The 72,089-nt window shown below is 38.6% G+C and overlaps 3 protein-coding genes across 7 annotated transcripts in view; 2 read left to right on the forward strand and 1 right to left on the reverse strand.

Moving 5' to 3' along the window:
* The first annotated feature begins 9,133 nt into the window (after positions 1-9,133).
* Positions 9,134-19,352, forward strand: LOC122073630 (protein SUPPRESSOR OF GENE SILENCING 3-like). 2 transcript variants are annotated; one of them, XM_042638239.1, is made up of 7 exons: positions 9,134-9,434; positions 10,028-10,087; positions 13,828-14,940; positions 15,771-16,065; positions 16,517-16,761; positions 18,080-18,237; positions 18,872-19,352. In XM_042638239.1, the coding sequence occupies exons 3-7, from the start codon at positions 13,846-13,848 to the stop codon at positions 19,104-19,106; spliced, it is 2,028 nt and encodes a 675-aa protein (XP_042494173.1). In that variant the 5' UTR covers positions 9,134-9,434; positions 10,028-10,087; positions 13,828-13,845; the 3' UTR covers positions 19,107-19,352. The 2 variants fall into 2 exon arrangements, with proteins under 2 accessions (XP_042494173.1, XP_042494172.1); XM_042638238.1 differs by having other exon boundaries at positions 9,134-9,425.
* A 2,692-nt stretch (positions 19,353-22,044) lies between these two features.
* On the reverse strand, positions 22,045-58,983 carry LOC122073575 (cleft lip and palate transmembrane protein 1 homolog). Its single transcript, XM_042638168.1, has 12 exons — positions 58,472-58,983; positions 57,350-57,496; positions 57,107-57,221; positions 56,909-57,003; positions 54,054-54,157; positions 47,886-47,923; positions 47,051-47,286; positions 44,059-44,152; positions 43,758-43,948; positions 40,798-41,017; positions 23,250-23,417; positions 22,045-22,488 (listed from the first exon to the last, which is right to left on the reverse strand). The coding sequence occupies exons 1-12, from the start codon at positions 58,688-58,690 to the stop codon at positions 22,334-22,336; spliced, it is 1,782 nt and encodes a 593-aa protein (XP_042494102.1). The 5' UTR covers positions 58,691-58,983; the 3' UTR covers positions 22,045-22,333.
* Positions 58,984-68,310: 9,327 nt separating this feature from the next.
* LOC122073875 (auxin response factor 1-like) overlaps positions 68,311-72,089 on the forward strand; it is a 9,032-nt gene continuing 5,253 nt past the window's right edge. Inside the window, exons 1-5 of one of the 4 annotated variants that reach the window (XM_042638558.1) lie at positions 68,311-69,038; positions 69,439-70,081; positions 70,746-70,867; positions 71,507-71,602; positions 71,745-71,801. In XM_042638558.1, coding sequence (XP_042494492.1) covers positions 70,036-70,081; positions 70,746-70,867; positions 71,507-71,602; positions 71,745-71,801 — 321 coding nt within the window. In that variant the 5' untranslated portion in view covers positions 68,311-69,038; positions 69,439-70,035. Of the gene's footprint in view, positions 69,039-69,090; positions 69,293-69,438; positions 70,082-70,745; positions 70,868-71,506; positions 71,603-71,744; positions 71,802-72,089 lie in introns of those variants that run through there. The other 3 variants (XM_042638556.1, XM_042638557.1, XM_042638559.1) reach the window with 3 other exon arrangements.

The following is a 72,089-nucleotide window of genomic DNA, read 5'->3' on the forward strand; positions in this document are numbered from 1 at the left end:
GACTTTCCAATAGACTCAATCATCTGAATCATCCATATAAAAAGACCAAAATTCCCCTAGGCCTTTTCAATGACGCATCTTTCTCATATGGAATCGGAATGCAATGAAATCAGAATCGTTGGAAAGATTGGATTTTTGTCGTATTGTTATATGGAGAACACTTCCTTTAAAAAATTCATCTTCAATATCGAAACTGCCCTCGATTGTCACAAATGCCGTAACTTCTTCATACGATATCGGAATGCGACAAAATTAGATGCACTGGACTAGATAAATTACAATCTATATTTTTTATGAAGAAATGATCTTCCAAAAATGTCATTTTCACTGCTGATGATCAATTTTACCAATTTTGACCCAGAAACCCGCACCACATACTAAGGATGTATCAAACCATTCCATGCATACCAAGGAGTTCTGTTATCTCATCGGTGACACTAGACACTGTCATGTCATCATTTTCATCCGCGTCACCCAAACTTTCCACGTCATCACCGCCACGTGGTCGGGTTGCCAACAAGGACAACAATTCCTAGATGACAAGTCTAAAGTTTATTTTATTGATAATAATAATATTGATGATAATGACGATATAGACGATGACCTTGATACGGAACTACTAATTATGACGGTTAATAATATCATTTGTCAATAATCGATGTTTAATTGATTTTGACTAATCAGAATCGCTCAATTAAGTCATTTTTTTATCAATGTTCATTGCAAAGGGTATTAAGATGGTCCTTGATCAATCTTAATCGACTGGGTTTCAAGAAAATTTCTACATGTGATCATAAATCTGTCATTCTGTCGGGTTATCAGGTTATTGTTAATTGCCTCCACGATGTTCTTAGTTTGCCCTTCACTCATAAACTTAACTAGAAGTTCTATCTTCATATGCCATAAGAAGTGTCTCTTTGAATGCATCAACCTCAGTTACTTTGGAGACAATCACTAACAAAAATCATCTGTGAAGATTAAAAAAAAATCAATACCCTTTAAGAACAAACTTACATTTAAGACAAAAAAAAATTTATTTTTTGGGGGGGGTGTGTGGGGGGAAGGGAACGAGGAACCCCTCAACCCTGCTTAGTTTTATGATTTAGGTTCAAGGATAAACCTTGATTACATGCAAGCACACCTAAAAAAATTTGGACCATTTTTCAGTATTGTTCCAACTTTATCAAATGTCTCCAAAAAGAAAATTAAAGAGAGTCACAAAACCTTAATTGGCTTTGGATGTTAGCCCAAGAATCCCAATTGGACTAACCAAACTTAATCACGCTACGTTTGTTGGAGAATCAATGAAATGGAATTTTTCTATGCTGCTACGCTATAATGTTGTGGGATGATCTCTTGTTGTTTTGGCAATGAATTTTAGACCTAGTTTTCCTACACAAACATGAAGGAAAGGATTCCCTTAATGGGCACCGAGATGATCTACTACGTGATAAGTCAAATGTGACTAAATTTCCTTGATGGGCACCTAATTCATATGCTAAATTTTAGAGCAATCTAAGTTCGCAAAGTGAATTGAAAATTTTAGGACTATAGTGAGGGGAGTGCAGGACATACACATGAGGGGATGGCATTAAATGGAAGGGTAAATACTTGAAATTTCTACAAAAAAAAAAAAAAAAATGGTTGAAACTTCATAAGCATGATTTTTGTAGATCATCTCCTCAACTATCCAATGGTCGGATTCGCCAAATCACTCTCCCACGATCAAATGAAATATTGAGTATGCCTATTAAGGAGATTCCATCCTAAACTTTTGTATGAAAAAAATTGTTTTTATAAATTTTGTGGATAATATGTTTTCTCTCTTTAGGGGTCGAAGGGGAGGGGCCAGGTTTAGGTTGTTGCAAAATGGAAGTACTAGGTACTTAGGTAGGATTTGATTATAGGTTAAGATACTAACAAACAATCTGACTTTATGTGTAACCACTAGCACTTAGATTAGCTTTTTTAGCATTTTTCTTGTTTAATGTCGAGGGTCAAACCAAATTTTCTTGCATTTGTTGAAAAGTTTGGTGAAACTAGTATTATGATTTAAAAGTTTCTCAGTAAAAAAAAAAATGTAAACAGAATTTTACCAATAAAATTTTTTTTCCCCATATAATGGCAAGGATTTTAGAATAGTAATGAAATATTTGGCCTTAAATAAATATTTAAGGATTATTTTTTCTTACTGAAGACAAATTTTCAGTTGTGGATATATGGAAGGCATTAAGATAGAAAGATAGAGATGGGGACAAAGAGAATTGATTTTAATTTGACATTTTACCTAGGTTGAAAAATCTGATTTTGATTTGGACAAGTCGTTCGAGTCGAGTTAAAAAAATGATAAATTCAAGTCATGTCAACTTGACCGGTATAAAAGTTAACCAAAACACTCAATTCGAGTTTGTCCGAGTCATTTTTGATTCAGTGTTTATAACTGAATCACATAAAACTCGCCAATTCAGATGCTGATTCCAAACTTTAAAACCTTGAATTCAAGAGAGACTTAGACCAGAAGCATATCGTGGTGTGTTGTGTTTTTGGGACTTATTCGCCTCATCTCTTCGATTTTTAATTAATGGTTTAGTCTTCATAAGTGGAGCAGGTTTTGATCAATAATTAGAAGGAGAGAACTGAAAAGTCAAGCTTTAATTATATCTTTATGAAAATTTGATAATCAACAATGCACATGGCTTGCAAAAAACGCAGGCCTGGTGTTGTCTTATCTCAGTGTTTCTTTTCCTTTGCCAATAAATTTATTTGTCAGTAATGGACAAAATCTGAACTAGGTTGGATAATGAGGATAAAGAGTGGTGATTTTTGTGGAGCCGTTGGTGTCTTCCCTGACTCCTGGCCAGGGATCATGGTTCTAAAACTCGGATTGGATCAATTATTATTGATTGAATTGACCTTGATCGATTGGATTTCTATACACGAATATATGGATGCAGTTTAAGAATAAAGATATAATATAAACTAATTTTCATTAAAAAGTGGAGGTAAATAATCTGTCCAATATGATCCAGTTGAAGTCAATGCGGATCATGGATTTAGGTATTGGTAATTTGGTATTGGCATCGGTATTTGTCAATATCAATTAGGATTGGATCAGATCGGATCGATGAATACTGATCACTTTTGCTCTTGCCTTAAAAGAAAATAAATAAATAAAATAAAATTATTGTTTTACCCCTGAAACGATATGGTAATCAATTGGATCAATAAGGTATCGAAATCAATCGTCTCAATCGATACCAATATGATATGGTCGATATGGCCGATAAGATACTAATACTTGAAACTATGATCAAGATTGGCATTGGATCTGTATTGACCTTGACTGATCTCGAGTTTTAGAACCTTGCCCGGGATTGAGGTATTGGTATAAAGAATGTATTGGTGTCCATCAATGTCAATAGTTACACAATATTCTAGATTAGTTGTACTGGTCGGTTTTACTATTATTTGTCATTAAAAGATGAAAAAAAAAATCTTTTTATGGTTTTACCCTTGATTCAATACCGATACTTTGGGTCCATTTGATTTTGTTTACAGAAACGTGTTTTTCCTTTTCCTGTGCTCAGAAATAGAAAAACACCCCAAAAATCATTTGATTTTTATGTTTCGTTTCATTTGTTTTTTTAAATAGAAATATAAATTTATGTGTATTTATGTGTCTAGAAACAAGAATTGATAAATAAGTCAAACTTATTTTTATCTTTCTAGAAACAAGTGGAAGGGAAAAAAATTGTGAAAAAAACTCGATACTTCACTCAACTTGCTTCATCCCCAACCCCGACCCATTGTTGAAGCGGCAACTCCAACCTAGTTGTGCGAAATTCATAATTCTGGACTACCTTCATCCTTCTGAAGCTCATCTTTACAAAGCAGACCTGCAACTCCAACGTCATGCCTTCACTTGTGAGCTGCATACCTACGATGTTATGCCCTCACTCATGTCTTGAACCCTACTATACTATTTAAAACATTTTGAGAAACAAAAAAATCAAACATTTTTTTGCAATTATAAAGTCATTTCTTAGCACATAAACAAAAATAATCGTTTTGGCTATTTCTAGACACATAAACAGCAAAAATAAAATCAAACAAACCCTTAATATAGAATCAGCTAAGTATTGATTTATTTTAAAATGACTTGCACCATTTCAAGTCCAACTTCCCTCTCACGCATCAATTTTTTGTGCAATCCATCTTTCTTTATTGTCTTAAGGAAAGTGTCAAAATGCCACAACTCAACCACGTCACATCTTGAGCCTATAAGAAACCGATAACAACTTGAAACTCATTCAAAAAAAAAAAAAATGCCATATTTGTTTTCTTAATTTATTTATACAATATATACATGGTAAATCAAACCAAATCAAAATTGACTTGCCAACATACATACCGATAAGAACCCAAAATCAAAACCAAACCTTCCCTTATTGGTTTGATTTTGAATTCACCATTCCCACACCAAAATCGAATCAATCCAAACCGAAGCAGAATCGTTTGATTATTATCATATTGCATTCATATCAATTGCTCTCATCCTCCAAATATTAGAACAAACACGAACAAATATGAAGAAAAAAATAAAAATTCACATAAGATGATATTGATTTAACAAGGTTCACAGACCAATGTGATGTACCACGTCCTTAGACAAAGAAGAAGAAGATTAACCATATTGAAAAATGTTACAGTGGAAATTGCTGTCAAACACCCACACAACAACAAAAAAACACACCCACAAACCCTAACATGAATAACACTCATATCTTACAATACTTACTCAACAAGACAATAATATATATATACTTTTTCAAGTCAATTTGCAGTCAGATTGATTACCCTAATCCCTCTGTTACCATCATAGATCTTAGAAAAAGTTTTATTTAAATTACCACAAAAAAAATATCTGAACAAATCTTCAAAACAAGTTAAAAATTCGAAAGAAACATAGCACCAAATGTTTGGTACATGCAAATAAATTTTTACCCAAACAGAAAAAGGTAGATAGATATAAATATGATATACCATTCTTAACGTACATGAAAGGAAAGATTTCTTCTTCCTCAAGGAAACGAAAAGAGAGAGAGAGAGAGAGAGAGAGAGAGCAACAAAAAGCAGAAAAGGACTCCCTCAATTAAGGTTATCGAATCTTTTTGAAGCCTTTACCCAACTTTTTGCAAGGAATTTTCGTCCACTTCTGTAGACTTTTGACTTGAGTTCGCCAATCGTACCAATTGCTCTCAGTGACATTGATCAAATTTATTCAAGACTCCCTAGCTTCAATTGCTCATAAAGGTAGGGTTAATATCGTCATTTAAATTAAATTTGAAAAAACCGCTCCATAATTAACAAACAAATTCCAGAGCATAGGTAAATGCGTTTGACCAGGTCGATTGGTTTCACACTTTCATTGTAACTTTGTAAGAGTAAAGCATGAGAAAATGAACCCATGAGAAAATGACTCCTCTCTCTCTCTTTCTCTTTCTCTTTCTGAGGTGAAAATTCCAACTTTATTGGAAAAAATAGGATCCATATCGGTTCCAAAAAATCAGGAAAATTATATAAATCAATATGAGAGAAAAAATTTGGAAAATTGCCATTTTTTTAGTGAATATTGGTTAGAATACTATTTTCATAAAAAATAAAAAATAAAATGAGTTTATATTTCAAGAATTTCTTGGTGGAAAAATCCACCAAGATCCAACCCTTGTTTAACATTTTATTTCAAAAAAATAAAATGACTGTATACTATTTTAACATGATTTTTGTAGATCTATGTTCATTCATTGAATATTTTAAGTATATTACTGAAAGTGAAATAAATGAAAAAAAAATAGTTTTCTTCATGAATATATTAAAAGAAAATAAAAAATTTAATAAACAACACTTACATTGACTATGTATTAAAATATGTAGGAAGAAAAAGAACAATGAACAATAACTTGAAAATTGTTTTTTGGAGAATAAGTAATTTATTGTTCTTGATCTCTTAATCTAACCGTTAAAGTATGCAAATCTTCTACTGGACGTGTTCCTCGCCCAAAAATAGTTGGGGGATGAAATTTCTGAAAAACTAGTGTTAGAAATAAATATGTCAGGCAAAACATATACGACTTGACTGAATTTATATTATAGATGTATATTCCAAAATTATTGATGTAAATAAAGTAAAATTCACATTACCAACTTCTTGTATTAGTACTTAGTAGTATATCATGTAGAGATGTAGTGAGAACAAATAATACCAAGTAAATCCTCTTAGTCACTTGAATGATGAACAATGGACTTTCGATTAGAGTCGTAAAAGGACGATACTCTCCTTAAGGTTATAACCGCCACTAATGTTGACCAATATGTTCATACCTCCAAAACAAAATCACTCTTAATCACATAGAGTGCACCCTGCTTAAATGCGATTGTAGAAGTACATCAAAAGGTAATACTAAGAAACTCACTTGAAAGAGAAAAAAATAAAATAAAATAAAATAGAATAACTAATGACCAAAAGCACACTCTCAATTAGCACTTGCAAAGAACAAAAACACTCTCACAGTACGCATATATCAAGGAATACGTACAACAGTCTCTCACAGTGTATTTCATATAGAGTCTCTTACAATAATTTGCAACAAAATTGATGAAATTACACATAGTCTTCAATATATGAAGACAAAGAGACAATATACGTATAGGTGTACCTACAAAAACATAGGTATGTGTCTCTAGATGCATATCAATGCACGTAGTTAGGTATGTACAAGTACATGTATATGTATGCACAATTGTGTAACTGTCATTCCATGTAAAGGGGGGGGGTCTTTACCAAAGTTGTTTCTTGAATTCAATTTAAATTGAATTTGACCTCAACTCAACTCGATTTTGGCTTGCGTGCAAGAAAAAACACCGAAACGCAACTCATGAGAGGAGGGATACTTCCCTCTAGAACACTTTGTCCATTGTAAGTCCTATATGAATGCTTATAAACATTCCTCACACTTATTGGAATCCAATGTGAGATTATGATTAAAGAAGTTTCTTAGTTCACAACATCTCTTCAAGTGCATCCAAAGAAAACAAAGGGAAAAGTCCATTTTGAAACTTAATAAAGAGAGAATGTTTTATGTCCGCGAATGTAGGGGTTGCCCAACGAGGATCAATGGAAGTGCACCTGAAAGCATCAATAGGGTGGGCATTTCCACCTTTAATTGGGGTTGGGCTATCGTTTCATCTACCTCTGTGTCTAGGCCAAGACAAAAAATATTCTCCCTAAAATAAAATCCAACAATTTGTAGTAGGGTTAGGGAGATATCTAAGTTGGAACGAAGAGGGGTTGTTCTAAACAAAAATCTAGGTATCAGTGGCTAAGTGCTTTGGTTCGAACTAGATTGGGGCTATTCGGGTGGATCTATCTCGATACTTGACCCTATATCCCAAAATTGGTATTGCCGCCTACGATTCTAATATGGCATTTGATCCATAAGATCCGATATCAATTTCTTGAACCATCTTATGAATCGATGATACATATCCATATCAATTTCGAAACTGAACATATCTAGAGATGTAAACAAACTGATTATGAATAAGATGTAATGGGATCAATATATTCCCCTACCATATATAGGTACCCCTAATATAGGTACTCCGTAAACTAATACGAATGCAAATCAAATTCGAAATTTCGACCATCCACTTGCATCATTGACTTGTGTAACTCATACCTTCATCCTTGGTGGATACTTAAGAGGGTAAAAAAGGCCACTCCCTTGGGTCATCCCTTGATCATCCTTGGTCTAGCCAACTCCATGGCTTATCCTTGGCCAAGCCAACCCCTTGGTCATCCTTGGCCTTGTCGACCCCTTGGTCATCCTTGAAAAAACCAACTCCTTGATTAGTCCTTTATCAAGCCGACCCCTCAGGTTGACATGCCACCTTGGTCTCTCATCAGACCGACCTACCACCTCAGTTCAACGCACAATCAAGTAAGGCACCCAACAATATGCACACATCCACTCCTACATTTAAGGAACGTGACCAGTGATTATAGGAGCAAGACTCAGGTCGTTACACGTCACCGGAAGCATCCACCCTTCTCACGATTTGTACCTCCAAGATCAAAGAAGAATATTCCTAGAACATGCCATGGGATCCAGAATATTCCTAGAATCAGAGAGCCATTCCTCTTAAAGACTCTCCACAAACGTCTCTCATTCTCTCTTCATCAGCAGCCTATAAATACCAAGGTAAGCATCTATCACAAGGGATCGAACACTTTTTTTTTTTTACTTAAGCTCTCTTGAGCAAACTGTTGTGAAAATATCTGACTTAGACATCGGAGAGTTCCCTATCGGGTCAGCCCGGCTCTCCCTGCCTTCTCTTCAGTGTAGATTGACTGGAGCATCAGGAGCTACGAAGAAGATCGGCTGATCAATTTTTACCGCATCAGATACAATTCGATCTAAATCCATCTCTCAGTTGTCTTCGCTTTTTTACTTCATTCTCTGGAACCTATCATTATTTTAAATAACTCTTAATAAGATTATTGGCTACTTAATTTTTTTTCTTGGAATAAAGAATACTGCCCACTAGCATTGTGCATCTAAGTCTATACACAATAGGTGTAGAAAGACCTTGTTACCCCTTGTTGAAGATGCTTCCACACGATGGCGTATACCTGCACTAGCAAATGGCGTTCTCTTGTCCTGTTTTATTATTCGTTAGCTATTTATTCAAATTAGGTAGTTATTTTTCAGATTATCCATATATGAATACGCTTAAAGAACACGAAAATATATCAGATTTGAATTTTTAACTATTCATTTACATGTTCTATAAATATTCGATCCGATACCGTAAATTAATTTTATTTAATTTTTTTTGGTAAATTCCATGTAATCTCAATAATCTTTTTTAATCAGACACCTCTCTCCCTCTCTCTGTCTCTCTCACAAAAGACACAAATCTCAGCGGTCTCCAGTCCAGCTCTAGTGCGTGTCTTCTCCAGTAACTCCCCTCATTCGGTAGGTTTCTTCGTTTTCACAATTATCAATCGAAATTGAACAAATTTCAAGTCCGGGGTCTTTATACTAGACACTTTAGCACTGAGCCCGTGAGGCGCAACTATAAAAGCAGAACCTGCTGCGTTTCTCTGTTGCTTCTGTTTCATTTCCTCCAATAGAGCTATTTCGTCGGTCAGTCTCTGCAAACCCCTTCATTTTCTTGGATTTCCGTTTCTCCATTCTCGCATTTGATATTTCATGGCGACGGCGATGATTCTCTTCGCTCTCTGACTGCTCTTCGCTCTCTGACTGCACTTTCACTGCGAGTCGATTCGTCTCCTTCACATTCGCCGGCAGACGAGACGGTTCCGGTGACGATCGGACTGAACTGTAGTTGAGACTTTCTAGGTCAACTGCGTATGATGTTTTCTTTGTACTTGTTTACTATCAGTTCTTATGTGCAGCATTCATCTCTGTGTCTGTGTAGCTTTGTTTCTCTGTGTCTGTACGATTTTTTTTTTTCTTTAAACGATTCTGTGTTCATTCTTTGAGCTACTTCTCTCTTGCTTTAGAGATCTTTCATTCTTTTGTGTTTTTTTTTTAATCAAGAACGAGCACAGGTTTGGACTCTACCTCTTTGTTTTTGTGCTTGAAGTTACATGGTATTTCTCTTGATTCCGGATCATTTGTGAGCTTCTTGTTTTGAGCTTCATGTAAATATAACTTTGAATCAGTCAAGCAGTCGCTATGGCTGATTTGTGTGTATTGCTTATCCTTCCTCTGCTTTCTCGAGTAACTGTTTTTTTTATTTAGGGAGACATTTCTTTGGATCTCTCTCCTCTTTCGCTCTGAGATTTTTCTCTGTCAATGAGACTTTTTTCCCCCTTTCTGATGTTTTTTGTTCTCCTCACTGCATATGGATTGTTTTATGTGGAACCTACTCTTTCTCTCTCTGATTTTCACTGTTTCTATGCATTTTCTCTGCTCAAGGTGTTTTTACTTTCTCGCAGGTAGTGATACATCCTACTTGGAGGAGCAGGTTCTCACACGTCAACGACAGAGACAAAGCTGTTAGTTACTTTTCCTAGTCACTCGTTTGTTTTTTCTATTCTTTTAAATTTTCTTGTAGAATTCTATTGACGCCTAGCATTGTGATCATCCGCAGTAGCTTTTTCTTGTTCTTGTTATTGATTTTAAGGTATATGAAATCCACCATCTATTGTTGACACTCATTGGCTAACGAAGGAAAATCTAAAGATTCTAAACACAAGCATTTAAATCTGTCTGTCTGTCTGTCTGTCTCTCGCTCTCCATGGGAACCATATGCCTGTCCAACGTTGATCTATTTTCTTGCTCGGTAAACCTGGGCCTAAGTTATGCTTCTAATTAGGTGGTTATGTTTGGCTTAAGTAGGCCATTCCTAGAATTCTATAATTGTTAATCGCATGATCAGTGCATATCTTTCTTTTTTCCTTGATCTAGAAATCTGTTTTGAATGGTTTCACTATGGTTTAGAGTTGCGGTGGTTGGATGTTTATATGACTTCTGATTTGGATGTATATGACATAGTATATTAGGTCTACCTGATGAATCCATTACCTGAAATTTTATTTATGCTTTTCTTTGTTCATGACAAGAATCCATGCTATGCTTTATGAGCTCCATTATTGTTTCTTCTTGATGAATTTATCACATAAATTCCATACCATGTTTATGTTCATGAAAATAAAATCCGTACATCACTTCCTAATTCACTTTTGATGGATCAACGTTTTCGGTTGATCTTCCCTTCGTTGGTTTCTCATTTGTTTGTTGTGAGTTTGAGAGTCTAATATTTGTAGATGCTATGTGGGTTAGTATCGATTTTGAATAGATATTTGGTTGAATTTTAAAATATGGTTCTCTTTTATTTTCATTTAATTCCCTCATGTATGGCACATTGAATGTCAACCTCTGGGTTATGTTTGAAGATGAACAATGATGATGCTTGCTATTCAAGGCTAACAAATATACCTTATGCAAAGATGGTCTGTACATTTCTTTTTATTTCCATGAGTTATGAAGAGAAAATATTGAAGATGAATATTTTGCTGCTCAACTTGCAAATCCTTATCCCAACTACTTCAGTCAGCTACATTAATCATGTTCCACCATTGTGCTTGATTCATGGAGTTTAGTATAACAACTCTGTTGCTGTATTTGGATAAACCGTTGAATAATGGTAGGAATTGGAAGTTTTGGATACTCAAATGATTATATAAGGGTTGAAACCTTCATAAATTTTCATTTGGAGTTTTTCGATGGAACCTTTGTTGTTTATGGATGTAAAGAAATACACTAGAGTGATGTTATTGTAAATGTAGGTTTATCTTATGGGATAGAATGACAAAATATCCCCAGGTCATGTGTTAGGGAATTCTTACAGTACTCTGAAGGGGCTGAGCGTGACTGACTGCTTGAGAGTTCAATTGCTGGGTGGAAACTTGTTATCACAATTTTATACAAGGAATAATTTTTTTTCACACTAAGTTTATGCCTCAATATGCCCCCGAATGACTCTGGTGTTTGCTATCTGTATATTTCTCATGCCTTCTGCTTTGGAAGTTTGATTTTTCATTATGAGGGGCCATGAATGGATCCAGTAATGGTGCTTTCCACCATCAACTTTGCTGTCTATAATTCCTATGAAATGGGCATCTTTTTAGGCTATGATGACACTTGATTATCGATTTCCTGCCTCGACTGCATCAGCTGGGACATAATTTTACTTTTTTGGCATTGTTGTGGCACTAATTAAAATTGTTTCATGCATTGTTTATATGTGTTCTTTGTGCACAGCCATGAAGAAATCTTTTGTGTGCACGTGTGTGTGTTTTCTTGATAGGTCAGCACAATCAAATCTTCTAATGTTAGCTTTTTTATTTTTGTTATCCCAAAAGATTAGAAGGGGCTTAAAAAATTATTGGCCTGTTACTCAGCAGGTTTAGTTGTTTTAGCAAGCTTATGATTGTTACAAATTAAATGGAAAAGGTGAGCCTTATGTTTTCAATGAGAAAGAAGCATTTTGATAAGGGTTTTCAAGGAGCATCCCCTTTGAGGAATTTAATGATGTCATCATGTACTTGTTGGGATTAATATTGAGTTACTAACCGTTTCTTTGATATTATCTGCTCCAGTTCTGTGAAACCTCTTTCTATTGCTGATTGTGACACTGAAATTTTTTCTGCTAAAACAAAATAGCATGTAGGGAGTTTTACCTATTTGTAACTCCTACTCTTATAAAGCTTTAGGACCCAATCCCAGGAAAGACAACTAAAATTCTTAAGGTTAAGGGGAGGGGATAGGACATAGCCCTTTGTGCATCAGTGTTGTGTTGGCTTCTCTGTTGTTGCTATTGTATTTGGCCATTTTGAAGTTTGATTTTATCATAGTTTGTTACTTAAAAATGCAAATTTCATGAGTAGTGAATCAGTGGTATATCTGAATTTCTTTCCTGTTTTCAAGAATTTGAATCTTAGATCTAAATTGCAAGGACAAATGCTCATGCCTATTTAGTGCAGTAAATTGCCGGTTTCGATCATATTTGGGATTTTTTGTTTTGCGTGCTGGTACATCTTTCTGGTCAGCAAATTGTTTTGGCAATGCATTTGATTTATATGTTTAGTTCACAATGTGAACTTGAAGTTATTCTCTACTGGTATTTAGTCATCCTATCTCTGCACATTTTGGAGCATCTGTGGTAGAATTGAACTGCTGCCTATATTTTGGCAAGGGAACTCCATATCTCTCACTTGATTCAGCATTTCAGCATATCTTTCTGATGGTTCTTTTGATGTAGCTTATGATTATATATGATCACATTTAAAATTTTGGGGATAACTCAAGTGGCTTTTTAAGATAATCTGCTACCTGAACATTTCGTAGAATGTCCTGTAATTGACATGATTTTTTTCTTAGCATAGAAATAAATAATTAACTGAAGTGGGTGGGTTCTGCTGCTTTGAAGTCTTATATATCTGGTGAAAGACAATGTTGTTTCTTTACTGTAGTATATGTTGTTTGTTACTGGGAATATAGATGCTCTCTCTTGTTTGCCCCTGGATGGATATTCTTTTTCACATCTTTGCTTAAATTTGGTTTCTGTAGGACATAATTCTGTTACTTGCTTGAGTGGTGGTTGAAAATATTTGAAACCAGTTTATTTTTGCTCTTTTTCTTTGAAAGGGATTTTTTATTTAAAGGTTAAGTGTATTACATTCAGTACTTATTTCACTTTGATGGCAATAATTTCTTTAGGGAATGAACTGATGTGTGGTTTCAGTTGCTATAATAAATTCAAGTTTTTGGGTGTGGCAGGCCAATGTTTCATGCTTTTTACTGTGTGCTTTTCTGTTGCACATCTCACTTGACTACAGGGTCATCAGGAAAAAAAAGAACATTTGTTTGGAATGTGATCCAGCATTAACTATTGCTGCCTTGGTTTTCTTCTACTTAAAATAATCATTATCATCAGTTATCATCAACTATCATATATACTTAAATGTCTTTGTTTGTGTATTGTGTGTGGAGGATTTTTGGGCTATTATTTTTTGTCCTTCCAAAATATGTATTTGAGACAGTTGAGGATTAAGATCATTTGATGATGTATGTTTACCTCTTATCTGTACCTGTGGCATGAGTGCTGGTCTACTGTTGGTAGAGTGCCTTTGTGGTTTAACTAATTGGGATCTCTTGTATCTTCCTAAACAAATGTTGTTTATGACTTTCTTTAGATTTTTTGACTAGTTTATACTGAAACAAAACAATGCAGGTACTTTGCAATACTGACATGGGAGGTGGCAAGCAACCTGTTGCTGGTACTTTTAGTTCATCACCAAAGGGTAAAAGTGTGAGCACTCAGTATGGGCAGCCATCTGGAGGCACTGTCTCTGGTAACAACAGCCCCAAGGTAGACCAACTGAGTCATGTTGTGGCAGGCATCAGCCTGGATAGTGCACAAGATGATGAGTGGGAGGTTTGTGCAAGGAAGTCCAAGAACCGGGCAGGAACTGGTGCTGCAAAACCATGGGGCCCTCAGAGCACTGGTCCTAAAGCCTGGGGCCAACCAGATACAGTGTTTAAGCTGGGTCTGGCCAATAATAGTGGATCAGGTAGGAGTCCTGGTGGTGCATGGCAGATACAGGTTGCTGATCCAAGGAAACCAGCTGGAAGAGGAAACCTAAAGGCCAATTCATCTAATAGAGGATGGGAGAATGCTTACAGGGCACCACCAGCTGTTATACCTCCTCCCTTGCAACATGGAAGGCATTGGGCCAATCGACCTGGCGGACAACCTGGGGCTTTAGAAGATGGCCGGGGAAATGATAACATCTCTAAAACTCATACAGGATCTGCTGGAGGAGAAGAGTATGGGTTTGACACGAGTGCACACCATGATGATGATGACGATGACGATGACAACGACAATGATGCAGTGGATGATGATGATGATGATGATATACTAAGTGATGACTATGATTCTGATGAAAGCCAAAAAAGCCATGAGACTCTAAAGAAGAGCAAGTGGTTCAAGGTATTTTTTGATGCCTTGGACAAGTTGACCGATGACCAGATAAATGAACCTACGAGGCAGTGGCATTGCCCAGCGTGCAAAGATGGCCCAGGTGCTATTGACTGGTACCGAGGCCTGCAGCCATTAATAACACATGCAAAGACAAAAGGAGCGAATAGGGTGAAACTCCATCGCCAATTAGCTGAATTGTTGGAGGAGGAGCTACGCAGGAGGGGAGCTTCAGTTATACCAGCTGGGGAAACTTTTGGCAAATGGAAAGGCCTGAAACAGACAGTTACTGACAAGGAGATAGTCTGGCCACCTATGGTTGTCATTATGAACACGAAACTTGAGCAAGATGATAATGATAGGGTACAGTTGCAATTTTCCGTTTGCTTTAGTGATTCCATGATATTTTCTTTGCTTCTTGGTTACCTCCTTAAACAATTGCATGCCATGTCTTTCAAGATTGAGATTCTAAGCAAATTGTATTGAGATGAATCCAATTTTCCAGATTACATATGTTACAAATTATAGATCTGGATTTGCCTTCATTTTTTTTGGACAGCTTTAACTTGGGTTCCATATGTTCATGGACCAGGATGCGATCACCAGTTGAAAAGGGAAAATCATTGCAAGCTACATAATAAATGTGGTTATGCAAAAAAGCAGTTCATTTTGACCGTCCATCATAATAAGCTTCTCTAGATGGATTAGTTGTATACTTTATGGATTGGGCACGTGTCAAATTTTAAACTCAAATTCGATCAAATACTCACCTATGTATGTCCGTGCATACCTTTATTTTTTCATCCATCCATGTTTGTCCATGCACCCTCTCATGGTCTACATTTTCAAGGGTCTACCGATCCACAAAAAAAAAAAAAAATTGGGCCCCTTGGTCTGCACGTGGCATATTTTTGGACATGAGAAGCTTAACAGGATGTGCCATTCTGGATAACTTTGTCAAATACTTGTTGAAAGGAATTAGTTGTTTATAGGTACTTTATAGTAGTTTGGTACTTTATAGGCTTTAAAACAAAATTGTATGCTACGTTATACAATTTATACCATCTTCGTGATCATTGTACTGTGCACTTTTGCATTGTAGTGCCCTTTATATCATCCTCATACCCTGTAATTGGCTTTCCTTACTATCATTTTATATTTCAGCTTTTCTTTGTCCTGTCTGATTGTTGCAGTGGATAGGAATGGGTAATCAGGAACTTCTTGATTATTTTAGTTCATATGCGGCAGTCAAGGCTCGGCATTCCTATGGTCCACAAGGGCATAGGGGAATGAGTCTACTCATATTTGAGAGCTCTGCGGTTGGTTACGTGGAGGCTGAGCGGCTGGACGATCATTTTCTCAAGGAAGGAACTCATAGGGATGATTGGGATCGTCGTCGGGTGCTTTTTTCTGCCGGTGGGAAACGTCAACTGTACGGTTTTATGGCATGCAAACAAGATCTGGATCTCTTCAACCAACATTCTTATGGTGCGATTCTTCCTTTGCCTAATTTATGTGTTCATTCTCATATATGTGTGATGGTCCTGACTTTTAGAATGACTTGTTTGGTTGCAACTGCACTTTTCTTTCCACATGTTATTGGGCCATTGTTCTCCATATATATTAATTTAGTAGTAAACAATAATGATTCTTACCTTCCAAATATATATTAATGTTTATTCGTAGGTGGTGGTGGCTTGTGTCAAGACTTTCTGACTTGCTGAACTATCATGTATGCTTGTATAGGGTACTGTGTTTGCAGGGAAATCCTACAGTGATTCTAATTATCTGGTTAATGCATTTCCTTTCATTCAATTGCATGGTATCATTGAACTCTAAATTTTACCAACTTATATACGATTCTGGTTTACAGTTCTAATCATTAGAGTTTCAATTCCCATAGTTTCTACTTATTTTCTGATTGGATATAATTAATTAGGCAAGTCGATGCTGAAATTTGAAATGAGGTCCTACCAAGAAATGGTTGTGGGCCCAATGAAGCAAATGAGCGAAGATAATCAACAATTGTTATATTTTAAAAACAAGGTGGCAAAAGAACAAAGGCGTTCAAAGTTTTTAGAGGAATCATTTGAGGTATTGAATGAGAAGCTGCGGAAGACAACGGAAGATAATCGCATAGTGAGGCAGAGAACGAAAGAGCAGCATGAACAAAACAAAGAAGAGGTAAATTTTCTGACATTATGTTAGTGAATGACTGCTGCATGTTCCCTGTGTTTTGTTGCCTATTGTGGTATTGCATTGGTTGTGTAGGGCATATGAACAATCTGAGCTGCACAAGCTGTCGATCCAACTCCAATGGTTGGTTATATCGACTTCTTGATACTAAATGATGACACATTAGTAGGAAACATTTTAACATCTATTTGTGCACACATGATGTGTTGGCCTGTTAGAAAGCCTAGAACTCCTACTTTTGTGATATGCCAGTCCTGAATATTTACTAATTGCTAACTTTTGTTATCTATTGATAATAAGAGGTAAACTATGATAGAGGGACAAATTCTATTTATGGTGTTGGATGAAGTAATGGCAAGTTAGAAAGGAATTTTAGGAATCAAATTTGACGACTCCATGTTGTGCTGTTTTCCACGACCTCTAGTCAATGGGAAAGAGTCAATATCATGACAGATCAATTATCTCATTTGCATTTTAAATATTTAATGATACCTTTAAGTTTACTGTTAAGTATTAAAAAAAAAAGAAGTAAACTTCCTCATTGAGCTTCTTGTGAAAGTCTAATGGGAGTTTATGGGACTCGTGAATATGTACTACATCCTTTGGATTTTACATATCAGTCGATTATAAAGCCATTTTTCCCATCCTAGAGAAAAGTGTATGCATATACTCTCCCATTGTCGTCTAGCTTTTAGCCTTTGATTCCTGTTCCAGGCAGTTTTGCTTGGCAGCTTATAGGAGACTTCTGCCAAATGCTTAACAAGACTCAAGTATCAAAAGCATCAATAACTCAAATATCCCAGATCAATACTACACGAATTCATAAATATTACAAAATACACCTTTTGTTTTTAGTTATCTGCTTATTTATTCTTTATATGTTCATATATTGGCCCAATAGAAATATGCAGACTCTAATGTAGGGGGAAAAAAAAAATTCAGTGATAAGCCAACACCACAACAAAAAAAAGTGGATTTTGGTTCATGTTCTTGTACAAAGCTTATCCGTTTTATCACCTTTCAGTCACATAAGAAATGGTACGATTGTTCAATGATATATGCCTTATCAATGATTTGTTTTTTGGATGAATGTTGAGGTATATGTAATTCTCAAAATGTCTTCCTAATTTTTGGTGGACCTATGCCTTGCTTTTATTAATTATAGTGTTCCTGCAGACCTAGAATTGGTTGTATCAGATGTCATCTCTAAGATGGCACAGACAATGTTTGCCAATATTTTTCTTCCTAGGCTCACTAATATACTCATAAAATGTTTTAGTAACATTTTTTTTACATTTTTTACTAGATGGACTACCAAGAGAAGTTTTACAAGGATCAAATTGGGTTTATTCAACAATCTATAGTGGACAGGGAGAAAAACTTTGAGGAACAGCTACAGGAAGAACGTAACAAAGTGACACAATCAAGTGCAAACGCCACATCCAAAGAGGTCCAGAAACTAAGGTATGATGCTTTATATCCTTTAATAGTAATCTCAGGTTAGGATGGATGATAGGCACCTTTTGTTTTGACTTGATACAGAACACACTTCTTAATTTGGTCCAAGTGATGGGAAACAATTACTATTCTTTTGTAGGTTTCCTAAATCTGTGGTAGTTTTATTTTATTTCAGTGATTGGCGATGTCTTGAGTTTGTACTCTAGATATTTTATTTGCTATGTTTCGCATGCTTGTTTGGAATGATGGGTCCTACCATATAAGCAGAACATATAATCATATGGCCATAGCTGATTTTACAAGATGCAACAGTTTAGTTGTCTGGACATCAAATCAGATTGGTCTTTGAGTGTTGGAGAACTCCACAGTAAATTTGTGATGGTTTAAACAAAATGTTGTATGTTTGGCTTGTTGGAAACAAAAAATCCACCAATATTCTCTTTCTATTTTAAATGTGTTTGGCAAGATGCATGTATGCCTCTCATAAAGAAGTCGTCTATCAAAAAGAACAGGAAAAGTGATTAGTTCTTCAGGTTGAATTGGATAATCAAGGGTTGCCTTAAATATCCGCCCTTGTTCGAAACTGTGGTCTTTTGTTTTATTCATGCTCATAAAAGGCCACGGATTATTGTTTTTCCAGGAGTGAAGAGATTGCAAGGTTCATTCATGCCCAGGAAAAGGAGGTAGAAGAATTTGAAGCGGAGAGAGAGAAGCTTATAAGATTGCATGAGACCAAAAAAGCTGAGATGAAGATGAGGCATTATGCAGAGGAGATTGAGCTGGAGAAGGAATTTGAAACTTCAATGACTGAACTGATGTCCAAATACACTCCAGGTCACTCCAAGGAAGGCAATGACAGCAACGCTCAGGAGTGATATGTGGTACATGGTATCCCAGAAACTAGTACTCAAATAGCTCATAGAACGAACCTTAGACCTTTATTCTTCAGTCTTTATCTCTCTTTCCCTATTGAACAGATTTTATAGTAGCGGATATCAGTTACAAACCAGAAGCATGGTTATGAAAACAGTCAGTGTAGTGTGGGAAACACTGCATCAACTCTATATGCTTTTCTTATAGGAATATAAATTCTGGTGGTGAGTGTTTTGGGGATTTCAAAATTTCTATTCTCTTTGTTGGATGCCTGGTTATTTCTTTCTTCTTTTAGAGCTTTGTGACTTTGTCTGGTTGCAAGAAAATAGAAGTGAAATCAATTTTATAATCATGATAGTGTAATCTCTATTTAGTAATTATACTTTTTAGTTTTTCACCCCCCAAAAAAATTATACTTTTTAGTTGTGATAAGTAAATTTTAGTTACTGAATTTGGAATATTTTAAAGTTAATAATTGTACATCATGTGAGGCAATTGATTACAAAAATTCACTTTGAAGTGCTGTTTTTTATTTCACTTCTGTGTCTTATATTTCCATTGCAACTAGAGGGAGCCTCAAAGGATTCAGTTGGGATTTAGGATTCGATGGGGAATGTAGAAATGTTGGGAGTCTATGTTGTACAAGGGAAAGGCTCCCTTTATGGTCTATGTTGAGAAGCATCAACATGGTCAGGCACCTCAGGGCATCTGTGGTTAAATCTATCATTGGGAGGCATTCCCTTTGTAGCTAATTGTCAAGCTTTAGGTCTGAAATGTCAAGTAGTTTTGTATTTTCATATCAACATGTAGTAGTAATAGTAGTAGTAGCAGTAGTAGAGATCATTTCCATTGAAGCTGATACTTTCTTTTCTGTGATTTTTTGGCACAATGGTTATTGTGTTTTTGCTATATCAAATGTTGCATTTTGTCATAATTATTGACTTTTAATGATCTTTTCGTCAAAATGACCACTTTGTCCACTACACGGCAGATCATTAAATCAGAAATGCAATGGCTATGTTTGGTTGTAAGGGGAATTAAAGGGAAGGAAAGTGAAAAATTTTATACTAAAAAAAGAAATATATGTAATCATTACCCATGTGATTTTAACATGAACTTCAAATCATTCCATATTTGGTTATAAAATTTCACTTTACTTTGCATCTAAAATCATTTATTATAACATGTAAAATAAAAATTACATAAAAAATATATCAGTACTAAATATGGTTAAAAAAATTAAGTAGTTTAAATAATCATATGGGATAATGATTATAAACATTTCTTTTTAAGTTATGAAAATTTCACGTTCCTTCCCTTTAAATTCTCATTGCAACCAAATGATGCCAATATGAAATGGGAGACCTAGATACCTGTATATGTTTCCTCCTTTTTCAGTAGAGATTGAGGGCAAAGAGTGAGGAGGAGGCCAAGTCTTGGACATTACTTTCATTTTTTTAATGGAAAAATCTTCATGTAATCAAAGTTGATGAAAACAAAATTATAATCCTTATATTTTGTCTTTTTAGTAAATTATTTTTTATTAATTGAAAATATATTCTAATGACAATTTCTGAAAATGACAGAATGATAAGTTGCATTGTAAATATTTTAAAAATCATCTTTTACCTTCACTCAAATAACTGGGAATAAAATGGGACAATAAAAAAAAAATTAAAATTTCTCACTGCACCTCCTTGGTGACAAGAAGCTGCACCAGTTGCAAAAGATGAGTCGTTATGTTACTATAGAAGCTGCACCCTTTGCATTATATCATCACAAATTTCACAAAAAATTGACTGCACTGTAGGTCCTACAAGCTTAGAAGCGAAAACAAAACACAATGTTCGAAGCTTAAAACATTATGCATACACAAAGGGGCGATGATGCAGTTTTAAAAGCCTTACATGACCTTCGTTTGTCTTAATGTGGGAGTATTGAGCCAGCCCACCTTGCGTTAAGAATGATATACCCACCCCACATTACCTGAAGAATGATACTATCCTTTTAAGGGATTACCAAAACAAAAAAATAATCCTTAAGGTTTTTAAACGTCCCTAAAGCCCTAATCATGCAATTGAATTGATCATTTGCGTTATACCTCCAAAATAAAATAACCCCCAATCACATAAGGTGCATTTCAATATGTAATTACACGCGTTAGTCCGAAGACTATACTCATTATCAGACACCACTTTTCATTCTTTAATGCATCTATTCACATACAGATGTATATATTCATATACAAACATCCTTGTACACATGCTTTTATGTGTACAAACGTTCCCTGTACACATACTAATGTGTATGTAAATCTATATAAAATTGTAGACCCACACCATCTTGGGAAATGAAATATTTTGAAATTTAAACGCACAAAATCCAACAGTTTTTTACTCAATACCTATAAAAGGTACTCCAGTATAATTGCACAAGTAACAATCAACAATGGATGATTCTTCACACATTACACTCCAGCCAATTAATCCAATCACATAATAAAAACACCATATTAGCTTAGCAACACAAGCTCCTGAAATCCAAGATCTATGTTCTTTTACATGGGCGTTATAATCTGTTAGAAAGGACCAACTCAAAATGCCAGGAGTAACCTCACAAACTACAAAACCCAAATTCTGGACATTGCAACTACACTGCTAACCAGACTAAGGCCCACTCATTTTGTTGACTTTACCTTTCTAATTCCCAGAGGATTATGTTAGACCTATAACCAGCCAACATAGAGATTGCATTGTTCAGGAGCAATCTCTTCCCAGACTCGGGTTTTGTTCATGAAACCTGCGAGTATGAAAAATTATGCATTGTACATAATTGCTGAAATGGATTACCCAGTGTGTCTAGCACAAGAAGCAATATATTTTGTTTGGGCAGATAACCAGTTCAATTGAGATGGAATACAATTGATCTCAACATCAGACAAACCGAAACCGTGAGAGCAAGTTTATTGCAATCAAAATACATATTATCATTCTATGACTCCAGATATATTAAGTATGCAAACATTAAAGAGAGGTACGAAATAGCTCTCATCTTGCTCGGCCATTAAAATTTTTGCCTTTTCGAGGCAGAATGGCCAAGGAAAAACCATTGAAAAACCTTATGAAGAAAAGGAATTATGCAGGAAACCAACGCAAATTCATCTAAAGGAAAACACTATCCTACTTCAATTTTACAGTGTACAACTTGTTCATAAATTTATGACACCTGCTCAGTTGGTCTTCTTTTCATCAGCCTTCACAGCTGCCGTGCCAGTACCATCAGTGATCTGGTCTTCATCTTCACCGCCAAAACCAAACTCATTCACACGCTTCTTGTCAACTGGATAAGCCCACCTCTGATACAAATATATCAGGAAGATAACATCTGGGTGGCACAGGTAAAAAAAAAAAAAAAAAAAGTCAATAATCACTTAAGCCTGCAAAAATGACATCCAGTAGCTATCAGAAATGTAGTAAATCCACATTAATCAGTTCAGAGTAAGTACTGTATAGCCTAGGTTGATAACAAGACAGCCATACTCTAGGCAGACATAACAAGATAATTTATGTTTCCTCTTAACTAAGTTTACACCTACTATTCACCGTCCATGAAGTTCAGGCAACACTTCATCTTTCAAGAAGTGGACAGCTCATCAACTACCCAGAGAAAACATCATCTGATTTATGTCAAATATGGCCTCTGAATGTGCTAAAACATAAATGCTTCAGATGATGAGAGCTCGAGGACATCCATGTCACCCACACCCACCCCCCCACCCCCCCACCCCCCACCCCCAAAAAAAAAAAAAGTTATGTTGACAAATTGATGCATTTGAGAGTCATCAAGCTCCTGCAAGATGTTGGCTAGATAAACAAAGAAAAATAAGAACTAGAAATGGAGCAAAACAATAGTGTCACTTCACTGAAACATTAAGCACGGCCTTGCCATCAGCTACCACACATACAAGGGATAGTCCCATATAATGGGAGGGCCATAAGTCTTGGTTTTTAATATTTGACAGTAATTTTGGTAAGTGTTGCTCCAGTAATAGAGGACTTTAACTGCCTTCCCGTCCTCAGAAAACACAAAATTGAGGCATCTAGATAATAAAAATAGTATCAGCTAGATTTCTATCCCTAGCTCACCATCTCGGAAAACAGAGAGCCGATGGAGCATGGGCATTTTAATGACAAATGCAAAGAGATCATCAATGATGGTATTAAGGAACTTGTATGTCATCTGTCTCCAAGGAAGATGAGCAACCGACTTCAACTTATAGTTTATAAATAACTGAGGGCACATCATGATGAAACCTGCAACATTATGTAAAAAAATTATTAGTCAATTCTAACATATCAAAATATTCAGCATGTGTAGTGGAACATATAATTAGGTCTTCAAGTTCCCAACCAAATCAAGGTAAATCCATAAAAACAAAGATTCCTAGAACAGGAGAAAGACGGACAAAACAACAAACTAAGCATTATCCAAACTTAATGGGGTCGGCTACATGGATCCAACAAACAAGGTATCTAGCCCAATCATTCACTACATTGCAGTGGGCTGAGGTCCAGCATTAACTTCACCCCCTCCCAATTTAATTTCCTGCTTATATTTTGTACATAGCATATTGTACACATGCACATTTTTTTTTTTTTTGGTAATGAGGAACACTCGAAGCTGCCTGGGTTTATGATTCAGGTCCGAGCTAAACCCCGGCTACACAAAGCTTCCGCCCACCCGTGTGTAAGGCTTCCATATTGTAGACATGCCAATAATATATAACAGGGTATAATGTAATGTAGGTTTTACCATATATCCCATATACAATATGGCATATTGCCTGTTAATATGTTAAATGACACAAATTACCAACTTAGTCAAGTCTTGAATTCATTTTGAACCCCCAAACTCCGGCTGGTCGAGGCTAAGCTTGGGCAGTCCCATGCTAATGTGCAGCTATAAAATTTGGAGATCAAACTGACGAAGTTTAACTTTTGAGTGTGTGGACCCCATAGTCTCATATAAAACCCAGTTTGGCAGCTGTACATTGTAGATGGGTTTGCATATTAAGGGTCTCTTCATGCCTTTTAAACAAATATCTAAGTAGGTCCAAATCCATATAATCAGCAATCTAAGGCACCCAGATAAAGATGAAGGGAATAGGGAGATATCTCATTTCACAAAATCCAGTTTGTGGATATCAAGACATGCATGAGATACTCGTCCAAAATGCTAACCATGTTTTTACTTTGCTATACATCTTTGAACAAATTATCTATTGCAGTGCCCATAGTTTGAGATTTCAATTTCAAGTTCAAGCTGGGTTTCAAATATTTTGAATTTCAGTCAAAATTCGACCGAAATTTGGTACACTTTGGTTGTGGCCATTTCAGAGGTCAAATGGGCATATTTTGGCCGCTTGAACTTCAAGGAAACTTACTTAACCATCTCTAAACATATTTGGACCTTTAGATTGTAAAAGACCACACTCAAAATGGTAATGTAGCTTCGACCCTAGGTTGGTACTTTATGTTATATGTTTCCATAACCTTTGATGCAGATTCTTCACCAAACTATGCTTGTTTTATTAGGAATATGTCTCGGGTTGGGTTGTATATGTGTTGGGTCTCTAGTCCATGTGTTTTGGAGTGTAATGGTCACTTTTATAGGCCTAAACTGGGGATATTTAGGTCGCCTAAAAGGCGTCATAAGCATCAGCCTTGGACTTGACCTCCGCATCAGACTTCTCCTTCTCTACTACCAACTTCTTCCTCTCCTCCTCAGACTTCTCGAACTTCATTTTGAGACTTTTGCTCAAAACCCGGTAATGCTCCAGGTGTATGAGCATTTCACCAAGAATGGCCCATATCTGTTGAAGAAAGAAAAAAAAAAAAAGTCGGAACAATAAGGCGAGGTGCAAAGGGATAACCAAGCTAACAGTATAACCGACCAAAACACACCTCGGCTATTGGGTATAACCCATCCCCAATAGGGTGTCAAACTTCACTCCTGAGAGGTGTGACCGGTCCTTTGGCATAGCCCCCTCCACCATTACCCTAGCTAATGAGGCGTCATCAAAGACTGTTTGCTCGCATGAAGCCCCGTAGTAGTGGTATAAAGATCTCCTGAAGATGGGACAACATCCTTCTAGCCCTTCTTCGCCGCCTTCAGGTCTGCAGGATGCTGGGACCCTTGTTGCTGGAGGGGACGTTTGAGACCAGAGCTAGCGTTGTTCCATTTTAAGGCATCATCTTGGGGTTAAGATCTCCTTCCCTGGCCACGACAGGCTTCTTCCTCAAGTCCACATCTCCTTCGAACTTGTGCTTCGCACAAGAGCTGATTTTCGGAAGAGTTATCCGAATCCTTCTGCCGGGAATCAGATGCCTTCTTCTGGTCATCCTTTTGGGCCCCAAAGGTAGCATGCTATTTTTCTTTCTTCCCCTTGGAGGGACCACGGTCGATATCACTTTCAAGAGGTAGCTTTGGTCAAGAGGCACCTCCAGAGACACCGCAGGAAAAGGGTCAGTAAACAACACAATGCAAAAAAAAAGAGCAGACCAGAGCTTATGTAACATAGCTCATTGGGGCTAACTAAGCCCAAACTCATCCAGGACCTGGTCATCCCCAACCTCAAAAGTATAGACTATTCTAATGGGCTTCTCGATCAACTTCACGGTCATCGTGTCCTCAACACCCAAGGCATGAGCAACATTGGCCTCCTTTGTGTTGAGCACCAACAAGATGGTTCAGAATTGAAGGTCCTAGCATCTCTCATAAAGAAATACTTGTTCTTCCATGCATGAATGGACAATGGTATGTGGTGCAAAATCAGGAGCTTCCTATCCCGGCGCTTGAAGTAGAACTTCCCCGGAAAGCTAGGATGGCCGACTAGGATGACATTTATGAACAACTTTAAGGTTGGTTTCCTCTCTAACCTATGACACCTAACCCAGAAACCTAATATAATCATCCAAGAATTGGGAAGGAGCTAAGCAGGAACACCGTAGTACAAAAGCACCCAACATAAAGAGTCATGTAGTGGAAACCGGAGGTTGACCATGAGTGAATACTCATGGAAGCATGCCTCCTCCATCCTGGTTCCGTTTGCCCTCTCACCATCATTGAGAATTCTCATTCCACGGAGTTGGGGGACAGTAATTTTTCCTAATATTGGCCGCTAACTCCTTGTCGGTGGTTATAGAGGCCACCTGGTCCACGCTCAACCCTAACGTGAGACCGTTTTGGCTTTGAGTCTAAGTTGGATCTTGCTCCTTGCTGAAACGGCTCACTTCTTGGCAGGGGATATATATGGGGGGCCTTACTATTGGCAAAGGTGCCGGAATTGAAGTCCCAACGTTGGGATTAGAATCTCCACCGGAATAGGACAAATTAGGGGGAGTCAAAGAAGAAGGCATTTTGCAATAGGGGAAGGAACTTATCGGTTCGAGTGAGAAGAAGATTCCAAGACACAAAAGACAAGGATTGGTGCTAGAAAGGCGGAAACCACGCGCAGGGCAAAGAAACAGCAGAAAGGCTCAAAGAAAGGGCGACAATGGACTTGCAGGATGACACTCCAGGGAAGAGACTCGACGGAGAAGAAAGAAACCAGAAATAGAAGGAAAAAACAAAACGACTCCCTTGACACTTAATACTTGTGAAGAAGCACAATCATAGGCTATTTAAACCGTCGAAGACGAGCAAGCAACAACGGCAGAGATGGAGTGACCCATCGATCCTCAAAATGAGTACCAGTGTCCCAAGGAGCCGACACGTGTACCTCCAAGACCGTGGAATCAGAATCTTCTCCAGGTACAACTAGTAAACCCTTTTGCCGCCAGAACGCTAAAACCCACGTATGGAGGCATGACTGACCAGCGATGATATGAGCTAGCATTAACCTAGGGAGAGCTTTTGAATTTGAAAATTTATCGCCAAGAACTCAAGAGGGTCTCAGAAAAAACACCAACAGAAGACCATCGAGGTGGGACAATCACACTAGGGGGGCATCCACTTATATCGCCAGACAAGCAACACACGTAGAAAGCAAAGCCAAGGACATCTCTTTAGTCTACTCCCTTGCCCTCCGACGGAGCTTAAGGGAGTGGGAGGCATCTGATATATACCTAAACAGTACCAGCCAATGAGGAGACACGTACATCAACCACCAACCAGCTCCTCACCAGGTCATGTCAGGTTAACTCTGCCGAACACGATTGGTCGTCCTTATCATTAGCATCTGGTTCTCTCTCATCATAGGCTAGTTGTGGCCATAGCCATGGTCCCCTAACCCAACCATGATCGGGTAGATAGTTATGGGATCTAAAAGTAACCATGGTAAGGTTAACCGTTATGAGATCATCCACCTCATCAGAGATGGAGACCAACCCACCAATGGCATCCCGGTCCACATCAAAAGGGATAGCAACTAGTTTCCTAAAGGCCATGAGCACCGACCAGTATAAAAGGGGGAAGACAGCCAAATCACAGATAATGGTAGCCAAAACACTCTAAAGTCTACCTCATTTTTTTTCTTCTTCTTCTTCTCCATTACTGACTTAGCCATCATGTAATGGAGAGAATAGTACCTGAGACGATGTGGCAACGGCACTGTTCGGATGCGTAATCCCACATCGCTCAGCGGGGCTCATCACCGAGACTATATTAGCTGGGCTTTACCTTCCCCTGCTAGACGCGTTTATGTGGGTGTGCTGGCGCCTTAGTTGGTATCAGAGCCGGGCGGTGGTGGAGAGAATAGTACCTGAGACGATGTGGCAGCGGCACTGTTCGGATGCGTAATCCCACATCGCTCAGCGGGGCTCATCACCGAGACTATATTAGCTGGGCTTTACCTTCCCCTGCTAGACGCGTTTATGTGGGTGTGCTGGCGCCTTAGTTAACATGATGGGGCTGAGTATCATTGACTTGGCACATGGTATGAAGAAACTGTCGCCACTCTGATCGATGTTGTTGGCGATTGATGAAGAGAGTATAGGGCTTTGTTCCATACACATGATAGTCCGTTGTGTATTCAACGTAATGGCAGGGTTGTAAGATATGGGGAGGGTCAGTAATTTGAAGGAGAGCAGGAGGACGATGGAAGAGGATAATGCTATGGTGCATGGGTATATCAGGGGAATCTTCTTGGTCTTGGGGAAGAAGGGATGTAAAAAGATCTAACCAAGTTTCCATGGGGGCAAAGAGTTGGAGAAACTGGAAGATTGGGAGATTAGGGCGATGGGGTTGGACTGGACTACACCATTGAAAGCACATCATTTGGATAGCTTGAAGGGGAAAGCTGATGGCTATGGAGTAGGCTGTACATAAATGCCAGAAAATGCATTTATATATGAGGGGTAATTCCTGTAGATCATACGAGGAGTTGAAAGTGAAGACTGTGAGGTAGGGGAAGTCTGGGTGGCAAGAAGAACCAGCAAGAAAGAGGCCTTCTTGTCGGAGGGCTATTCTAAAAAGTTGGATGGCTGTGAGCTTACTGTAGGTAAGGATGGCTTTGTAGGTTAAGGTTTGAAGGATTTCAGGAGGAAGATGAGGAGGGATATCACAGCAAAGGCTATGACTGGGTAAAGGCTGTGGTGAGGCTGAGGAAGAGGAAGATGAGGCACCTGGGGTTAAAGGGTATAGGAGTGGAATGACAGAAAAGGTAGAGGTAGGTCGGGATAGAAAATCTGCCAAAACATTTTCTTTTCCTTTGATGTGTTTGATATCAAAGGACCATTTTGAGAACCATTGAGCCCATCGGAGAAGTTGATCATTGGGAAGCTGTTTTTGTCGGAACTCAAGCATTCGAGGGAAGCTTGACATGTCCAGTTCAATAAGGAACCTGTGTCCAATGAGGTGAAACTGGAACTTCTCAATGCCACGTCTGACTGCAAGAATTTCCTTAAACGTGGAGTGATAATGAGCTTCAGAGGTTTGGAATGAGGCACTCTTGTAACCACAAACTGTTCTTGTAGAATCAGGGTTTTCTTCAAGGAGAACTGCACCCCAGTGTGTATCACTGGCATCAGTTTGAAGAATCCGACGCCCATCAGAAGGAATCTGTAAACAAGGGAGTCTTGTAGATAACTGCTTCAAAGCATGAATAGCTGCTGTATGTTCAACTGACCAGGGAGGAGCATTTTTCCGCAAGAGTTGATGAAGAACAGACGTGTGTCTGATTTGTTGAGGAAGAAACTCATTCATGTAATTGACTATACCAAGGAATTGTTGGACCTGATGTTTTGTCAGAGGACCATCAGGAAATTGCTGTAGAGAGGTAGCAATATGCGGTTGAAGTTCATATGTTCCTTTGGTAATAGTAACGCCAAGAAAATCAATGGTTGAAACACCAATTTGCATTTTCTTTGGGGAGAGCATGATTCCATAGTCTTGAACAAGCTGATGGAATTGTTGAAGGAGGCTTAGATGTTCATCCTGTGTAGATGAAAACAGAAGAATGTCATCAATATAAATCAGTGCATGATCTTGAATAGGAGCAAAGATCTGCATCATGGCACGCTGAAATATTGATGGAGCCGTCTTCAAACCAAATGGCATAACTGTCCATTGTAAATGATGACCAGGGACACAAAAAGCTGTCTTTGGTCTATCTTCAGGGATAATACCAAGTTGCCAAAATCCTGCTTTGAGATCGAACTTGGAAAAGACAGTTGCAGAAGCTAGCTGAAGTAACAGAGCTGGACGAGTAGGTAATGGAAATTTATCATCAGCCAGGAAGAAATTCAGAGGCCGATAATTAATAACCAGTCTCATTTTTCCACGTATCTGTTCTGTTCTTTTATTCACATAGAACGCCTGACATGCCCAGGGAGACACAGTAGATTCAAGTAATCCTTGAGCTTGTAGTTGGGTTAATTCTTGTACTGCAAGCGTCAAATGTTCAGGGGGCATGCCAGGATGACTGGCTTTTGTTGGATTGACATCTTCATTCTTCTTAAAAGGTAAGGAGATGAAGAACTTAGAATTCTGCCAGAGGGGATGAGTACACTTTGTCAGGAACTCAGTGTGAGATTCTGCACAGGAGGTTTGCAGAAGTTTGCCTTTAAAATCATCAAACAAAGTAGGACCTGTTCCTGCAAGAAATATGTTAGAAAAAGGGGACCAGGGGAGAAGTTGTTGTTTATATACAGGACCTTGGGAAGTCCATTTAAGGGGAAGATGACTCAGGACATCAAAACCTATAATAAGGTCTTTTCCTGGACACTGGGATCCTAACATAACATGGGTGAAGGAAAGGGTTGGAAGAAGTTGGATTTTAATGGGATTTCTAGTAACTAAGGTGATATAGAAGGTTTCACCATTAGCTGCTAAAAATGGGAGAGGAGGGACTTGAGGTTTCCAGAAATGGTTTGGAAGAACCTTAGGGGACAAAATGGTTGTTGCAGCACCTGTGTCAAGAAAGGCTATCAGATGGATTGGTTTAGCGTATGGTTCTGGGATTAAGGTTACTGCTGCATGTGGTAAAGTAATGGACTGACATGGAAGAGGTGTTGGGATTTGTCTAGGGGGAAGGAAAGGAATAACCTGGTAGAGGGGATCAGACTCCTCGGACTCGGAGAAGGAAGACTCTGGGTCTGAGTCTGAGAGGTGTTGGGGATCAACCGCATCTGGGTAATCAATAGCAAAGAGGGAAAGGTCAGTAGGCTCTGCATCTAGGGAATACAGAGATTCGAGGTCAGCATCTTGTAGATCATCATGATGGAGAGAGGCAAGCATATGAAGCACCTTGTCTTTCTTGCTTTTGTTAGGACAATTTTTGGCAAAATGTCCATCTTTTCCACAAATGAAGCAAGAAGTATTCCTGGATTTCCCTCGAAATTGTTTTTTCCGAAGGAACTTCCACTGAGGTTTGAACCGTTTAAACCGAGAGGGCTTAAAAGGAAACCGGTTCTTGTGCTTTCTGGAGGAATGAAAGAACTGTTTATGATGGAAGGGCTTCTTTGTAGGACAATCACAAGAGTGATCAGAACCTTTGCACTTAATCTTCATCCAGGAAGTGTCACAGGCAGAAGACACTTTATCAGACTTAGATTGTAAGTCTTTCCAGATTTTCTTGACATTACACAGCTTGTCAAGAGCTGTGAGAGCAAAGCTGTATAAAGAGCCTATGCTGCAGGAGGCTAGAGCAATGTTCTAATTGCGTAAGAACTGTAGTGTATCAGCACCAAGAGGATCTGGAAGTGAGTTCAAGAAGATCTGCTTGAGGTTTTCATCATCAAGGCCGCCAATCTTATGGAACCTGTCTGTCATACGAATATAGTGTTTGTCAAGATCTGGACGAGCGAGAGAGCAACACTTGAGCTGCAAAAACTCTTCACGAGCTTTTGTAATATCATTCGAGACAGGACCAAGGAATTCTTGATATAAGACTGTGATGAACTGGCCTTCAGGGAGTTGTACAAGTTGTAATTGTCTATAACCACCAAGGGCTAAATACCACTCTCTGAGTTTTCCTTGAAGTCTGGCAACAAACTTAGTCAGAACACTGACTGATGTAGCACCTTCTTGAAGGAGTTCAGCATTAATCCAGGCATGGAAATCAGCAAATTTAGATGCCCACTTAGAGACAGGGACATCATCCAGGGTAAAAAACTGTTTAGGGTCTTGGTTGGAGAATGGAGCATATGGAGGGGTTTGTGGTGCAGCAGGTTCAGGATTATGGACCATGGGGTCATCCTGATCACCATCCATCTCTTCAACCTCAGGAGGTACAGGATAAGGAACAGGTGGTGGTTCGGGACCTGTATTCATGAAAGATGGGACAGGGATTGGGTCTTGAAGAGCTAAGGTGGTGAGAAGATCTGTAAGGACATCATCACCAGAAGGGGTTATGGCACCTATAGGAGGATATTTAGGCTTGGTTCGAGGAGGAGAAGGTGAAGGCGAAGGTGATGGATAGGTAGTAATAGGTGGAGGAGGTGCAGGATACGTAACAGCCATAGGATATGGTTGAAACTGTGGAGGAGAAGGTTTATCCAAGGTGGGGTTTAGGATAGGGTGTTTTTGTTTTTGCTGCTGTTGCCTGGGGTTCAGATTACGCTGCTGGCGTTGTAATGCTTTTAATTCTTCTAGGGGGAAGGATCTCTGGGAAGCAAGGACCGGAGGAGCCGGTATAGTGTACATGGCAAATGGATCTTGAGGAGACAGACTGGGAATTGTCAAAGGAAGAGGTTGCTGTCGACTGGATGTTGCTACTTGAGGTGGAGCTTGTTGTAGACTATGTAGCTGAGCTTCAAGAAACCTCAGATGTTTCTCTTTTTGTCCAATAAGGGCAAAGACCTGAGCTGTATCAGCAGTCGAGGAAGCAATACCAGCAAGTTCAGTATGTACTTGATCCATTTCAGCTTTAAGAGATTGTAAAAGCTGAGTATGCCGTCCAACAGTACTATGAGTATTTTGAGTTGAAGCAAGGATAAGTTCAAGGTACTGGTTTTGGACGATGGCATTCTCGTTTTGCCAATTGAGAGCTGCTTCAGCGGAAGAGACTTCCTTTGGTTGTCCGGTGGGTAAGATAGGAGGTTTAACCTTCCAAACATGAGAAAAAAAAAACGTTTGGTGACTTACACCGTGAGAAAAGAATGGTATCAGAGCCTTTCCCCTCCCCCGTCTCAGGCTAAGGTCCGTCTCCGGCAGCCGACCCTTCTCGGTTTGAACCTTTGTTAGTTAAAGGGATGTTCTAGGCCACGCCCTATTGCAGGTTACTTCGTGGTTTCGGTTTTCTGGTGACAGAGAAAGAACCTTAGAGCGATGGGTCTTCAGGCCAAGGAGTGGCCGTCTTTTACCCTGTAACGGCTCAGGTTGATCTGTCTCTAAGAACTTGAACCCCGGGGGTCCTGATCGGCCTCGACTAGGCATCTTTTTATCTAGCTGAGTTTCACCGACGGGAAGTGCTGCTCGGATTTGGATTTTGCCTCCCCTACGGTATGTCTCTTTCCCGACGGTCTACTTCTTCTCGAAGTTCTTCTTCTTCTTCTTCTTCGTCTTCCCGTTCTTCTTCCTTTTCTTCTATCGACTCACTTTATGAATTTGATTATCTTCCTGATGATCAGATCATCCCTTCAACTCCTTCTCCTTTGTTAAACCCATATACTGTCTTCCCTAAGAAGACCTCTTCTTCTGCTACCTGGAAAACCCTTTTAGCTCCGAGAAAGAAAACCCCTCCGGTAAAGGAACTTGTTCAGGCTTCCCGATGTGAGTTACATCACATCCCTGCCACAGCTAAGGAACAGCTGTTTACCTTAGAGATACCAACCAGTTTCATCCCTGACTGGCAAAACCAGGGTTATACCCATCTCCACTTTGGTGCAATTAAATTTGCCCTCTCTTTCCATGGCAGGAAAGGACTTCCAGTGTTCTCCCGCATAGCTCTCCTTGACAGTCGCTTTATCCGGTATGAACATGCCGTGATTGCTACTGTTCAGACTACCCTGAACGCAGGAACAATCTTCCTTACCCTGTACCCTAACTTCAATATAGCCCTAGCGGATCCTTTACTTCCTTCAGCCTTGAAGTTCCAGATTTAAATCTCTGGTTCTCCCCTTGCCCCTACAGCCTTAGCAGGTACTATCCACTATCAGTTGGCTTATCGGTTACAAAACTATGCTTTTGATCTTTCTAAAAGCCAATCTGAGGATGCTCTATTCCTCTCAGTGGATTCTGACCATGTTCCGAGCCTTACCTATGTACCAAGACAAATTCCACGGGACGACCTCCTTCGTCTCTTACCGTCTTCTTGGGTTACGGCTTATGAACAACAGATGGCTACCCAACAACTTGCTCCAGTAGAACCTCTTCAGTCTACAGACCCACAGTTCATCACTCACCCTTCTGGTGAGGTTGAAATCAGATTTCCTCCTCCACAACCATTACCATCTCCTTTCCCTACCCAGTTTACGGGCATGATTCAGGAAAAGATTCCAGTCAAATCTTTTGATGCTCAAGGCAACCCTGTTTACTATTTCTCTAATCCAGTCACTGGTCATAAATATTTTGACCTCCGTGACTGTGATGATTGTCTCCAAGACTCTAGTGATGATGAGACTTATCGATCCAAAAGAAAGTCCTCCCAGACTATTCTAAGGGAACGATATGAGTCAGGAGATACCACAGTTGGACCCTTAAGCACAGAAGCCCGTTACCCCTTTATGGTTAAATACGGAGATCCTTCTCCTGAACCTCCTTATGTTCCACCTCCTACTCCGGTCTGTAAACTTCCTCCACCACCGAAGCCCCCATCTCCTATGGTTCCCCCTTGTTGCATGTATGCTCCAGGATCTTCTTCTTCTGCCTCTTTGAAGAATTTTCCTGGTCCTACAGATTATGGTCCTGATTCTCATGGTGTACGTCATGTTTGGAAGGTTAAACCTCCTATCTTACCCACCGGACAACCAAAGGAAGTCTCTCCCGCTGAAGCAGCTCTCAATTGGCAAAACGAGAATGCCATCGTCCAAAACCAGTACCTTGAACTTATCCTTGCTTCAACTCAAAATACTCATAGTACTGTTGGACGGCATACTCAGCTTTTACAATCTCTTAAAGCTGAAATGGATCAAGTACATACTGAACTTGCTGGTATTGCTTCCTCGACTGCTGATACAGCTCAGGTCTTTGCCCTTATTGGACAAAAAGAGAAACATCTGAGGTTTCTTGAAGCTCAGCTACATAGTCTACAACAAGCTCCACCTCAAGTAGCAACATCCAGTCGACAGCAACCTCTTCCTTTGACAATTCCCAGTCTGTCTCCTCAAGATCCATTTGCCATGTACACTATACCGGCTCCTCCGGTCCTTGCTTCCCAGAGATCCTTCCCCCTAGAAGAATTAAAAGCATTACAACGCCAGCAGCGTAATCTGAACCCCAGGCAACAGCAGCAAAAACAAAAACACCCTATCCTAAACCCCACCTTGGATAAACCTTCTCCTCCACAGTTTCAACCATATCCTATGGCTGTTACGTATCCTGCACCTCCTCCACCTATTACTACCTATCCATCACCTTCGCCTTCACCTTCTCCTCCTCGAACCAAGCCTAAATATCCTCCTATAGGTGCCATAACCCCTTCTGGTGATGATGTCCTTACAGATCTTCTCACCACCTTAGCTCTTCAAGACCCAATCCCTGTCCCATCTTTCATGAATACAGGTCCCGAACCACCACCTGTTCCTTATCCTGTACCTCCTGAGGTTGAAGAGATGGATGGTGATCAGGATGACCCCATGGTCCATAATCCTGAACCTGCTGCACCACAAACCCCTCCATATGCTCCATTCTCCAACCAAGACCCTAAACAGTTTTTTACCCTGGATGATGTCCCTGTCTCTAAGTGGGCATCTAAATTTGCTGATTTCCATGCCTGGATTAATGCTGAACTCCTTCAAGAAGGTGCTACATCAGTCAGTGTTCTGACTAAGTTTGTTGCCAGACTTCAAGGAAAACTCAGAGAGTGGTATTTAGCCCTTGGTGGTTATAGACAATTACAACTTGTACAACTCCCTGAAGGCCAGTTCATCACAGTCTTATATCAAGAATTCCTTGGTCCTGTCTCGAATGATATTACAAAAGCTCGTGAAGAGTTTTTGCAGCTCAAGTGTTGCTCTCTCGCTCGTCCAGATCTTGACAAACACTATATTCGTATGACAGACAGGTTCCATAAGATTGGCGGCCTTGATGATGAAAACCTCAAGCAGATCTTCTTGAACTCACTTCCAGATCCTCTTGGTGCTGATACACTACAGTTCTTACGCAATCAGAACATTGCTCTAGCCTCCTGCAGCATAGGCTCTTTATACAGCTTTGCTCTCACAGCTCTTGACAAGCTGTGTAATGTCAAGAAAATCTGGAAAGACTTACAATCTAAGTCTGATAAAGTGTCTTCTGCCTGTGACACTTCCTGGATGAAGATTAAGTGCAAAGGTTCTGATCACTCTTGTGATTGTCCTACAAAGAAGCCCTTCCATCATAAACAGTTCTTTCATTCCTCCAGAAAGCACAAGAACCGGTTTCCTTTTAAGCCCTCTCGGTTTAAACGGTTCAAACCTCAGTGGAAGTTCCTTCGGAAAAAACAATTTCGAGGGAAATCCAGGAATACTTCTTGCTTCATTTGTGGAAAAGATGGACATTTTGCCAAAAATTGTCCTAACAAAAGCAAGAAAGACAAGGTGCTTCATATGCTTGCCTCTCTCCATCATGATGATCTACAAGATGCTGACCTCGAATCTCTGTATTCCCTAGATGCAGAGCCTACTGACCTTTCCCTCTTTGCTATTGATTACCCAGATGCGGTTGATCCCCAACACCTCTCAGACTCAGACCCAGAGTCTTCCTTCTCCGAGTCCGAGGAGTCTGATCCCCTCTACCAGGTTATTCCTTTCCTTCCCCCTAGACAAATCCGAGCAGCACTTCCCGTCAGTGAAACTCAGCTAGATAAAAAGATGCCTAGTCGAGGCCGATCAGAACACCCGGGGTTCAAGTTCTCAGAGACAGATCAACCTGAGCCGTTACAGGGTAAAAGACGGCCACTCCTTGGCCTGAAGACCCATCGCTCTAAGGTTCTTTCTCTGTCACCAGAAAACCGAAACCACGAAGTAACCTGCAATAGGGTGTGGCCTAGAACATCCCTTTAACTAACAAAGGTTCAAACCGAGAAGGGTCGGCTGCCGGAGACGGACCTTAGCCTGAGACGGGGGAGGGGAACGGCTCTGATACCATTCTTCTCTCACGGTGTAAGTCACCAAACATGACGTACACCATGAGAATCAGGACCATAATCTGTAGGACCAGGAAAATTCTTCAAAGAGGCAGAAGAAGAAGATCCTGGAGCATACATGCAACAAGGGGGAACCATAGGAGATGGGGGCTTCGGTGGTGGAGGAAGTTTACAGACCGGAGTAGGAGGTGGAACATAAGGAGGTTCAGGAGAAGGATCTCCGTATTTAACCATAAAGGGGTAACGGGCTTCTGTGCTTAAGGGTCCAACTGTGGTATCTCCTGACTCATATCGTTCCCTTAGAATAGTCTGGGAGGACTTTCTTTTGGATCGATAAGTCTCATCATCACTAGAGTCTTGGAGACAATCATCACAGTCACGGAGGTCAAAATATTTATGACCAATGACTGGATTAGAGAAATAGTAAACAGGGTTGCCTTGAACATCAAAAGATTTGACTGAAATCTTTTCCTGAATCATGCCCGTAAACTGGGTAGGGAAAGGAGATGGTAATGGTTGTGGAGGAGGAAATCTGATTTCAACCTCACCAGAAGGGTGAGTGATTAACTGTGGGTCTGTAGACTGAAGAGGTTCTACTGGAGCAAGTTGTTGGGTAGCCATCTGTTGTTCATAAGCCGTAACCCAAGAAGACGGTAAGAGACGAAGGAGGTCGTCCCGTGGAATTTGTCTTGGTACATAGGTAAGGCTCGGAACATGGTCAGAATCCACTGAGAGGAATAGAGCATCCTCAGATTGGCTTTTAGAAAGATCAAAAGCATGGTTTTGTAACCGATAAGCCAACTGATAGTGGATAGTACCTGCTAAGGCTGTAGGGGCAAGGGGAGAACCAGAGATTTGAATCTGGAACTTCAAGGCTGAAGGAAGTAAAGGATCCGCTAGGGCTATATTGAAGTTAGGGTACAGGGTAAGGAAGATTGTTCCTGCGTTCAGGGTAGTCTGAACAGTAGCAATCACGGCATGTTCATACCGGATAAAGCGACTGTCAAGGAGAGCTATGCGGGAGAACACTGGAAGTCCTTTCCTGCCATGGAAAGAGAGGGCAAATTTAATTGCACCAAAGTGGAGATGGGTATAACCCTGGTTTTGCCAGTCAGGGATGAAACTGGTTGGTATCTCCAAGGTAAACAGTTGTTCCTTAGCTGTGGCAGGGATGTGATGTAACTCACATCGGGAAGCCTGAACAAGTTCCTTTACCGGAGGGGTTTTCTTTCTCGGAGCTAAAAGGGTTTTCCAGGTAGCAGAAGAAGAGGTCTTCTTAGGGAAGACAGTATATGGGTTTAACAAAGGAGAAGGAGTTGAAGGGATGATCTGATCATCAGGAAGATAATCAAATTCATAGAGTGAGTCGATAGAAGAAAAGGAAGAAGAACGGGAAGACGAAGAAGAAGAAGAAGAGAAGAAGAAGAAGAACTTCGAGAAGAAGTAGACCGTCGGGAAAGAGACATACTGTAGGGGAGGCAAAATCCAAATCCGAGCAGCACTTCCCGTCGGTGAAACTCAGCTAGATAAAAAGATGCCTAGTCGAGGCCGATCAGGACCCCCGGGGTTCAAGTTCTCAGAGACAGATCAACCTGAGCCGTTACAGGGTAAAAGACGGCCACTCCTTGGACATGCAACACTGACTTAGCCATCGGAGGCCCCACTCCAGTCAACCTTCTCTTATACGTTGTATCCGGGTCTGAGCGAGAATCTGCAGCAATAGGGTCAGATGAAGAGCACCTAGTATAATCCTATCTAGTGAAATGTAGTCTGATACCCTGTATATGGTCAACTACTTGTTTAAAAGGATTCCCCTCCCCACCCACAAGTAAATGGAAAAAATAAGTCATCTACATTGGTGGTCATAGTTTTTAAAGCGGTAAGGTGACGGAGGCGTTTGAGGATCTTTCGGAGCGCTTTAGCGATAAGGCGGGCATAAAGCGTCGCTTTATGGACTAAAGCGTTCCTATGTAATTTTTTTATAAAACCAATTTATTTGGCTCAAATCCTAGTTGAATCCTATTACTCATATGTTAAATAAATATTAAAGGTTCATATTCATACCAATGTAAGATATTCATCAAGAAAACAAATCAATAAAGTGAATAAACTAAGTTCATCTTCAGCAATCATCAATCATCATAACATATTAACATATAATATAAATACATAATTATAAGACAAAATTATAAATATAAAGAAAAGAAGACATAAAAATACAAGTATTTATTATACTTACCTCTATAATGCCAAAATAAGTGCCTAAGCCCTAAGGTCATCCACTATATTTCTACTCTATCAAAGAAGAATGAAGCTCACCGCTGCCGGAGCAACATGGTCGCCTGGATCAGTGGTTCTTCCTTGTTCCTTGATTCCTTCTCAAAGCCCTTTCTTAAAACCCTTGACAAAATCCAAACCTTGTTTGTGAATCGTGTTTTTGTTTTGTTTGTTTTGGTTATTTTTGGTGGAGTAAAGCTGATCCCATACATCTCAAGTGTTAACAAAACCATACACCTACCAATAAAAAATCTATATTTGGAATCTTCATTAAGTAATTTTAAAATGTGCTTAAAAAAAAAAAAAAAAAACCCATAAGGCGCCACTTCACGTAAGGCGGAGCACTGCCTTACCATCTCTAGACCGCATCAGCGCCAAGGCGCTGCCTTACCATCTCTAGACCAATATGTTGGTGGTCAAATTTTGGAGCAGGATTTACACACACACACACCGTAAATTTCATGCATTCCATGGTTGTCAAGGTGACTAAGTGACCCAAGGCACCCGCTTATGCGTTGCCTAGGCAAGTAGTAAATGATTGTATGTAATATAACAATGATTATTTTATATAATAATGTTTATATGCAACATAGAAGTCATATCAATGCAATATGATATAATTATGCGAGTCATAGCCTAATATGAGAAAATCAAGATACAATAAACAAGGCATAGCATGTAATAGAAGCATATTCATAGAAAAAAACAAAGCAATAAACATAAATCAATGTAAACTCGTGCTGTCAATAAGGTGTGTATTGCCTTGGACCCAGGAAAGAGCTTGGACGCCTTGACAACTATGATGCATTCACACCATCAGCTGTTTGGAGCTTCAGATTCACTCGACCCTGCCTGTATTGTCTTCCAATATCGTTCAGTATATATAGTTGAATCAGTGGATACGCCGCATGTGATACACTACATGTCAAAAGGACAGTCATCCACCCCCCTCTCCAAAGGAAAGTTAATCCTATTAGTACTCTTGTTTTTTGGATTAGGGAAAATTAGGATTCACATTAGTTGGGACAGTACAGAGCAACCCTATTGTACATGTATGATTCTCCAGTATTTTCTCAGTACATTTTTGTCCACCTTCAAGAATATTCTGCCTCCTATTATAAAACCGTGGATGGATAACTAAGGAAAGGCATGTGCTAATATCTTGGTGAACACGCAATCTTGCTCTATATAATGTAACCGATGAACACACCCAAGCTTACCCATGAACACAAACACAAACCCCTATCTAAATCTAATTTAGAATTTGATTATTCTAAATTAGAATAATTGAGGTTTCAATTCGATTAATCAATTAACAATTAATTGGCTGACACGTCTGAATGAATCAATGATGGATGGATCCTTAGCGATTCATGAATAGAAGTGAAGAGTTTTTAGCATTCAATGAGAGTCTTGTCTTTCATAGAATTTGAGGGCAAGTGAGGGCAAGCAAGAGTGATTTCTGTTTAGGACTCAAAAAAATTTAGTAGAACATCTGTTTCCAAATTGGAATCTATATCAGACCACCAGAATTACTACACCACCTCAAACTAAGTGCCCATTGTATGCCTGCCCATCAAAACATTTTTACAAGTAAAAAAAGTCAAAGTATTTTTAGACTCTAAGGATATTGCAAGATGCTAATGGAATCCCAAAAAACTAGTAGACAATAATGAAGTAAAATTTCTTACCAAACATGTACACACAGCTTGTGAGTGATGAAAGGATCCATGAGTACCAGCTCTTGTGACGCTCATACATGAGAGAATAAATGGAAGAACATATCACAAGGAAAAAGAGAACATAGGATAGATACTTCATTGCAATATCATCATACTCCTTCGTCTTGTTTTGTGCATAAGACTCCCGGTTTCGGAACCTGAGCATAGGTATCCTTCCACTTCTATCAATCTGGATATACAAATAAAATGAACTTAAGAAAATGTCATAATTGCCTTAAATCCCTAGAAAGAGGAACACTTCTAGAGAGAGAAAGGAAGGATCAAAATAAAAGGCCTGTTTGTTACACCTCCAGACCTACACCCAGTATTTTTAATGAAATGAGCCCATTAGGAATAAAATGGAGGTGAGCCAATTTTTGTCAGATATTTGTCATGTATGTTTTGAGTAATTTTATTTCATTAAAGTGTTATTTCTATGTTAAGGATTAGATAGAGTCTTGTATGAAAAGAACTCTTATTCCTACATTTGATAAGAGATTTAATCATATGGAACACCTATTATGGATACATATGGAACACCTATTATGGATACAGTTTCCTATTTCTTGCTCTCCTATTTCAAGTACACTTTTCATTCCTTACTGTAAGTACACTTTTAGTTTCTATTTACTCATGTGAGAGACATAGAGCTCCATAAGATTTTGCTATTGAATAAAATTGGCTTTTACTGCCTCTACGTTCTGTGGGATTCAGAATGATCTGTTGTGGGATGCTAAGAATGGTTTATAAGATGTCGACCTAGTTCCAGGTAGATGCTTGGTTCATATCCATCTTTCTTCCATTCTTTTTCAATCTATCCATCATCAAAATCAGGTTAGTATTCTTAATTTCTATGCTATTCTTGTGCATAACCTTCTTGCTGGAAAATTTCTCCATTGTTTCCATATACAACTCAAAACCTGATTTCATGTTTGGTAATTGGATAGTATTCTAAACACCCCCATGGTATCAAATTTTGATTTTTGAAATGATTATTTAGAATCCTACTTCAAGTTGGATCCCTAGTTATACTCTATTTAAGATCAAGTTTGATTATATGTTTCAGATTTGATTCCTTACATTATTACTGAAATCTGTTGGTGTTTTGATGCACTTTTGATTACTGCTTTGAACCCAATAAGACCTACCATCAATAAATAGTCACTTCTGGAATTCGGATTTGAAGAACCTATTCCTATTAGGATTTCCTAGTAAGATACCCTTATAACTCCAGATCAGACCACTGGATCAGACTTATCTTTTGAGGAGTTATCTGAGTTTCTAATTCATAGTTATCAAATTTCTCTAGAAATCTGCTTTCTAAACCTATCAGTCTGTCACACTGACTCTGGTTTCATTAAATTTCTGAATCTAGTAATCTTAGGCTTCTAGAAACCCATCACATCAATGGTGTCCTAAATGAATTATAACTGGGCAATGTTCTATATGTCACGCGTGCCGTTGATTTTTTACATGCAGATACATGTAAACAGAAGTCAGGAATTACATGGTTAGAATCATCCGACCAGGATTCAAGATGCTGTGTTGCAAGTTTCAGTTGAAGGGAGGTGCATTTGTTTGTAGTGGTGCTGGTTTTTCGATAGCTATCTCTGGCATGGTTTCCAGTATAGGTATCAGCTGAGACCAATCCCCGATCCAGATCGGTCACCTGTATCATTTCAGCGGTAAAACAGTAAAAAACCGATACGCACTGATCCTCTCCGATAAACCTGGATCAGTATCGCAGAGACCGATACCGGTACCGAGAACTAAACCCTTGGTCTCTGGTGCTTCTTGACGGTTCTAAGGGGGTGTGGGCATTGTTGTTAGTAGTGGGGCTGGGTTTGGTTGTATTTCCTTTTCATTCCTTCTGTTCTAATATTCTCATCTCTCCTTTTTTTTGTTTCTCTATTAATAAATTTTTTTTCTGGTGTTGCCAAAGAAAAGGGGGGGGAGGGGGAGATAAGAATCATTGTCTCCATGACAAACTGCTTGTGTGACGCACATTATGGAAACATTGAGAGGATAAGGGCTACTTTGCACAAGTCCTGAACTCTGTAGATGTAGTAGCAAGCAAGGGGGGGAGGGGGTGAGAGAAAAACCTTGTAACTTGCTTCCAATAAAAGATAGAAATTTCTCACACTGATGGATGCCAACTCTTCAGAATGAATGCCACAAATGCAATGGTTTAAACTGAGTTTAGGAGAAGACATTGGTTAAAGGAAACTTCTGTGATCCAAGTTGGATGATTAAAGAACTGGAGAAATGCAGAAAGTTTTCAGGGCTAATATATGGTAAACAGGTCATTGAATTATCTCTTTAATTGGTCACTTGACGCACTTGGTCCTCAATTTATAAAGGATTTTTATACACACAATTTATTGGACATGCAAAAGTTCTGCTGTTGCTATATTCGTGCACATTCTTGGGGCTTCCCAAATAGGTAGGTCAAGCCAGGCAAACCCACTAAGGTAAGTCGAGAGCATCTTGCAGGTTTTCAGCTTAGGCTTGGGTAAGTGCCTGGGTTCTAGCCAGGGTGCCAGAATATCACAGGCCATCCGGAATGCTTGGGCCAAACAGTGTAAGCTGTAGTAAAATTGAAATAAGCCAGTGAACCCATGTCAGGATGGTTTGATATAAAATTTTGGATTCTGCTAATGAATTTCAGAATGGGGCTCAGTCAGTCAATGTGCCCTAGGACATGAATGCAAGCATGTTTATGTATGCATATTTGTGCAGAAAAGTCCAGGCTGGATCCAAAGCAATTCTCAGGACAGGCCAGTCGCACCAGCCCGAAAGCATCCCTAGTTTCCCCCGACAATTCATAGAAAGTTTATTTAATGCACTAATACAGAACATGATGTAAACATGTTTCTAAGCATCTGGTATATATTTAGGAATGTAACATTGATTTTCGAAGCACATAATACCTCTATGTGCATTGCTTTGCCAATTTTCCAGAACTCAATGCAAACACCAACACCAGAACTTCCAAGAATCATCCACGAAGTATCATTATCGAGAAGATAGAGGAAAACAATCAGCTGACAAATAAAGCTCACGACAACTGACTTTGCAGAGAGTCCTTCCATGGATTTGTTTTTGTTCCAAAACTGGATATCTGCAAGGGGAAAATAGAAACAGTAACTAACAGTCTTAACAACAATTATTATCAATATCGGTGAAGAGTAAGAAGGTCAAATACAGTTCTTATGTGCAGCTTCTGTATACCATTCTTAAATGCCAAGAAGTCAAACACGGAATGAAGTAATGACACCACCATCGTAATCACCAGGAGGTAAGGATTTCCTTCCAAAAACACCCTCTGGAGGGGGACAAAAGAAGAGTGGGTGGAGGGAAGTCAGATTTTGTTAAGGTAAAACCAAAATCAATCATAAATATAAAAAAAAATAGAGAAGGGTTCTCTGGTCTGTGCAGAACAGAAAACCTCCCGCATTAAAATTTTAGAGCTCATTTTTGCAATAGAATATTAGCAAAAGCAATCCACCAAAAATTTGTAAAGATTTGCATGATCATATTGTAGTTCTCCACAAAAAAATTTAAGTAATTTGCAAATCTAAAATTCCTGTAAAACAACCACCTTTAATTGAAAAAACAACATTCATAACCAATGGATACCATAATATAAAATCCTGAACCAGCTTTTCTACTTCAAATCAGATAACTTTGTAGACAAGATAGTCATGTCTACTAAAAAATAGTAAGTGTAAGCGCTAATCTATCAGCAACTTTTAACGAACAATGATTAAATAAACAAATGAATCTCTAACCAAAAATGTTGTACTGTAAAAGAAACAGAAACACATGACAAGAAAAGTAGTCTTCGTGTTTCAGTATACTAAGCAGAAAAATAATATAGGCAAAGAGAATTTTAACACATGTCATGCTGGAGGACTGCGTTAACAGCCTTAAATCCTGCAGTTAATGGAGACAATCCAAAGCAACTTCACACCCTTCCATAACCGATTATGAATATGCAATATGTGAGCAGGAAATAAACACTATCCTCTTAGAGCTCAAGAGGAGCAGGAAGGAACTTGACTGCAGCCAAGAATAATGTATGACCACGAGTCCATAGAGAACACCAAAGACAGATGCAAGTTTTACAAAAAAAACAAGAAGAAGATCCAAAAACCTTATCCCAACTTAATGGGGTTGGCTACATAGAGAGTCCAAGCAAGGATGAGCGCAAGGTTCCATGCAAAAAGATTGACGGGTCATGGCTAATTATAAAATGTGCCAGTTGTCAACCTAACGCACCACTACAATCAGCCACGTCTTATAATGACGGACTATAGTAAGGTACCGGCTGTCTACCTAACGTACCATATAGATCGGTCAAGCCAAAGTGTCCTACATGCATTACGTCTACCACCAAGATAATCCATTACCCAACCTAATTTTATGAAAAGAGGAATAAGATAACTAATTCTTGACAGCCCTGTTAAGCACGAAAGTAACAACTCGAACACACAACTCTGCATTGAAAACCAGATAAGCAACCCACAACTTAAGCCAGAGGTGTCTGTGAATAAAGGTTCAATGCACCCGCATAAAGCCCACCACCAAAAGCAAATCAATTGCAACTCCTGTGCGTTACGTCCACCACCATACCTACTACAATGTAATAAGGATTTGGTGGAAGAAAGCTCAATAGCTCCGCTAAGCACGAGACCTGCAGGTTTTGCAATGAAATTGAAAACCCCAAATTTGAGTACAACTCACACATCTACCTAATTTATGTTCTATAATCCTAAATAAATAGAGGCTATTAATAATATAGATCAGGACACAACAGTGTGCGAATGAGTTTCCTATTTAATTAGATTCCACAATAGAAGATCAACACAATTACAAATTATTCCCATTCCCTAATAACTATAGAACCTTTGATATGATCCCGGGGTCGAAACCCTAAGGTTGGAGTCACTATGGGCCCACCCAAGTATTAAATATTGATGGCAATTCTGTAAATAAACTGAAGTTTCAAAAGTGGGTGGCTATTAGGAAAATTAAACAGAATCTTAAAGGAGAAATCTCATAGATAAAAAAGGAAAAATATGAATCAAAGAATAAGGGTAATCCTGATCTTAGCATAAGTAAGGATAAAAATAAGAATTAACAATAAATGAAGGGGTATATTAGGAAATGGATGAATAAAAGAAGAAATAAGATGTCGTGGGAGAAGGGAAGTCATCCCCAACCTCCAGACGATACAACCAGTGGCAAGATGGGATTTAGGAAGAGGATATTCCCTTATGAGAGCCTCAACCAAGCTGGAACTTTGTATTTTGAGTCGCAACTAGGAGTCTTCTCTCAATCAAATGTCCAACAACCCAAACAGCTCATGAGGAGAGAAGATTCAAAACCTGCAACTAATTCTGGTGATAGAGGTGAAACAGTTTGATCACCAGTTGAAATTTCCCTGCTATATAGCAAGATTTCAGTTAAGGATTTTGCAAGATGGATCGCCTAGAGGCACTGATCCAAAACCTAGAGTGATGAATTGAATAATGAAGGGCTAATGGAGTTTGAAGTGCCCTCTTGCTGAACCAGTGTCGTGCCACTATAGAACAGAATATCAACAACAGGAAAACAAAAGCATGGAATTATTTAAGTGCAGAGATTACAGCAGTGAAAAGATGAGATGGGAGAAGAAGCAGCGGAAGATTATTCACCGAGCGAGGGAAAGGAGGAAGGAGAAGAGGATCTTGCATGGGGATGGGAGAGAGAGAACAATAGCCAAAATGTCCTAGGCCACACAGGCGAACTCAATTCATTCTTCAAATCTACTCCTATGAGGGGTATTACAAGCATAAATAAAGAAGAAGAAAAAACCTCCTACAAATAGAAAGTGACTCACAACTAGGAAACTAACTCAACAGGGAAATTGAAGCAATTAGTATTGGATATTTTAACATTAGATGTGTCTCTATCAAACCCAATTTAATGAGATTAAATAGATTGATTACAGTTTCTTTTTATGTGCTTGTTCTAGTCATCTAGTTATGTGCAACAGCCCAAAAGTACCGCTTGTTCACAACTACGGACAGATTTAGGGAGAGATGGAGGAAAGGGAAAATAGGGAAATTTTCCTGACATCCATATTATGAAAGGCATATGGCGAAATCATGATTTTGTTGCTGACTAGCAGTATGAGTTACAATGGATAATAATATTCAAAAAAATGAATAAGTATTACCTTTAGTTCATCAGCCTCGCCTTCCAGCATGCTTCCATAACTACGGTGAACCTGGAAAGACTGCTCAATCTGTAGGAATAGCTGCCACTTTGTTGTGCTTATGGGACCCACCTCCAAATTCAATGGTAGTTCTGTCACCGTGCCGTTGAGTGGGATCAATTTATCTCTAAGAAGCCAAAACTCATTGAAGAATATCATGGGATAATAGTTCCCTGTACTGGGTTCAATATTCAAGTCTGCAGTCTGTGTCAAGGAACTCAATACAACCATCATAACTTCAATATTTACTTGAAGATACAGGTTCTACCAAGCAACCCAACTAAGGTAGAGAATTAATGAAGCACTGTATAACCGAAGGAAGCTCAAGCCAAAGAATCCCTAACTACAAGATATTTCAAAATGTGCCACCTTAGCAAGATCGTTTGTAGAGCTGTAGCACTTCCAAACACATGATTAAAAAAAAACATTCATTTTAATGTGAGCTATCTCTCTCACGTGAGCAAACTATAAGCAAGGGAAATCTCTTCTGTGGTGTTTGATTTCCTTGTTTCATTTTTAATACTTCTCCTATTACTTGGAGAATATCAATAAATAGTGCATTTTTTAAACAATTCAAAAGCAGCCGAACAAAAACTGATCAGCATGCATCTGATGAAATTGGGAGAAGCATCACTAATCATCCATATTAATGCTTAGTCTGTTAAGGTCAGGCGCCAACACAAGTTCCAGACTGCTAGTGCCTATGATACACAGAGATACGCAATCAATATTAGGAGAGGCAAACCATCCAATCCAAGTGAATATAGACTGGCCAAATTATAAGAATCAAGGATACAAGGAGCGACAGTCGGTGGAATAGCATTATGAGGGTATCTGCAAAATAATTCCAGGGATAAGCATGATGAAAATAACTAAGCTCATAAGGAAGGATAAAAAAAAAAAAAAAAGACTTACACCAGCAATGATAAAATATAAAAAGCATTAAACCATGCTAGAAGCATAAGAAAATTAAGTCATTACTAGAATCTTAAGGTAAAGTGACAACTAGGCACATTTCTAATGAGCCAATGTCCATTCGATCCGATCCACCAATGCATTCCAATCTGCTGAAGCATATACCTCTCACCAAAAGGGTAGGAAAGGCCAGGTGGTACCAACTTGTAGCCCAAAATTTCAGCACAAGCCTTGCATAAGCCACAAAGGGCAAAAGACGTACCCAGTGCATGAGGCTCCCACCACTGTGGGGTCTGGGGAGGGGCAGATGTACACAGCCTTACCCCCGCTTTTCGGAGGGGCTGTTTCCCGGTTCAAACCCGTGACCACCAGGTCGCAATAAGCCATGAAGTCATTTCCTATTAGACCAGATTGAGGTCACTGCATCTTTATCATTTGGGAGAAATATTCCCCAAGGTCACATGGTTAGAACCTTTAGTGAGAGTCTGTTACAACAGAAAGCTTTAATTCGTACATGCAAACTAGAGATCCCAAGCCAGATGCTACTCAACTCAATTAGGCCATGCATACAATAAAAAACTTGAAGTGAACTTCTAGCAAAACTGCTTTTGTTTGAAGAAATGGTAATTGAATGAACCAGTGTTATCAAAGAGCAGAAGTCACAGAAATGATTGGACTGAGACCATTAAACGTCTAGGAATTCTGAACCAGTGTTATTTCTAACATTGCAAATAGTATTTGAAGAAGAAAAACCATATAGCTGTATACATGAGCATGGACTCAGGAGAACTTAGGCAGTTGTTAAAATTCACAGAGCAAGAGAAAAAAGTGGTAGCGCGCACACGCACGCGCACGCGCACGCGCACGCGCACACACACACACACACACACACACACACACAGAGGAAGCATAGTTTTCAGTGAGGTGCTGGCCAGGAACCTTGGGGCCCAGACACCTAGGTGATGTCTTAGGTGAGGCATTATTGGTTAAGGTGTGCATAAAAACAAGTTTAGTAGGACCTTTCAAGTTGTGTTCATACTTATTGTTTAATAATATCCTGACAAGGTTATGTTAATATTTAGTCTACTTAGTAGTAAATTAAATGAAAAACTAAAGAGGAAACATCAAGCATTCACCAATCAATCAATGATCATTCAACATTTATCAAAACAAGCAACAAATGATCAAAGAAGTATTTGTTTTGCCAATTAGCATGATTTTAAGACTTGCTAATATTTTTTTTTCAATTTTAAGCTCTCAGTTATACCCCCTTTTCCCCCAATTTTAACCCCTTAAAGATATGATAAGCTGCAATAAGGTACAGTATAAAAGCATACAACCATAAATGAGTTTTAAAAACAAGCTCAAAGTGGCACCACCCGGGTCAAAATCTGGCCTTGGAGACCAAAGGTGGTTCTAGGTGAAAACCAAGTTGTAAAGAAAAAAATTAGGCAAGTGTAGGTCTTGCCCATTTTGAAGGGCCTCTCTCATGATTCTTTCATGTGCAAGGGAAGGAAAAAATTAGGCGAACACATATAATAGAGAGCATTTATGGGAACCTCAAAAAATAGGGGATAGAGAATGCTGAAAAAAAAAAAAAATCAACTACTTAGCTTGGATAATACCCTTGCCCTTTATAGAGGCAACAATGCCTTGAAAATTGAAACTTCCTAGACTTCTACTAAAAACCAAACCACAAGACTACATTTTCAATTCTCTAAACTAGTTTCTAATCATGTGATCAATGACATATTAGACTCCAGTTACAAATTTAGCAGCTCCCTGGAGTAGGCTCCAAGCAAAGAAAATTGAAAGTAAACTAGAACTTCCAATTGATTTATTTCTTAGAATACGATTCCCATCATACCACTTTACCCCTTCACTGCCATAACTTTCCCACAACAGCTCAAATTTACAAGCTCTTGATCTTGTTGAAAAGATAACAGAATAAGCCTTTCATTCAAACAGGACCTAAATCACCCCCATCAGACAGGGTTTGACCCTCAAAACTGAACCTAAGAGGCTAAGATATGTGAGGACAACAGACGAAATAATGGTTCAACAACCTTTGACGGCTGAGATGCTGCTGAATCTTCAAGAGTCAGCACTTCACAACATCAGATGTATAAAACAGTTTTGAGGCCGTATGTGGGAGGACGGGCCTTGGTGCAACAGTATGGTTGCTCCATTGCAACCTATTGGTCACCAGTTTGAGTCGGGAAACAGCCTCTTCGCAAAGTGGGGAAGGTTGCGTACATTATAACCCTCCCCAGACCCCACAGTGGCAGGACCCTCGTGCACTAAGTACGGCCTTTTGTTTGGTTATAGGCTTGGGTCATATTCTTCTGAAGACCCTTTTTGGAAGACAAAGAAACAGACCTTTCAGTGCTGAAGAATAGACCTCATGAAATATCTTACTTTCTCTTACCGGCTGAAGCATCTTGAAAAGAGACAAACATTCACATTTTCAAGCCACGCAAGCTATATAAGGAAAAATCATTCAATCAATTTTCAACTTCTGCTTGAAATAGAGTTCCAAGGTCCGAGCTTTCGAATTTTACAGAGCGCTTGCTGTCTATTATCATTTCAGTAAATCAAGTCATTTCAGGGTTGGTTTTCTGTGTATCATGTACTCTGGCCTGGATCCCTTGGTCCTTTGGTCCCTTATTCTTTTTTCTCTTAACCCCCCCCCCCAATCCTCTTTCCATTTCTTTTTGAGTCTACTTCACTTCAGAGAAATTTTAGTCAATGGGATGACTTACCATGCACCACATACTTGCTGAGCAAGTTCCTTGACCACCCGACTACCATGGCAACTCCTCTGGATACAGGCAAGTCATGTAACTCTTGCTAAGGTTGGATACTTTCTGGAGTGGGAATGAAACCAAAGGCATAACTTGTATTTTCATTGATGGTAAAAAAAACTTGTATTTTCATTCATTTTACCATTTGATAAATATGTTGGGTAATAGGTATCATCAGAGCAAGAACTTGACTTTACAAAACGCATAACCCATAATAAAGGGCTCATAGTCTATTAAAAAAAGAAACCTCTCCAGTAAAGGAATTATCATCAGCAAGTAGATAACTTTTACTTTGCAAAGGTTTTTCTAACCCAACTGATGATGGGTGAGTACATTCTGTAGTCTTACACCATATATCAAGCACATAAGGCCTTTGTTTTAATTAGGTTTCATTTTTTTCCCTGTTTTTTGGAGGGGATAAAACCCTTCTATTTTCTCTTTTAGTTCCACACAAACACTTCAGGAATAAATTCTCCTCTTCCCAAATTTGGTTCAGCATGTTGGATATTGTACTGTCAGGGGGAGTGATGTAGATCAAGGATGATTGAATGATGGTGCCCCATACTACTTCATTTTGCTTCTATTTGGCCTTCCAGAAGCTCCCTAACAGTGCCCTTCAACCCAGCCAAGCAGCAGCAGTCCAAGCTTCTAATTCTGTATCCTGTGAGCTGTCACATTGCTGCCTTTTTTTGTATTTGGTGGTTTGACCAGTCAAACACCAAGTTGGGTGCTGTACAAGTCTTCTAGAATGTCCCCCTATTGTTATATGTTAGTTTCTTAGTAGCGAGTTAGTAGTTAGTTGCCTAAGCTAGTTACTTTCTATTCTTATGTTAGTTTCCTTTTTATTTACCTTCTATTATGTAAGCTGAACTTACTCCTATATAAGAGGAGCTGTTGTAATTAATTGAACAAGTTAATGAAGAGTTGAATTAAGATGGCTTATGCTGTTGTGCTGTGGGATGCAGTTGGGTAAGAGGCCCTAGGTGAGATGCCTATACTGGAGGGATGAGATGTCCAAAACCTAACCTTCTCCCCCCTTCTAAACCCCCCTCCATTGATTCTATTTACTCTTTTTTTTTTTTTTTTTTTTGTTTAATGACTTACAGAGAGAGTGTGGTTTGATCACTGATTGAACACCTAGAAATCATCTTTTGCATCATAATTGATCCATACTTTGTCAGGGTTTTGTGGGAGACCGACCAAGGCCATATCTCCCCTTTGGTATGTTCAATCTTCAAGCCCTTTTAAGTTTCTTTCCAGCCCCCAAGAGGCTCCTTCGACTAGAGTTTGGTGGCCAGCTGAAGCTCCTATCAACTGTTCTTGAAGGTCTACATTAGTTTCCTAATTGGGGACCAAATTTCATATCTCCATATCTGGCTATCCAATCAGCCCAACTTTTAAGGGTTTGTTTGGCACCACAAGATGAGCATTCGATCAAAATTTGAGCTCCAACAGAGACTCCTACAGCCAACTGCAGGCTTCTTCCTATTTCAGCCAGATTTGAACTTTGGTTCTAAATCTGATTTCATATTTGAATTTGTGGGATTCTAACTAGGTTTGGGTAGTTCCTACCTAGCCTCACAAGGGAGAGTTAGGTTCAGTCAAGAGTGGGAGAAGTCCAAGTTGAGTCATAGTCCAAGTCATTGTTATTTACTTTAGTTAGTCTTTGGTTGTAATTAGAATCTTAGTAGGTTTCCTACTGAGAGTTGGTTTGATGCAGATTAATTACCAAAATAGGCTTGTTTTATTAGGAATAAGCTTAGGGTTGGGTTCCATACATGTTGGGCCTTTGATCCCATGTGTTTTGAGTGTAATAGACCATTTTTATTGGTCCAAAAGGGGGGGCTCTAAGATTGAGTACGGGATTACTAGTTAGTTTCCTTTTTCCATTAGTTTTTTTTTTAGTTGGGTTTGATTTGAGTTATATTTGTTTCCTTAGGAGTCAAGTTGTTAATTGAGTCAAGTCATTAGTAGTTAGTTTCCTTTTTCAAGTAGTTTCTAATTTCAGTTTTTAGTAACTAGCATTAGGAGAATATTTGGTTTCTTTTTTGAGGAACCTTCTATTTTGTAATTCCCTCCCCCATTAACATTATAAATAAAGAAGAGGAGGCTCCTAAAAGCCTATAACGATTTTGACAAATTACATGGCTGCTGCTGCTGCTGCTTTCTCTGCAAGAGAACTTCCTTGTGTCTAATCAAGGTATTAGGTTTGGTGTTTGATCCAAGCGACTCCTTGTGGCGAGAAGTCCAGGAGGTCTCTCAAGTTTTATTATTTTTTCTCAACAATGTCAAGTGTTCTTCTCAGAGGTCTACTGCTGTTACAATCAGGTATTTATTGTTTAAAATTTTCTGCCCAGAATTCTCTGTAGAAGTACCATCGGCCCTGTCTGCTGTAGCTGTTAGAAGTGTCAGGCTGAAATTCTGATCGATTGTTCTCCTATTCCCCACTAAGGATCAATCCATATCTGGGCTGATTCTGTGCAGCCATTAAAGAGATATTCAAAATCTCTCATATTTTGTCCTGTAGTGATTTTTTCAGAACAGAACCAGAATCGATTGCTTTGGTTTGTCCTATTCTGTTTCTGTGGTTCCTGCTGTTGATTTGGGACTGTTACCTCATTTTATTGCTGCTGGTTTTATTTATTTGATCCTATCTGACTACTACTGGTCTGACTTACTTGCTACTGGTTTTCTGAGATCGTTATATACTGTTACTTCTATTTTTTATTGGTCTGATTATAGTGGTTTGTGGGGTGTAATCTGGTTGTTCTCTAGTCTAAAAGTTCCTGCAGTTTTGGGACTGGTTTGGTTGTCAAATCCATTCTTTGGTTGTCAAATCCATTCTTACATTATGGTTGCTTGATTAATATAAGGGAGAGGCTGTCCACAATAATGGCATTCTATTCTATTCCATTCCTATCGTGTTCACCCTCTCTCCTCTTCTCCATCTCCTTCATAGATTCTGGTTCATTGTATTTCGTTTTGTTACACAGCATATAGAAATTACTGGTTTTATTTACATTTATTTCATAAACATCTAACATCTTACTCAGTGTGAGTATTTTCCAATCAATACTACCAAAGAACTAACATAAGCTACATGGGAAATAGAAGCATAGACAAGTACTTGATTACAAATTCAAGACAAAAAAAATTTGTCTGCATATTTTATCCATGCCCTTATTCTTCCCAATGGTAATCATTCTAAGCACAAGAACGAAAAATAACACTGTAGGCAACAATACCGTGTAAAGTCATCGACCAAATTAATTGTAATATTTGGTTTCCAATAGGAAACCCATTCTGTTGGACCGTCATCTTTTGAATCAATCTGACTTTCATCTGCCACCTGTAACGGCAACATAATCTTCAAAGATCCAAATATAATACGAAAACAACAGGAGAAATGACATATAGACAAGTAATGAAAGGAATGCATGAAGCAAGTGCAAATAATATTTAGAAAACCACAACCAATATCAGGATGGCAAGAATCACAAAGATAATAAATCTAACAATCATTGCTGGTGCATATTGCAAAGCTAGAATGTAATTCAATAAGGTGACTAAATTGGACAAGAAAACAGGAAAAAAAATAATAACACAATTTTCACTGTATCTGTTCACTTAGATCAATAATAAAGGAGAAGGTTGTTAAGTTTCCAGTTCTGTGAGACCTCCTGAGATGAACCACATGAAAATCTCACCAAAATGAATTATATCAATATACCCAAGACTTTGCTACAGTCTTTTGAACCATTCATTAGATTCACTGTTATTTCTTTCTGCCCTCAAGATTTGCAATTTGTTTAGCCAGTCTGAACATACCCATATTCTCCAAAATGCATGTTATGCAAAAGACACAAAGCACTCCAGAAATCTATCTATCCAGGCCATCAACAAATTACAGAGGTAATCCAATCCCATATCTAAGGCAGTAGCCAAAAAAAAAAACCTGCCAAATTCAAGAAGCAAATAGCTACAAGCCTACAAAAGAAAAAAGGGCAAACCAAGGTCATTATGAATTATGACAGAGAGAAAGAGGAGAAGGTAAGCACCAAGAACAGTAGTCAGCTGTAGTCCTATTCCGGTTCTCAACAATATGGCCCATTGAAACCACTGCACACAGAATGGATGTAGGCACAGAAGAATATCAAACTAAATATTTCCTATCAAAGACATTCTCAGCTGCTTTTAAGCCTTTGAGCAGCGGCTGATTTCTCTCCTAACAAATCAAGGTAGTATATTTTTTATTTATTTTCAGACTGGGATTCAATCAGTCAAGATCTAAATATTTTGGCGACTTTGATTTCAATTTCAAATTTCAACCATAGCTCGGCTATTCTTATAAATTTAATATGAGTCAATGTTTACCAAAACATTTCAATATCTACCCTGTTGAGACCAAAACACTATTTGATGATTCCAACTGAAATTCGCTTAGATCACATGTCCCATATAGACCAGAGAACTGGGTTTAGGCGAGCTTCACAAAGCTATTAACTGGACACTTGAAAGTAGCACTGCCCATGTCAAACATGTGTAGATATGAACAAGCACCAACTCAGACATCTAGGTGTAGTGGTGTAGTGGTGTACCAACAATTATGGTTTAATTTTCTCAGAAAACAAAGAAGAGGGAAAAGGAAGATTGATGCTAGAAGATTTTGGTTAAAGATACCTCCACTTTTTCCAATGAAAAGCATTCATCCATCTTAGAAACTCCAACAAATTAGGTGGACCCACAAACTTTTCCACAAATGCTAAGAAGAGAACTCCAAACTCCCCTAACCAAAAGGAAAATTATCAAGATTTGTTTTCTGAGTGTACTGGACTATTTGGTATGTACCACCTCTGTTAACATTACCAATAGCTAATTGCAAATCTTTAATCTTTGCCTATGGAAAGGAGTTTACCTTGCTTGACACTTTAGCCATCCATATCTGTGATTAAGGTTAGAGAAAAATAACTTGCAGTAAACTCCAGGGCTGTAACTTCTCTAATCAGCCCTCTAGGTATCCAACTAAACTCCAAGGCTGATTGTCTCTCAGAAATCAGTCACAGAGTCCAATCATTTAAATCACATATAATTGTCAGAGTCTACTGCACTGACCTGGCAATCATCTCAGCAATCTGCAATATATGCATCTTTCCTCACAGGTATCCTGAATATGTAAAGAATCATGCCGGAAGCTTGAATCTCTATGCCATGGATCCATCAACTTTAGCCGAATTACCTCAGCCCACGTGAAAGTCGATTTCTTCTTCAAACAGAGGAAGCCAATTTTATCTCAAGTGTAAGTGATTGATCATTGAAAATGCCCTTTCCTGGAATGCAACAGTCTCCCCAAATTGTTCCCTGCTCTTTAATTTCCTCAAAAAAGGCCATCTATAAATTGGCCTGTTAGCTGAAACCAATCATATACCAAACAATACCAAAAGCAACTACCAGGATAGCAAATCACATATGCGCAAGCAGATGGTGCATGCCCATCAACTGAACAACTTGTCCACTCTTCAAAGTGCAGAGAAATGACAAAGTAGATCACGTAAGGTATTGAAGTTTGAGACAACTCAATCGAATCTTATACCATATATTATGACGACATTGCCCCCTCATCCATTGGTAATAAACGTTCACTATTACAAGTCAGTACTCACCATTATCAGATCCTCTGGATTTTTGTCTGCATTGGTTACTTTCCACTAGCATAGCTTCACCTTTGGTAATAACACAAGGGAACATGAAAAGAGTGGATAGGTGAAAATCTAGCATGTTGAACTGGGTTTGTGGACCAAACACTGGATAGACCTTGACCGCATTGCAAATCCACCAGCAAGAATTATATAGAGAAAATGAATGACCTAATAAAATTCAAGACAATTGGTAGAAACAACCAATCAAAAAAACATGACTAAGCCTAATATTGCTCTTTCCTCTGACTACCATGCGCGGCTATATGGAAAATGGCATCTACCAAGAGTTTCCATGTGAAAATTTACTATCCATGTGCAGCAGAGTGCTATATAATTTTACAATTAGGTAAAGCCATCAAACGATAGCGAACATAAGTATGAAGAGGATCAATGAAATGACAAACCTCAGATGCTTTTTCAACCTCTTCGGAGCCTTCGGAATTCCCCAACAAACTCTTTCTCTTATCAGCTTTTGACTTGGGTAAGTAAATCACAACAGCTGAAATCAAGGCCAAAAGAGAGATCATATACAATACCAAATTCTGAGGCATTCAAGTTTTGAAAACTGATCCAGACAAACTAAAGAACTTATAGTTACTTACAGTGTGTCCTTCCAAAGGCCGCAAATGGCTGATATTCTGGATCATTAGGGTCTGGAGGAAAACCAGAACGTGCAAAGAAAACATGAGCATACAGACTACCATTGTGCTTCAGAGCCTGGATCAAGTAACATGAAATTCAAGATGTAAGAATGAGAAATAATCAGAAGATGTAGGAAAATAAAAAACTTGCATTAGCAAGGATTTCATGTCAATTTATGCATTACAGCACCCCCTTCACAATACCTCTGATGGAACATATTTCATAAAATGAGATTTTGCACCATCAGGTCCCCAACTTGCATATGGAATGTTTGCCTCGTGCCAAATAAGAGCACCCTCATTACTGAAGTCATTAAACTTTTCGTGCTCGGAAAGATACAGCCACATATCCTGGCCACAGAAGGAGTGTAGTCAACTAATGAACTTATGCTCAGAAACAGAATAAGAAAACATTAGCATAGACAGCATAATATATGCAATGCAATGCGATTCAATTGAAGGATACATTGAAACCAGAACTGCATTATTCAATTTTACTATTCTTAGACCTCATAATGAAAATGATATGAGAATGCCCCAACATGCTAAGACAAAAAAAATCTCAAAACTGGTATCTTGTGCTGTATCAGAACTTTTCTTCCCTTACCAATAATTCACATTGAAATAGAGTGGGTTTTCTGACTCACTCCATTAACGGGGCAGATGATTCAGAAGAAGATTAACCAACATAGTTGGAACACTAACGGACCAAAGTCCCAAAACCTATTTTTGCAGTTAACTTGATTCGCCTGTCCTCAAATAAGGAAGAATGGCCCACACGTTATGTGATTAACTGCTTCTTAATCCATTAAATTTAGATGCAGAGTGTACAAATAATCAACATTCCCTGAGACACGACATTTCACATTCTTGAGTAGCCATCTAAACTTAAGGTAATCCAATGCCTTGCAGTGACAGACATGCTTAAAGAGTATATCCACAATGAAATAGACAGGACTTTCTTCTCATTAACTTTTTTCCCCCTTCCGGATCAGAACTTTATCATTAGCATTAATGCAAGGATGTATATATCATGTATATGTATCAGTAGTTCAATGAAACTAAACTTGATGCTTATGACATCTCCGAATTCCTTCTCCAAGCAGCTTAATTGATTGTTCCGCGTTACATTTGATGCCAGTTTCGTACCACATCTTACTATTAATTCTAAGTTGGTAGATCGGTCTACTGATATGTTCCCAAATCACAGAAATTTCAGAAATATGAAACACACCAATAGCTTGTTAAGAAGAAGCAAACAAACTTATATGCCTAATTTTCTCCCCCTTCTATTATCTACCCATAAGAAAGAATCAAGAGACAAACCAGTGACTCGCCCTTGCTGAAGAGATTTAAGATCTGCTGGGAAGGTTCAGTAGGTCGCTTGGGAGCGAAGAACTTGGTGATGAAGTACCAAAACACCGCCATCCTTATTATTCCTGTTATCGACCCAAATCCTCCTCCTTGCTGCCGCTGTGGTGGCTGTCCTCCTTGCGCTGGGCCACTCTGCTGTCCTGCTACTTGAACCGATGATGGGGACGCCATGACTACGTTTCCCCAAAAAGAGAGAGAACACTAACGATGAACTCAAAAGAAAAACACTGAAGCACGAAGTACCCAAAAGAACTATGTCATTCGATCGACAGATTCAGAAAACAAAGAACAAAAAGCAAGCGAGACTGCGAGAGAAGCACCGGAGCTAATCACTTCTCAAACTAACTGATTCATCGCTCGATCCATGAGAGATTCGTTCACGAAAATGTGGGATTAACAGTTGAAGGCAATCGAGAAGGATCGATGCTGATCACATTTAACCAGAGCCTCTCTTTCTCTCTCTACTCTCCCCCTTTTTTTATGTAAAGAGTCTCCGTCTATACCTCTTAACCGTCAGATTGGTGTCACTGGGATGGCACTCATTACAAAGTCGGTTAATAAATTCTAATCTGACAGCTATTGTGTTTCCTTTTTAGTTAAAGGTTGGGCACCAGCCATGTGTCACGCTCTTTTTTTTGTTTTTGTGTAAATGTGTCACGCTATGTTAATCATCTACTCTGCAGCGGACGGGCTGAACTGATGGCTTCAGGCCCAGTCACACACTGGACTAAGAGACTGGGCCAAGATGGTGAAGACTTGAGCCCAAACGTCTCTGGCTATCTGGTCTAACTTGGGTTTAAGCCGAGGCCCACTTATGCCTAGGTACAATATTCCGAGGCTACGTCAAGTTCTTGGACCGATTCGATTAAACTTAAGGACCACAGAGGCTATGCCTGAAAATTAGGATTAGGGACATGCTTTGGTCTAGACTAGTCTAGCCTTGGACTACGATGGAACTGGGCCGTGGCTAGTTTAAAGTAGGCACTTTATTCATGGAGAGCAGAGGGGTTTGACATGCTCTGGGATAGGTGGGGCTCTGTTTTGAACCTCAAACGTAATGTCCAACCCCTGGCTAATGTATCCAATTATTCCAAAATGTTGCGAGGGAAATGTCATGGGAAATTACCAAATATGCCCTTATAGGGTTGATTGATCAAAAGCCAAATTTTGGAATCAAACCAGACTACAAAATTAGATGTATTTTACTATAAAAACATATTACTTAAAATAAATTGATTTGATCATTATTTTACACAAGATTATCTATTTGTTGTCATGGATCCATTTTTTAAAGGATTTCTTAAACTATATTGGTCTAAGCTAGTTTAATCTTTTTATGAATTGAAAATTACTCGGAAAAACCTTTCCATTTTATAAATAATCAAGAAAGTTTGACATCATGATAAAAATGAGCTATATCTTATCTAATATCCAATGGTTTTGGGTGAAATTTGTTGTAAAACATTTATTGGAGGATAAACTACCTCCTGAGTTATAAATAGGATACTCCAACTATGATTATATTTAAAGGCATCCAAAGAAGTGAAGAAGAGAATTAATTTCATAGTCAAGTCCAAAATGCAGTCGGGAAGAACATATTCCCATCATTCTTGCGTGACCTTTGCATGACGTCAAACTCTCGTTATTGATTCATGTGCATCATAATGAGTCCTATACTGCACTAAAAATTTAGATTATGAATTTGTATTTGTAAGGCATAAGCTGAAGAGTAAGGGTATGTTGATGTGCCTTAACTAGGTAGTGATTATGTGTTAAATTTTATTTATTTTCTGAAATTTTTATCTATTTCAATATTTTAATTAAATTTTTATGTTCCTTTCTTAGTTCTATTGTGTCACCATAAAAATTTTATAATTTTATTTTATTTGAATTAGGCGTTTTCTCATAAAATGCCATACTAGATAATTTAGGGTTTTTAGTTATTTCTTCAATTTTTTGAAATTTCAATCTTTTGTAATTGATTTGAAGTATTGCTATATCATCTCTATTTTGTGTTTTCAGTTTCATTGTTGTAGTATTTTAAGTTTCACTGTTTTTTTTTTCACAAAATTTCTTCTTTTTTTTTTTTTTTTTTTTTTTTTTTTTTTTTTTTTTTTTTTTTTTTTTTTTGGCATAGGGTCATTTTTTTTAATTTTGCATGATATTTGTAAAATTCTTAGACCTTTTTTTGTTTTGTCTTAATGTTTTCTAAGGTCCAAGGTTTGTTAAGTCTAATATTTCATGGATTTTTTTTTTAACAATTCATGGAAATACATTAAATAGTAATTTTTTACCATTTTGGATCATGCAAATGATGGCATTCGATATTTTTAAGTACATGTAATTAAATTTAGACTTTTGCATCCTTACTTTGATTTAACTATCAATAGTAGTCCTAGGTCAAATAAGTTTGGTTTTATTCACTCTTGCTTTCTAAGGTCATTTTCTTAACAACTTTAATTAGAATTGTTTCTTTCTCACACTCATTTAGTGTGTTGTTTATCCTCGATCACAATTATATTATTTCCTTTTTGCTTAGCATGAGGAGACCTGATGGCAAGGGAATCATCACGCATCCTCCACCTCACCCCTACTTGGAAGGAAGGGAAAGGGGATAGAAAGTTAGCGGCGCCACCTAGATAATCATGATCTACAACCTACAAAAGAAAAGTTAATTAACTCCATGGCAACCCATTGGGGATTTATTGTTGCTTTGAATACGAGTTTTACTACGGTATGGGAAAGATGGTTGGCATCCCAGTACGTCTGGTTGAACCAGTTTTCATATTGCTAGGCCAAACTAAGTATAACATGCAATTAAATTAAGTTACAACAAAAAAATATGTTAACATAATAGATGAGAGTTAGAAACACTTGTTCGGAGCACTCGGCTATGAAACAAAGATTAGTGCACATAATGTAAAAGAAATAGATAGATAAAGAGTGAGAGATTACCTACCCACTAATTTGGCCGTAAATGAAAGTCAACATAAATAACAAAAATGGTAGTTTATAGTGTCATCCCCTGGAGAATGCCACAATTATAAGACCACTCCTTTTATTTCACCAAATTAGACTCAGATCCCCTAACATCAGTCACTATTAAGGAATGCTATGAAATGACAATTTTGCCCTTATGAGTAAAACATTGATAAGTTATCCATTTTCATTATCCCATAAATACTCCTCTTTATCCTTTTACCATTTCATTATCCTGCTCTTTCTCTTCTTCTCTCCATACCTGCGACCAAGGGTTCAAACGACTTCTAGCCGAGTACTATTAGTTCTATCGCCGGCGAATAGATTTAGACCCCCTACCATCAGGATAAGAATAACGGCTTATCGAGAATTTCACAGCTGTTCAGGTACTAGCAATAATGGGGCAATAAGGATTTAATTTCTGTTTTTTTAAGTCCTCTTCTTCTTCTTCTTCTTCTTCTCTCTCTCTCTCTCTCTCTACCTTTTCCATCTTCTGTTCAATAATGGCGCTCTGTAGAATGTCTCTTTAATATCAATGAAATCTCATCACCAAGCAATACTCTGGCATATTCTCCCTTTTCTTCTCCGTCGTTTGAACAACCATTAATCCCTTCCAATCTAGCCAAAGCAATATTCCATCGAGAATTTTGCTACAATTTAGGTACCAACAAGGATGGCTTTTTCGGAGATTTATTGCAAAGAAAGCGATGAGCTGGAGAATTTAGTCCATCCAACCGTAGACTATCTTTGCTAAGGTTCATCCCCTTCGGTTTCTCCATCAACTTGTCACCAAGAGAAAAAGACTGGGATCATCTGATACAATAACCACAGCACAGCAAGCCACAAGTAATCATGAAATATAATATTCTAGTTCAGTGGAAGTCATGTCATAAATGATTACTTGTAATTTCTCATATACTCTTGATACCCAAATTGTTATACATAAAATATTTATATGTCGACCCATATACATGATATTTACACAAGAAATAACAATTTAACTATTAAGAGCACAAAAAGGAAATATACCAAAAGAATAAAAAATGGTATAATAAATAGAATCTGTCACTGTTGCCCTGTAATACAACCCTCACACGGGCAGTATTCACTGTGTTCGAATCATTCGTGAGCCCACCAATCCCCCACTGGGGTTTCGTTGGTAGGACCCAGCATGGGTTCCTCTACTGAATAGCCTGCAAAATCATCTAAAAATGTGTGTACACTAGGGGTGAGCTCACTAGCTCAGTAAATGGAAAGAATGACACACACAAGCAAGTGCATTTCAAATGATATTATATGCATGAGATTCATTTTAATCTTATTCCACCTAAACAATCATTACTAGGTCATAGGTAACGTGCTACTCACAACCACAGTGCGTGTATGCCCTGAGTTCGAGATGCATTCTTAATCTTGCGATATGCCCATAGGGTTTTTAGAGAAGACCCACCGTGAGCACTAGAAAAAGTAAATTGTGGCCGAACCACAACAAAAATAAAAAGCAGTATGATTGGTCCTCTGAATATATCACAAAGATTTTCAACTATCTTAATAATTAGCCAAGCGTACTTCTAACCACCACGGCGGTCCACGATCGACGCTTCCCCCCAGTGATAACTCAACATGTAAACTCCTATTGGAAAGGGTCGTAGCACGAGGGAATATGATATCCTAACCACATGCTCCTACATGAGATAGTACAACTGCATAGTACTTTCGTGTCCCATTCCACGGTGTACTAATGCATTTATTTTTAAACCGACTATGGCATCTAATCTATAAATCTCACACATGTTCGGCAAATCATCACCATACCACAACATATGATAAACCATTTTCATGTATTTCAAGTAAGAAACAAGTATATAGAATTTAAGATACAACATGTTCAATTCTAAATGCATCATTCATACATCAAGCATATGCATGAGAATGGAAATCAGAATGTCAATATAGCCTACGAATGCATGGAATGCCAAAAACACTCCGAAAATTAAGATCAAAGTCCTCTCCCCACTTACCTATTCTTGTAGGAGAATACACACTCGTGACGCGGTTAAGATCCGAAGTGAGAAGATGAGTTTCTCGAAACCTAGTATAGATAAGGAGTTTAGAGATATGTCTAATTTGGGATTGTCACTGACGTAGTCACGACACATTTAATTGCGTGAAGAAGGTTGTCGGTGAGTTTGAGTTCTATTGGAGCTCATTTGGGATACAATTGGGTCATATAGGTGGGTAGGAGAACCCACCCGTGCAAACTGTCAAGACAGGTGGGTCATACTGGTAGGTGTGGCACCCGTTGGTTTCAACCGTTGGTAGACCCAGAGAAGATAGGCGGGTCACACTAGTAGGTGTGGCACCCGCCAGTAGACCCAGAGAAGACAGGCGGGTCACACTAGTAGGTGTGGCACCGTATTCTTCAGATTTTGCTGTTTTCCTTCATTTCTTCATTCCACCTCTTGGAAACTCAATAGGGTGGTTCCCACTTCATTTCTCACACTTCTTAAGCCTCATCTACTTGATTGTTCCATGGATCTAGGCCATTAACAAGATTTGGGGAAAGAAATCATACCTTAACTTGAAAAACCCCAAATCTTGGGATCCTCTTTACAAAACTCAAATGCTACTTCAATAACTCTCAAATCTTTGTTTCCGTTCTTAAATCCTTAAAGGAGATCATACAAATGTTTCATTATTCCCTAGACTCAACACATACAAAAAGGGTTTCATCATATCTCAAGGGTTTATGACATTTCTCACCTCAATATGTAGATCTCAAGATACCGGTGACAATACCGACGACAAAAAGGCAAAACGTGGCTACAGGATTCAAGAAGGTAGCCTTCTTCCTAGTCTTCTTCTTCTTTTTCCTATTTTCTCCCTCCTTTTTACTCTCCTCACCAAACTTTGCTGAAATTCATAAATGAGGGAGAGAGAGATATAAAGGCTATTTATACCCTAGTGTTATAAATATCTTCTAAAGTCTGTTTGGTTTTTCTCATTTATAGATCAAAACACATCAAATCTCATTTTTGGGTGGATTAACTAACATCATTGGGCATACAAGACCTCATTACGATGAGGAGTCTAAAATACACGAGCTCATCCATGCTGGGCATGTTGGGGTCCACTTGCCTATACAGGTGGTCACACTGGTGGGTCTCACACCTACCAGTTGGCCAAACAAGCCAATTTTGCTATATTTTGAGGGCAAATGGAATCTTAACACGTACCTCACTCTCGCCAAGTGTTATAAACTAAGTTCTTATCATTAAAATGTGATAACACACCTTTCCTATTCATACATGGCCTTGTGATATGTGCAAAAACATGACTTAGGCGTGCCAATCACTTCGGATACTGGATCAATCTTGTCCAGCCACCAGGCATTTGATGTCACCATTGCCGCCATGTACCATAAGGCACCAACATCAACCAGCTCCGGTTCGATCCCTGCAAGACCAAATCGAACCAACCGATTAATAAACCGGGTTTAAAGAGCAGGGCTCTACAGATGAGATCAGAACTAGACAGTCAACCAAAATTTCTATAATGGATGCGAGATAGCTGTTGAGATTGTCGCGGTTGGAGACGTTGAAAACTAAGTTGAGAAGAATTCCTAAAAACTGCATCTCATATTCAGAGTTTGTTCAGATCTGCTCCGATGGCTGCTCTAATCCCAATCAGGGATTGAAATTTGCAAAGATGTTGGATGGATTTGGGGCAAAAGTTTAAAAGGGTATTTTAGGTACTTCATATTTAATAAGGCCATTTTGGTATTTAAAATAAAATATAATCACTGACATCAACATATATGATATATTCCTTAACAGTGACTAACGGTTGGAGGTCTGAGTCTAATTTGGTGAAACAAAGGAGGAAGTCTTATAATTGTGGCATTCTCCAGGGGGTGGCGCTGTAAATTACCCTAACAAAAATGAAAGAATGAAACAATAGTGGAATATGCATGACAAGCTCAACCCTAAGCATGATACACGAAATGGTATAAACATACAACATACTTTTTTCATAGAGCAACACATGATAGAAAAGTGACAAACATGAGTATATGATACTTAAACAACCTTATTGGATTAAGGAAAACAAAGACGTGCTATATGCCATGAATATGTAAGTAAACAAAATCAAAGTGTTAACATGTTAAACTCCACATGGAGTAATGAGGCTACCCTAAAACATGGTGGAAAAAGGTGCATATATCACAAGAGATGGAGTAAAATACAAGATAAACACATCAATAACATGACATAAGAAACTTCCCCTACTATGCTACATAAGGTGACAATCAAAATAATAAAAGTATATGTAACCCTAACCTATGAAGATGTGGTCAGACATAAGAGAATGCAACTGACCTCCTCTACCTATAGATGTATGATCACATGCATATAGGTGTGTGTAACCTCTACCTAAAGAGGTAGGATCACACACATCACCTTGGTACCTTTCAATGAAATAGAAGGGGAGGAGGTACAAATAATACACACAAAAAAGCAAAGTGGAAGGGGAGGAGAATGATTACCTACTAGAAGAACTTTGAAGATGGAGGGTTGTAAGTGACTCTCAACTTCTTATAATGTCAACCTTCATTGCCCGAAATGAAATGAGTATGTTCTTAAAACATTTTAAATCATGGAAGACATGCATGACCTTGCAAAATCTAAAGACCATGCAGTAAAACCATCCATCTTATAAACAATATATCAGGAATGTGATGACGGATTAGATAGATGATTTTAGTGACCATGACTAGGAAGTTCTGTGTGCAAAATTTTTATGGGTTTAATCTTGATTCACGCAATCAGAATCATCCAACCTGATTATTGATTTTTCGAACATGCAATGAAGGGTTAGAACCTCCTTAAGGAAAAAAAAAAAAGTTTAGATGGACAATTGTTATGACCATGGCCTTTAAATTGAGGAAGTTTGGATCACTAAGTTTAATCGAAAAAAGAAAAGAGAAATATTTAATAGTTAATTATGTTTTAATAATGTGATGAAATATTTATAGGGCTTTACCGAAAAAATAAGAAGAAGAAATATCTAATAGGGGATCTAAGTAGTTGTGACTTGTGATTAGTAATCTAGAGATATTTAATGATCTTAAAATGATATTATGTTTAATTAAAAATTTACTATTTTATATCAAAAAATCTCTATTTAGATGACTCTAATCCACCCTACTCTTGTTTACCCAAAATGATAATAAGAATAATAAAATAAATTAATTAAAAACCATCGTACTTTTGAAGGATTTCAGCTTGATTCGCCACTCCTCTTTCTCTTGTCGTTTGTAGGCTCTAAGGAAGACAAAATAGTAAGGGGACCTACGAGTACAGTGGGTCCCATGCAGTCATAACTATAGGCTATAGTTAATCACTTTTATTTCATATGTATGTTGAAGTGCCTAAAAAAATTGAATTGAATTTTCCTAAAGACAAAGTGAATGAGAATCCGGTCATCATACCATCAAGGCCACTTTAGATTTGCAAGCCATGTTTCCTTAATCTCACAGAACATTAATGGTTTAAAAAAAAAATGATAATAATAATAAGGGGAGATAAAACGAACCCCACTTACCAATTACCTTAATCCATTGTAATTTACAAAATACACCCTTCTTATCAGCATCTTTGTGATGTGCCGCTCTGGGATTAGGTCAGGACGTCACTCTGTCCTGTTCAATGTCCACTTCCAGCGTACGAATCCTATTTAAAATATTTTTTTATGAGATTCACATGTGAAGACCTGAAGGCTCAATGGAAAGCAAAAGATAAGAGAAGAATGAATGGGAACAAGATGAAAGCCGACGACTAACCTTATTCCGCGCCCCCCGGGCTTGGGGACAAAGATAACCTTACCCATAAACATTTGAGAAACCTTATCCTCTGGGCCCCACATTACACATAAATACGCATGCATAGGAACTCCAAAATTAAAATTTAATAAAAAATTTGGAGTTGTATTGTAATTAATAAAAAATTCGAGATGAAGAGTGGAGAAACCGACGACTCCTTACCCTTTCCTTATTTTTCGTCTGCCGGAATATTACTGGTCAGCCCCCTGCCTGCCTCAACCCCGACAGTCAATAAACCACCCCCTTTAAAAAAGTTAATTATTAATTGCCCCCACCCCTCACGGCCTCACCTAACGATCGCCGTTAGTCTGCCATCGCCCTTTGCATTCATTACTCTGCGGGCATACGCTGTTAACAGGTAATACTGAACGAACGATAATTATGAAAATTACCACAATAACCTACTGTTCTGATGCATGACGTCATCGTAATGGTACGCGCCTTTCAAGGTTTTTGGTGAAGGGCCCAAACCGAATCATTGGACCAACAATGTCCTCCTAACATGCCTAGTAACTATTCCTAGGTTTCCCGATTTGTTCAAATGAGACAGGGGTATTTGTGGTAATTCAAGATAGAAAAAAAATTCCTGAAGCGGCATAGAATCTCGCCAGTCCTTTGCAGGTTCTTCTGTACACGTGGCGAGCATGCAATGGAGGAGACATTCAATTATTATATTTGTCCAAAATGTGGGCCCTGATACCGATTCTGCCACGTGTGGCAGCCAGAAATATTATAGCCTCGACCCCACAAGACTACGGTTCTGGTTGAACCGGAGTCTGTATTACCGTGGAGTAGTGGGCCAACTGAGAAATGACACGTGGGAACGGGCCTGTTGAGACCCTAGGCAGAGGAGAGTAAAGGAAGCGTCAGTGTCACCGTGGTGGATAAGGTGAAACGTTGAGACTTGAGAGTTGAGAGAGGAAGGTGAATGATTTTTATTTATCTTTTTGCGCGTGGAGAAGAAGCTTGTAGGGGTTTCAGGGCACGCTTTGGATCTCTGTTTTTCGTTTCTTCAGAGAGATAAAGAGGGAGAGAGAGAGAGAGAGTTTCACCAAAAAAGAGCGAGAGAGAGTTGTGAAGGTGTCGCCGTGTCGGAGAGTGGATGCGTATTGCGCACTCATCGTTCGAACTCGACAGAGAAAACCTAGACGAGAGAGAGAGAGAAAAAAAAAAAAAGAGAGCGTGAGACGAGGAGAGAGAAAGAAAGGGGTAAAAGGAAAGATCTTGGTTTGTGTGGAAAAGCTGAACTGAAAAAGAGGTAGCAGATGCAGAGGACAGGCATCAGCAGACAAGCAGCAATACTCGGTTATTCTTCTTCGATAACCTTTGACGCATCGTGTCCCTGCTTCGATTTTTTTGTGGAACACAGAGATATTTCTTCGTGAACAGAAGGGATATTCGAATTTTCTTTAGGAGATCGAGCTTCTTTTACTATCATATTGGAGAATTTCTGAAGATTTCGTTCGATCGAGCTTGTTTGGTCAGAAATGGCGAATTTTTTAGCTTGTTGAGTATTAACTAAGAGTTTTCCAGCAAATTCCAGCAGATTCGGAGGCTTTTTCTGTGGTCACTATTGGTGGAAACATAGAATTGGTAAGAGATTACGGCTTCAACAGTTATCTTTGAATCTCTTTGGTTTCACTGTCGCTGTGGCTGAAGGTTAGTGGACTTGGAGTCTTGGTTGAAGACTTTTGAATCTGTAGTCGTTCTTGTTCGATTGTCTTCGTCCTGCGTAGTTCCACCTGTTTTTACTGTTAGGCGTCGTGTTACTCGTGTTCTATCTTTATTTCCCCCCTATTTTGGTGAAATACCGGCTGCACCTCTAGAACAAAGCTTGCAAAGGAGATATCTTTAGAGGATCAAGCATCTTTCCTCGTGTGTCCTGGTTGTTGAGGAGCCTTTTGCATTTTGTGGTTCTGCTCCGTCTCCCTGACAGCTTTATTCTTTTGGATCTTTCTTCCTCATTTTTTCAGTTAATAACTGTGTACTTATGTTGGATTTCATTTTTTTTTTTTCCATTTTTAAAGGTTCTGATTTCTTATCCACCGTTTTCTGGCAGAAGATTAACCGGTGTTTAAGGTACGGTTCGGCAAATCTGGCTCCTGAAGCATTCGGTTCATATTTACTTCATCGGCGTTAGAGATCTAACTGCTTCGTGCATTTAAGGTGGGCGTTTAAAGTATTATTTCGGGAGTGGAAGCGGAGCAGACTGATTCGAAGTCATTTAATGAGCTGTTTCAGCTGCACCTGAGTTGAATAGCGCTCCCATTCGTCTTTAAGAATATCCGCAAGCAATTAATAGGGATTGGAATAATAACGAGCTCTATGCGTTGCGGATTGATCATTGAGACCTTGAGATTGGGGGTAACATACCTGGAGTGATGTAGACCCTCTGTGTACGGAAGCTGTATGGTTGGTGAAGATTAAAAGCTCGCAGTTAAATTCCCTTAGACACATGATTTCTTCATCTGGTTTGTAGGGGGTGAAGAATTCTCTCCCAGTACAGGATTGGGGTTGTTGGAGACATTGATATAGAGGTTTTGTGCGGCGGCCTTTTCTATTGTCGGACATAACAGAATCACCTCTGATCACCTCTTTCGTGTCTTTTTTTTCTGGTGAGATCCGACTTTTGTAGATCGATTGGTATTGGAGTTTCATGGCGATGGCGTCAGTAAATCACTCCTCCGGATTACCCAACTCAGGTGATTTTCTTATTTTCCTCAAAATATTGAATATTTACCGACTGCCTTTTTCTTTAAGGAGATAAGCCCTGAACGTTAAAAGTTTAATATATATTTTTTGGATGAATGAATTGGTTGCAATAACAAAGTTTCGGTTCATGGGGAAGAGAAAATTGCTTGATTCAGTAATTACTTAGAACTATCAGGGAGAGGAAATAAATTTCTTTCTTTAATCTTAATTTGTCCTATGCTTTTGCTTTAAGTTCTATTTTCACACATTATCTAGCAATGCATATGACTGAAATTTGTAATTAATTAGCCACATTAACCGGGCCACTTCAAAATCAAAGCACACTTGTTCTATTTCTGTTCTAACGTTGGCAATTGGCAATGTCATTACTTTTGACCATGCATTTCTCTTATAATTGTTCAATGTGGCAATTCGTCTTTGCACTAGTGGCATTACTTCTTGCTGTGCTTTTGTTAGTGCATGTGTAAGATTTTGCTTCAAGCTGCATATTCATTGGGAAATCTGCCATCATAAAATATTAGGCTTTGTTCTTGTATGGAGCATGTGGTGCTTAAACTCGATATCTTTGTTTTAATGCCTCTTTTTGTCCTCTCCCTCAAGCTCTTTGTGATTTATTAATATATCTCCTTGGTGGTTTGTTTTTTTTTTTTTCAGATACAGGAGCCTGTGGTGAAGTTTTATACAAGGAACTCTGGCATGCCTGTGCTGGTCCTTTGGTCACTGTACCTCGGGAGGGAGAACGGGTTTACTACTTCCCCCAAGGTCATATGGAACAGGTAGATTGAACTGCTCTTTTTTGTTCTATTCTGAGGATAACGAACCTAAGAACCTAGGATCTAATTCTAACCATACATGGGTGATTGGTGAAAGATGCTTTATAGCTAAAAAAGTGGGAAAAACCTTACAAAAAGAAGAAAGAAAGGCCTTGGGAATTTTATTTGGGCTTATTCTGCGACAAATACCTAAAATAAGAAAATAAATACAATTTGAAGTGCAGCCTACTTAATGGCAATGTGAGAGTGACTTAAACTGCAGTTACTTTGTCATAATTCTGGGGTATGCTTTTAAGTTTTATTTTTTATTTGATGTAGTCTTTTTTTTTTTGGGGGGGGGGGAGGTGTTGAATTCAAAATTCCACATGGCAACTTTTATGTCGAGAGCAAGTCTTAATGTGTATGGACACAAATGTACTTTTAGTTTTTTTTCTTAAGTTTTCCTTAACCCAGGATTTGAATTGCAATTTGTTTTTGGTTTGTGTATTATTTATAAAATGAATCTTATTGGATGTTTTTTATTTATAAAATGAGTTTCATCAGACTGTGTCAAGGCTCATTTAAGCTTCTCTTGCATTAGGGAAGGATTAACAAGTTGTACATTATTTATATTCATTTGTTTGCCTCTTTAATATGTTATAGCTCGAGGCATCAACACACCAAGGTCTGGACCAGCAGATGCCATCTTTCAATCTGCCATCTAAGATCCTTTGCAAAGTTGTTCATGTGCAGCTCAAGGTGAGTTTTTTCAATCATTTTCCTGATTCTCACAAGAGGTTGTTCATGTGCAGCTCAAGCTTCTTCTTCTTCTTCTTTTTATTTTTTATTTTATTTTATTTTTTTTTGTCGTTCATTCATACTATTTCTTTTTGACTTGTAGGCAGAACCAGAAACTGATGAGGTTTATGCACAGATCACTTTACTCCCTGAACTCGGTGTGAGTTTTCCTGGTATCCACTCAAAATGTGAATTACTGGTATTCTATGTAACGGGGACAGGAATGTTAGGTCTATGATAGGGCTGCATCTGCCCTCCTTCCTCCTTCCATCTTCTTCTATTCACTTTTTTAAATATTTCCTGCTTCCTGCATAGACCCCATTATTGGTATTGATAAGGGTCTGCATGGCCGGAAAATCTTAAACGGCATGTTGTCAGTACATCACTAGTATTGAGAATTTGGTTTGAATGTATAACTCTTAATGCATTTTGTTAGGAACTAACTGGA

This window comes from Macadamia integrifolia, chromosome 3, assembly GCF_013358625.1.
Source record: "Macadamia integrifolia cultivar HAES 741 chromosome 3, SCU_Mint_v3, whole genome shotgun sequence".
NCBI classification, from domain to species: domain Eukaryota; kingdom Viridiplantae; phylum Streptophyta; class Magnoliopsida; order Proteales; family Proteaceae; genus Macadamia; species Macadamia integrifolia.

Excerpts from the sequence above, each read along its gene's own strand:
- LOC122073575 (XM_042638168.1), bottom strand. The coding sequence starts at position 58,690 with ATGGCGTCCCCATCATCGGTTCAAGTAGCAGGACAGCAGAGTGGCCCA. Across the intron at positions 44,153-47,050 it reads GCGAGGCTGATGAACTAAAG|AGGGTGTTTTTGGAAGGAAA; the intron begins GTAATACTTATT and ends GTCCCCCTCCAG. Across the intron at positions 41,018-43,757 it reads GCAAAGCAATGCACATAGAG|ATTGATAGAAGTGGAAGGAT; the intron begins GTATTATGTGCT and ends TTGTATATCCAG.
- LOC122073630 (XM_042638239.1), top strand. The coding sequence starts at position 13,846 with ATGGGAGGTGGCAAGCAACCTGTTGCTGGTACTTTTAGTTCATCACCA. Across the intron at positions 16,066-16,516 it reads CTTCAACCAACATTCTTATG|GCAAGTCGATGCTGAAATTT; the intron begins GTGCGATTCTTC and ends ATAATTAATTAG. Across the intron at positions 18,238-18,871 it reads AAAGAGGTCCAGAAACTAAG|GAGTGAAGAGATTGCAAGGT; the intron begins GTATGATGCTTT and ends TTGTTTTTCCAG.